We start from the raw sequence: 70721 nt of genomic DNA, 5'->3' as shown, positions 1-70721 counted from the left end.
AAAAGGGTGAAGGCAAAGAAAAGGAAAATAACACTCTTATTTGTAGAAATTTTACCTCAGGATGGGACACTCTGGTTAACCTAGGCAGACTATGCAGTTGGTGATAGAGAGCTAAGGGGGTCTTCCCTGGCACAAAATCCAAGGTGGATTTCACCTCATTTTCTGAGGTGAGAGTGAGCTGAGTCGATCAAAGGAGAGGAGCAGAGAGAAAGCAAGAAGGATGAGCACCCACAGGAGTCAACCGTATTGGAGTCTCCTCAGGGCCTTAGGAGAACTGCCCTGAGGTTATGGGTGGGACATATGGAGGCTAAAAAAGCGGATATCGTTCTGTGGAGATGGAGACCAGGTGGCTCCCCAGGGGGTTCCATGGTGTAATGGTGAGCACTCTGGACTCTGAATCCAGTGATCCGAGTTCAAATCTCGGTGGGACCTTTCTGCCTAGGTAGAACACTTTTTCTAATAGGGAACCCTAGTTAGAAGAACACTTTTTCTAATAGAGAACCCTATTCCCCTAATAGGACCCGCCTTCCGGCTCCCGCAACCCTTAGTGGCGTGGTTCACACGGACACGGCGGACAGGTGTGGGACCGACCCGGGGCGTCCTCGCTGGACCCGGGCGGCTCTGCCCATCGCTGGCCATCAGAGCCCAGCCCCTCCTCTGCCCTCCAAGCCCCGGCCAGGGGCGCAGCGGCCCAGCCAGTGTCTCCCTCTCGTCGTGTCCCCTGGGTCTCCGGAGCGAAAGGCAGAGGCTGAGCTCACGGAGTCCTGCCCTGCGAGGGGGCTTCGCACTGCCCGTCTTGTAACTGTACGGTTGTCCCTGTGAGTAAATGGGTGCCAGGGATGAGCTGCCATGTTTGATATTCACATATTAGATGATACCTAAAAACATTTACCCCCACGTTGAAAGGTGAATATAAGTAACTATGATTTCTATAATTAAAATACTTATTAATCTTCATTGAAAAAATGTTATATGGTATATTTAATTTTCTGTGACACATAAATTTGAATATTATAAATGGAAATATTTTTTTGGAGTTAGAGTTTGCTTATGGGAATCAGGACTTTCCTGGTGGCTCAGATGGTAAAGCGTCTGTCTACAATGCAGGAAACCTGGGTTCGATCCCTGAGTCGGGAAGATTCCCTGGAGAAGGAAACGGCAACCCACTCCAGTACTCTTGCCTAGAAAATCCCATGGACGGAGGAGCCTGGTGCAGGCTACTGCCCATGAGGTCGCAAAGAGTTGGACAGGACTGAGTGACTTCACTTTCACTTTCACTTTATGGGAATCAAAGCAATACAGGAAATTTAGGCAGTTCACTTTCATTAGGATTTTGAATAGAAAATAAATGCAAGACTTCTGCAATCTATAATAATATGGCACCAATATTTTCCACATTTTTAGAAAATCTGAAAGTCAACATGAAGTAGTTTTTAGACCAAAATTATTAAAGCTGGGTAAGGCATACCAGGAGTCATCTCTGAGAGTATGACAGGACAAATATTTTCTATACAATTATACATCTATTATTAGAATTATCTAGAGTGTTAAAAGGAGAAGGCAATGGCACCCCACTCCAGTACTCTTGCCTGGAGAATCCCATGGATGGAGGAGCCTGGTGGGCTGCAGTCCATGGGGTTGCTAAGAGTCAGACACGACTGAGCGACTTCACTTTCACTTCTCACTTTCATGCGTTGGAGAAGGAAATGGCAACCCACTCCAGTGTTCTTGCCTGGAGAATCCCAGGGACGGGGGAGCCTGGTGGGCTACCATCTATGGGGTCGCACAGAGTCGGACACGACTGAAGCGACTTAGCAGCAGTAGCAGCAGAGTGTTAAAAGTATTCAAGATTCATCCTTACTATCAATTTGAAATTTTTTCTTATATGTAGCATGGAGAGCACTAATTTATCTAAATCTATATGTTTTTTTATATTCCTGAGTTACATTTCAGGAAAACAGAAAGTTCAAGGGGAAAAAAAAAAAACCAACAACCCACATGTGTTCTATTCACTGAGATAGAAAAGGTGGTTCACTACCCCACTTTGGAGAGAGGGAGAGTGGACTATGTGTGGTAAAGCTGGATGCCTCTGTGCTTGAATTCAGACTGGACCTGGGACTGGGTCAAGGCCAGAACAACACAAGACTAGGCATTATTATCCTGGGGCTTAGACCCACCTGACAGCACCCACTCAACAGTCCTGGAAAGCTCTTGAGGATACTCCCCCTCCCTTGGACGCGTTTCCCATCTGGTTCTCTATTCCACCAGCCACAGAGAAGGACTTTTCACCTCTGTGTCCTGACAGAACACTTTATGATCCCTGCAGGACACAGGGAGCCAGGCAAGAGAGAAGGGGGCAGTTGCATGGACCCGATGGTGCCGGGGTCCAGCCCCGGTGGATACAGGGAATTCAAAGCGGGGACAGTGTCGGCGAGGATCAGGAAACAATTGCTTAAATAAACGTTAATTAAGGATATAAAGAGTGGTTAAATAAGGATAGCTCAGTGAGGAAATTCAGTGGAGCAAAGAGGCTGAATAATTCAGCCAAAAGGTGAGAGAAAGAATGACATGAGGAGACCAAGTTTCGGTGAACAAGGCCTGCACTTTATTTTCCAAAGTAGTTTTTATACCTTAAGTTATGCATAGAGGATAATGGGGGAAGGGGTAGAGTTATGCAGTAATCTAGGCTTTCTTCCTGCAAACTTATCATATGCAAAAGTTTAGGTGATTTGCATCATCTTCTGGCCCAGAGGCCTGTTAACATTTTAAGACCCTTTCTTCAGAAAACTTATTTTTCTCTAAAGGTGGTTAGTCAGGCGCCACCCTCCAAAAGCATTAGATAGTTGCATTCCTATAGGGCAAAGGTGTGGTGGACTATAACAAGAAAAAGAATTAACTCAAGGGTCCAAGGTTACAAACATTAACACTACTACTTACACCAATTATATTAATCAACGCACTGCCAGGGACACAGTAGGTAAGGGATATGGAAACTTAGCAGCAAACATTGGCCCAAAAAGTGAAAAACCCTTCACCAATACAATTTCTAATCAATCTTTTAACTGCTCAAAGGAATCTGTATTCAGACAGTTTAGAACATCTCATGCCTCTCATGGTTGGGAGGCTCTGAACAATCACATGTGGCCTGAAGAACCTATTCAGGAGAGAGATGGTGGTGGGGGACAGCCCCCATAAAGTCAGCGGTGTCGGTGAGAGCACAAAGCAGTAAAGTAGGCAGACTCTGGTTTTGGGGGTAGATGCTCGAGAATTTCCAGGGGGACTCCTGAGGTTCCATCCCGCCTTTGCGTATGCCAAGCCTCCTTCCTCATGACCTTTGCCACAGGTGGAGTTCCTCACACTGGCTCCTGGCACAATGGATTTCCAGCAAAGTAGCGGGGAAATCCCATACAGAGAGGAGCCTGACTGGCTACAGTTCATGGGGTTGAACAGAGTAGGACATGACTGAGCCAGTGGGGGTGAGGATAAGGTGGTTCCACCAATCAGACTGATCAAAACACCACTGACTGCCCACCAAAGCAACCTGTAAGAGGCCAGAGGGCAGCCAGTGCTGCAGAGGGCAGAGGATCAAAGCCTAGACTATCCTACAAGCACAGGGCATGACAGGCCTGCCTGCACTTGGAAAAGAGGTGAATAAAACACCATCTAAGTTATTCTCTTAAAAAGCCTCTCAGTAGGAGCATTGGTGGTTCAGTGGTAGAATTCTCGCCTATCACCCGGGAGACCCAGTTTGATTCCTAGTGAATGCATTGCGGTCGTTTTTGTTTGGGGCTTCCCTGGTGGCTCAGATGGTAAAGAATTTGCCTGCAATACAGGAGACCTGGGTTGGGAAGATCCCCTGGAGAAGGAAATGACAACCCACTCCAGTAGTCTTGCCTGGAGAATCCCATGGACAGAGGAGCATGGTGGGCTACAGTCCAAAGGGATCTCAAAAAGTCTGACACGACTGAACGACTAACACACATACCCTCTCTACATCCAAGAGAGACCAGATTCCAGGTTCCTGAGGGGCAAGAGGGCCCTCTTCTGGACCGCCAAGCTGTTCCTGTCCTTGGAAGACAGGTCGCACAGAAGATAGCTTTGAGAGGGACTCCAAAGTAAAGGAACGATCCTGAGATGTTGGCATGTTATTATCAAGTGATGTCATAACTCTTACATAAAGAAAGAATATGATGTTAACTGCCCACGTAGGTACAGAATATACCATCTTGCAAACTTTTGGTATCTTTCAAAAGCTTTTGGTTTTGGTTTTGAATGAATTTTTGGAACTGAAGCCCCACATTCTCTTTGAATGGAAACTGTAAGTAAGACTCTGGGTTTACCATGCCAGGAGAAAAGAGTGGAGGCCAGAGCTGGCCAGCACAGGCTATTCACGGCATCTCAGCTCCAACAGCCAGCCTGAGGTCCAGGACCCTGAGGCCCGGACTCAGTGGCATTTAGAAACTCTGTGCAGAAATGTTCCCCACTGGACCTTTAAGCAAAATACTGTTCCGATCCGGGCAGGAAGAGAGTGACTTGTGTAAGTGCAGACGCTGGAAGAAAGCAAGTTTTCCCTGACCAGGAATCAAACTAGGGGCCGCAGCGCTGAGAGCATCGAATCCTTGCCACTAGACCACCAAGGAACTGTGAAGAAAAAGGTTATTTCGCTTCCTCAGGAGAAAGATGAGTGTTAGATGAATCGTCAGAAAGCAGAAAAGGAAATACCTCAGCGGCCTACAGCTGAGTCTGCTGCCTCACCCCTTGCCTTTCGCCTTTGCCGATGCAAATGCGGTGGGGCGGTGGGGCGGTGGGGTTGGGGGAGGTGGGGGGAGGGCAACCTGTTTCCGCCCGGTTTCGAACCGGGGACCTTTCGCGTGTAAGGCGAACGTGATAACCACTACACTACGGAAACCGGCCCACCTCCGTTACTTAACACTGTATCCATGAAATACCGAATGCTGCCACCAGCATCCAGACCACCAAATGGTAACATTCAAACAGGAACCTTGAAGCCCTGCTTTAGGGCTCCTCATCTCCCCTCAAGTGAGGACCCTCGGGCCCCCACAGGCTGCATTCGGGGTCCCGCATCCAACGCAGAGTCCTCAGACCCTTAACTCCGCACCCGAGCTCAGGGGTCGCCCCAGCCTATTGCCGAGCTCCCGGAAGCCGCAGGAGGCGGGGACGGTGGATGCGTCCGAGGCCAGGAGATTCCGTGGCCGAGCAGTGTGGACGCCGCCCCTCCCGCTCTGCGGTCCCGCGCCGCGGTGGCCCTTGTCATGGCGCATGCGGTCAGCACTCTGGGCTCTCAGGAATGATCGATGCTTCCAATCCCCCGGGACCCGCCCTCTCCGCTGCTCCTTTGTACCTGACTCCTGTGCTCTTTCTCTGCGTTCCGGCTCGCCGCTGGACTTTCTGGTGTTCTACTGGCAAAAGGGAGGCTCTTTGGTGGTCTCTAAAATGCCACCCCACCGTCCCTGGGTGGGCTCGAACCATCAACCTTTACGGTTAACAGCCAAACGCGCTAGTCGATTGCGCTAGGAAGACAGCAGTACCGGCCTTTCCTGGAGTCTGTGGAGTTGACACTTCTTTCTAGGATAAGACCCCTGCCCCCAGGGAAACTGTGCCACTTCCATGCCCTCTACCGACCACAGATGCCAGAGCCCCCAGAGATACCAGGAGCCAGGGCTCCAATCCTGCGGGCTTGAACCGAAATAGATCCAAGGACAGCTGAACACACGGTGGGCTCCCATGATGGCTCTTCCCACGTCCTCGCCTACACCCAACGAATCAGAGTTTGCCCACCCTGGCATAGGCCTCCGGGGCTGTGTTAGGTTTCCTGTGTCCACCAGGCGATTTCCACCAGAGTGGGCTTCCCTGGGGCTCAGACGGTAAGAATCCACCTGCAATGCAGGACACCCGGGTTCAAACCCTGGTTTGGGACTATCCCCTGGAGGAGGGCATGCAACCTACTCCAGTATTCTTGCCTAGAGAATCCCCATGGACAAGGAGCCTGGCGGGCTAAGTCCATGGGGTGACAAAGAGTCGGACAGGACTTAGCGACTAAGCACAGAGGTCGTGGGAATGGTCGCTCTGTGTCTGCACGCCAGCGACAGAGTCGGGCACTCACTGGGATGCTCTAGGATGAATACATTGTCTTCTTTAGCCCTTCGTCCCATGAAGACCGTTGAGAAGGGAAATACAGACAAGTTTTCGAAGTGGATGGTTCTTTTTAAAAAGCCTTTATCCCAGTTTTGGAATCTGCAGCGCTAGCTGGATGGAGCTCCTGCATCCCAGCCTGTGTAGGCTGCGTTCTGTGAGGTCCGCCTGGGAGCGGGAAAGGGTCAAAACCAAGCTGGGAAGGCTGGTTTGGGAGGAAGGCATTGAAACCTCCCAGGAGACTTGGGCAGGAATCCTTAGAGCTGAACATTGCTCCACTCCAGGTAGCAGAGTGGGGAAGGAGGGAGAGGGCTGGTGCAGGCAAGAATCAAGGAGGCCTAAGGAGAGGGGAGGAAGGAGAGAATAAAAGAATTTGTGCTTCTACCCTTCCCCCCTCCCTCTCTTGCCTTCTCTCCTCTTCTTGGTCTTCTTCCCATCCCTACAACTGAGAAATCTTGATACACCCACTTCCGAGAAGAGAGACCCGACTACCTGTGCACAAATTCTGGGTTGTAAAAATAGTTCTGTCCTTATGTGGCCTTAGACAAATAAAGAAAATTTCTTGTGCCTCCCTTCTTTCTGCTTTAAAATGGGAGGAATGTAAGCATTTGTTGTCAGATGTGCCTGGGTTTAGAAACTACTGGATGAATCATGTTATCAGCTGTGAAATCATATTGTTGTCACTATTCTTAGAATCTGACAAACTCTATCCTTATATATTTCACCTTAAATTAACTTGATACTTCCAGAAAGTTCTGTAAATGGAATCAAGACAAAGGCTCCTGTGATTGCTCTTGCAGTTTGCTCCGATACAGCTGGACCACCTTTCATTGCCAGTTCTCTGCTTGCAGATCAGGACCGATGGGCAGGCTGGAGGAAAAGGGAAGAACACACATCTCCACCCATCCCAGTTCTAACCTCACCTGATTCTTTCTTTGCCCTTGTGAGAGCCCTGTTCTCCAGGTTTCCTGGCCATTCTGCGATCTCTCAACATACTTTCTATGGATTTCTTTTCTTCCTTTATGAGTCAGAGTCCATTTCAGGTCCTGTACCCATAAACCTTGACCTTTCTTCAATTTTCCTGGAGGAGTACTTTGTCTTGTTTATTACCACTCAACATCTTGATTTTCAAAAAGAAGTTTCATCTTTTCACTCTGGAGCTGTGAACTTCCTCCTTATAATAAGAGCTTCCCCTTTGCCTCCTTCCTCCTCGAGTCAACCTCTCCGTCCAGTCTTTTGGAACAAAATACATCTCCAGGCAACACTAGCCATCTTTCTGTGTTTTTTGGCTGGCCAAAAACTAGTGCTATTTTTTTCTGTTCTGTGTATTGGATTAGGGAGGAAACAGTTTTAGGATACAATGAAGAACTAAAGATTATTAGTCTGAGCCCTGATAGGATTTATACCTATTATACATGCAAATATTTAACGTGGTGGTATTTTGGGTACATAAGTACTGTCTGTACTGTAAGACAACTTGGATGTGCATCCTCTATGATTCAACAATCAGTGCTCTTGGGTACCTTGATATTTGTATGCCTTTTTTTAAACTGCAATTTCTGGGTTTGATATGTTAATGGGAGAGAAACTGACTTGACCGACCTGACCAAAGAGTCTGTGACTGCCTAAGTGTCAGAGCTGTGCCTCATGTTCTCCTCGACATGTGGTTGATTTTGAGTCACCCCAGGTGAGTTTGGGTCTTCCCTAGTGGCTCAGCGGGTAAAGAATCTGCCTGCAATGCAAGAGACCCAGGTTAAATCCCTGGGTTGGGAAGATCCCCTGGAGAAGGGAATGGCCACCCACTCCAGTATTCTTGCCTAGAGAATCTCTTGGAACCTGGCATGCTCCAGTCCATGGGGTCACAAAGTCAAACAAGACTGAGTGAAGTTCCCTTCACTTCTAGGTGAGTATAGCTAGTTTGTCTGAGTGTTTGATGTAAATGGTTATTTTTACTTATATTGCAAATCTAACAAATATACACTTGCTGTGAGAAAACTTTACCCCTCCCATATCAGAAATGTATGAAGAAAAGGAGAGTTCTCCCGCCTCCATTGCCACTCCACTGCTGACACACTTTACATGTTACAGATAAGAGGTGCTGGCAGCGGTTTTGGAGGGTAATCTGTACTATGGGAAAACTAAGGGACCCAGGAAATCCCACCTCCTGCCCTGACAACCATCTGCCCTCTTGAAGCAATGAGAAAAAGTGAAAGCAAGGAAAAGGCAAATAACACTCTTATTTGCAGAAGTTTTACCTCAAGATGGGACATTCTGCTTAACCAGGGCAGAATATGTGGTTGATGATGGAGAGCTAGGGGGCTCTTCCCTGGCACAAAACCCAAAGTGGATTTTACCTCATTTTCTGAGGTGAGAGTGAACTGAGCCTATCAGAGGAGAGGAGCAGAAAGAAAGCAAAGGGATGAGTGTCAACTGTGTTCAAGTTTTGGGAGTAGGAATGGGGCATATGGAAGCTGAAGAAGCAGATGCCCTTTCCCTGGCAGGGGAGAGAAGGGAGCTGCCAAAGAGGTTCCATGGTGTAATGGTGAGGACCCTGGATCCAGCGATCCGAGTTCAAATCTCGTGAGACCTTTCTGATTAATTAGAAACAATGTCCCTGTGAGTAAATGGTGACATGGAGGGCCTGCGATGTTGCTAATCAGCCGGGAATCCCGACAGCTTTCGGGTGGAGAGTTCCAGACCTGAATGGGAAGAACTGCGTTTTATTCAAGTTCTCTACTCTTCCGAATTTTTATTTGCCCAGTCTCAGTTTATTATGATTTTATTCAGAGTTTCTCACTCTTAAGTCTCCGTTGGACATGCAAAGCCGCTGTTCAGTCAAGATTCGAACCTTCACTCATGGAATCCTGTGCTTTGGTCCCAAGCTCAGACCGAAAGAGGAGCGCGGGTAGCATATTCCGGCGTCTGAGGAGACCCAGGTCCCTGACCCAGGGCCGCCCGGCCAGGCTGCTCCGTGGACGAAGGGGAGATGAGCCGTTGGGAGTCCGAAGCGGGGGGCTGGGTTCCCTTCGTTCTGCCGAGACTCTACTCCACTGAGATGATTTCTCACGACGTGAGCGAATGGAAACACTTGTGTCCTCTACTGCTCGGGAGAAAAACACTGATGAGGCCCGTGATGGACCTGAATAGCTAGTTAAAGTTTTCCCTTCGAGGTGCTAAGAAGCATCACTCTGATACTTATAATTTGGAACTTTCAGTGGTTACAAAGGACTCAATGACGCAGCTGTCATTGTAGGACAAGAAACAAAGGTGTGAGGCTGGCGAAAAGATCCGAGGAAGGCAAAGATCAGGAGGGAACACAGGATGAGCCAGAAGGGAGAAAGGGATTGGAAGGGAGAGGAGTGGGTGGTCTCTGGGTTGGGGTGACCACAGCGTCTCACTCTGGTGTTCCCACCCTTTACTGAAGTGTCCCAGGACCCGATTCACCCCAAATCGCAAAGCTGCTGGAGTGGCATTTGTTCTGGCAAAGTTCCCTTTGCGGTTCTGTGTGGAGCAGTGAGGTGGGCTGTGTGGGTCTGCAGGTGAGTGGAAGTCTTAGCTGTTGCCTTGTAGATGACTGGCGAGCAGGAAACACACACACTCCACTTTCCCCTTTGCAGGCCAGTCTGCAGCGTCTGGGGTGGGAAACTGGAAAATCGCAAGGTCAATATTTATTTAGAGATAAGGAGATATATAGCCAAACATGCAGTGAAAGGGGTTATCCCTGGAAAAAAGGAACATGAGAAGGGATCAAGAGACTACTGTTTTGGGGCATGTGTATCTTTGTACTACATATATATTTTCTAAAGTTCATTGCTTGTATTTTGAATTTAAATTTGTATGTAGTCATATGTATCACTTTTTAAAAATTCTGGGTCTCGTGTCATGTGTAGGGGAATATTTTCCAGTGTAAAACCATGATTTTTTTTTAAGTTCAGCATTCTTGAAGCAAGGAGTTGGACCATTATTGCTGTTTTGTTGAGCTGATCAGATCAGCTGATAAACTCAGATCCTTCCAGTCCAGGCGATTACTACTGATCAAACAGGATTGCTTTACTCTCTCTTGGAGGCTCCACAGACACTGCAAGCCATCAGTAACTTAAATAAAACCACACCCAGACTTTATGCAGTGTTGTGCCAAAATGTAAAAGCTTACACTCAATGATGACATGCAAAGTGCCATGTGCCCAGGCATGGTCTACAAGTTTTACATGGGTGCACTTATTTAATCCTTTCAACAGGCTTCTATCATATCACCATCCTCGTTTCATATATGAGAAAACTGAGACATGGAAAGCTTATCGAACTTGTTCAATTGCTCAGTCAGTGCGTAGCATCTGAAAGGAGGAATTTGATCTGAAGCCCACTTGGGTCCACAAGATACGCTGCCAATCAAAGAGAAACACAAGCGGTAAAAATGCTTGACAGAAATTTAAGCCTGAATATTTCTTTTGGTAAAACAAGGAGGAGTCATGTAACAGCCATTAAACTGTACTAAATATCCTCATGACCCACTTGCCTCCCAAAGATCTTTCTTATCCCAACAGCATGCATGCGTGCTAAGTTGCTTCAGTCGAGTCTGGCTCTTGTGACCCTATGGACTGTAGCCCCCCAGGCTCCTCTGTCCATGAGATTCTCCAGGCAAGAATACTGGAGTGGGTTGCCATGCCCTCCTCCAGGGAATCCTCCCAATTTGGGAATCAAACCCACATGTCTTATGTCTCCTGCATTAACAAGCAGGTTCTTTACCACTAGCTCCACCTGTGAACCCATTCCAACAGCAGTTCCTGCCAATTCTCCAACTTCAACACAATTCCTGCCAGAACTAGGTTTTCTCTCCCCTTTACCTCTTCCTCTCACCTACCCCATACCTCTTTCACAGCTCTTCTCTTCTTTCACGTCCAGGTCATTCATTTTCTAAATTAAAAAATGTTAACTACATATAAAGAAGTAAACAAGCAGTCATCCATAGTTCCAATTCCTGAAATTAACTACTATTAACATCTTTATGTATTTTCTTCAAATCTATTTTTAAGTTATTTACATTTTTTGCAAAACTTTTATGTGCTGATTATATAAAATTCAAATGCTGAAGAAAAAACAAATATGTAAAGTTTTGAAACCTCTTAAATTCAAAAATAACTTTTGTTAATGTAGGTAAATATTGATAGAGTTGTTTTCATATATCAACAGAAAAGCATCTACATATGCTTTTATAAAATGAGCTCTTACAGATTCTATTTCTATTTTAAAATATTCCACTTAATAGTACACATATTTAATGCAAGAAAATCAAAAATGCAAAAATTAAGAAATAGTTGAACTTTCAAGCAAATTGTTTATCATAAAAGAGAGGTTTCTGTGGTGGCTGAAGTTGTAGTAATGGTCGAGGTGGTACCTTCACCACTCCTCAAGGATTTCACGGTGGATTGAGAGGAGGTCATGAAGGCAAGGAGCTTGCAGATTTTGAATACAGGAAAGACAACGAACTAGCTGCATAGTCTACAAAGAAGTCTTTGGAAATAGATGGATTTCTAGTTCTTCTTGGTCCTAAGAATTGGTTTCAATCTTTGAGAGGAATGAAGAGAATTTGCTGTATTATCTATCATTAGCACTAGGTTGTTTGTTTTCCCGCTTAATTTCAAAGATACAATACAATACAATGCTCATCTTAAAACATGAGCATTAAATATATCTGGTATAACAGAAGGTTGCTGCTGCTACTGCTGCTAAGTCTCTTCAGTCATGTCCGACTCTATGCGACCCCATAGATGGCAGCCCACCAGGCTCCCCCGTCCCTGGCATTCTCCAGGCAAGAACACTGGAGTGGGTTGCCATTTCCCTCTCCAATGCATGAAAGTGAAAAGTGAAAGTGAAGTCACTCAGTCGTGTCCGACTCTTCATGACCCCATGGACTGCAGCCCACCAGGCTCCTCCATCCATGGGATTTCCAGGCAAGAGTACTGGAGTGGGGTGCCATTGCCTTCTCCCAACAGAAGGTTAGGTAATTTCTTATGTATAGAACTCCAGTGGAAGTTGAAAGTATTTTTTCATCACTGAAAGGATCTATCTTATCACTAAATTGTATTTGGCAGTTGCTGCACGTTGCCTGCAAACAGGACTGTGAAATTGGGAAAGGAATACAAAGGCAGTATATTGTCACCCTGTTTATTTAACTTATATGCAGAGTAAACCATGCAAAATGCCAGGCTGGATGAGTTACAAGTGGGAATCAAGACTGCCAGGAGAAATATCAACAACCTCAGATATGCAGATGATACCACTCTAATGGCAGAAAGTGAAGAGGAACTAAAAAGCCTCCTGATAAAGGTGAAAGAGAGTGAAAGATCGGGCTTAAAAATCAACAAGAAAAACTAAGATCATGGCATCCAGTCCCATCACTTTATGGGAAATAGACAGGGAAAAGGTGGAAGCAGAAAGATTTTCTCTTCTTAGGCTCCAAAATGACTGTGGATGGTGACTGCAGCATGAAATTAGAAGATGCTTGCTTCTTAGAAGGAAAGCTATGACAAATCTAGACAGTGTATTAAAAAGCAAAGACATCACCTTACCATCAAAGGTCCATGTAGTCAAGGCTATGGTCTTTCCAGTAGTCATATACAGATATAAGAGTTGGGCCATAAAGAAGGCTGAGCGCTGAAGAATTGATGCTTTGAAATTGTGGTACTGGCGAAGACTCTTGAGAGTCTCTTGGACAGTAAGATCACATCAGTCAATCCTAAAGGAAATCAATCCTGAATACTCATTGGAAGGAATGATGCTGAAACTCCAATACTTTGGCTACTTGATGTGAAGAACTGACTCATTGGAAAAGACCCTGATGTTGGGAAAGATTGAAGGCAGGAGGAGAGGAGAAGAGATCAACAGAGGATGCGATGGATTGATAGCATCGCTGATTCAATGGACATGAGCCTGGGCAAACTCTGGAAGATAGTGACGGACAGGGAGGCCTGGCATGATGCAGTCCATGGGGTTGCAGAGTCAGATATGACTTAGCAACTGAACGACAACAGCAGGGCTGTGATGATACTGTGTTTTGAGCTACAGAAGGTTGTGTGTGTGTGTGTGGCAGGAAGGAGGTCAGTCTATCTTTCTTTTTCTTTCTTTTTTAGAAATCCTATAATATCCCTTTTGAGGCAACTTATTTTGTTAATTAAATAGGGTGCTGGATGGTAGAGAATTTTGTCAGTCAACTATGTACATATAGTAAATACTCTTTCTTAGGTAAAGGTAACATTTTTATATAGTTGTAAAATTCCAATTGGAAAAGACCCTAATGCTGGGAAGGATTGGGGGCAGAAGGAGAAGGGGACGACAGAGGATGAGATGGCTGGATGGCATCACCGACTCGATGGACATGGGTTTGGGTGGACTCTTGGAGTTGGTGATGGACAGGGAGGCCTGGCGTGCTGCGATTCATGGGATCACAAAGAGTCGGACATGACTGAGCGACTGAACTGAACTGACTGAAAATTCCAGTATATTCCATTGCCAAAGAAACATTAAGAATTTTGTACAACTGTATAAAAAGCAACTAACTTTTTAGAGAATAAACATTTTAGAGTTAGCAAAAAATAAAAAAGAACCCTGTAAAGGCTAACAACAACAATAGACATTTAAACATAACTTAAGACATTAAGACCTGGAACTACAGGGGCCAAATAGGAAAGCCAGGAGCATGGAGGGAAGGACTGTCATCCCTTCCTGACTACCTCGGGGATGGCATTCATAGATCTGTTCAGTCCCAGAAGCCTCTGAGATCCGAGTGGGTACTGAGAGTGTGAGTGGAGAGTGGGATGATGTTTAAGGGTAGGTCCAAAGAAAACTAATTAAAAAGCACAATATGCAGATGGAGTATCTAGGTCATTGAAAGTAAAAGTTGTACATCCTACTCATCCCCAACAGTGGGAAGTTTCCTTGGTCAAATATGAAATATATAAACCAAGACCAAAGTTAACTCTCAGTGCCTTACTGATTAGAAAACGGGTTTTTCGAGTTTCTAAGAGATTTCCTCAGTCTCAAGGAAGTCTGTCCATGCTATTATGCTCTGCACTCCCAACAGATGAGTTTTTGACCAAAAAAAGCCAATCAAGAAATAACACCATGACTAGGGCCTGCTTGGATATTGGTTTCCAGGTCTGTCAGACACACTGAGTTTATTACAATGACATTAGGGTGGGTTTGTGGTTAGGAGCCCAATCTGATGAGGTGTGGCTGTGGGATTGGCAGAACTTGCTGCTATTCGCCTTCTGTTTGACCTTGGGCAATGCCAGTTTTGCAAGTGTGGTTGGGAAGATTCCCCTGGAGAAGGAAATGGCTACACACTCCAGTATTCTGGCCTGGAGAATTCCATGGTCTGTATGGTCCATGGGGTCGCAAAGAGTCAGACATGACTGAGTGACTTTCACTTTCACATGAAAATAATAATAAGTACTTCATAAAGTTGTTGTGCAGATTAAATGAAATAATCTAATAATACACCTGACATACTGTGTGGCTTATATTAAATATGCTCTTGATAGGAAACAATTCAGCCTTTTGGACATTTGAATAATTTTTGTATTTGTGAATGTAATATCCTTCACAAAATAAATTCATATTAAAGAATTAAAAATTTTAAATGAAATTTATAAAATATATGCCCACAAAAAAGGGTTGCTTTTATGTAGCTTTGTTCACATTAGTCACTCGGTCAGTGTCCAGCTCTCTGCAACCCCATGGACTGTAGCTCGCCAGGCTCCTCTGCTCTTGGAATTCTCCAGACCATTTCCTTCTCCAGGGGATCTTCCTGACCCAGGGATTCAACCTGGGTCTCCTGCATTGCAGGCAGATTCTTTACCGTCTGAGCCACAAGGGAAGCCCTCTAGACCCCCCAGTTGAAAACCATTCAAATATCCATCACGAGGTGAATGGATATAATTGTGATACAGTCATTCAAAGGAATATTACTCTTCTATAAAATGAAATGAATTCCTGATACTTGGCAATAATATGGATTGCTCTCAAAAGCGTCATGCTGGGTGATGAACAAGTACATACTCTGAATTTTGAGAACTGACAAAACTGGTCCATAGTGACAGGAACTAGATCACTGATCACCTGGGACAGGGAGTGGTAGGGAGATTGACTGCAAAGGAGCACAGGAGGACATTTTGGAGTAGTGGGGAAGTTCTTTTTTCTTGAACAGGGTAGTGGTTCCTTGGGTACATTGATTTGTCAAAAGTCATCAAACTTGAAATGGATGCATTATTCTCAAATTATATCTTAAGAAATTAATTTTTTAAAGTAATAAGAATCGTTCCAAGTTTTAATGTCTTAAATTAATTTTTTAAAATGTCATTATTTTCAAATTATATCTTAAGAAGTTAATTTTTTAAAATAGTAAGAATCGCCCCCATAGTTTCTACTTGCAAATACTTTGTGGATCAGAACTGAGAGTGAAGGGATTGGCAAAATAGGCCACATCTGCCACACTGGACCTGAGGTTTTCTTCTAAACTGTAGATCAATATTTTCAGATAGGGAAAAAACTAAGATTATATTTGAATAAAAAAAATGCCCTGTAGAATTCTTACTGCCATTTAAGGAGAAGGGATGTTTAGGAAACTTCCTAATTTGCCAGGTTACTGAAGCATGTCAGGTGCTCACTGGAAGCTTAGGAAAGAGAACTACTGCTTTCTGTCTAGGGAGGTAGTAAGAGAAAGTCTGAGAGAAAAGGTGAGGGGAAGACAGAACTGGATCTAGAAATACGAAGAGGCTGCTTGGGGTGCAAATGATAAGTGGGGTGGTACTTAGGGAATTCCTTAGAAATGATTGGGAAAGGAAATGGCAACCCACTCCAGAATTCTTGCCTGGAAAATCCTATGGACACAGGAGTCTGGTGGATTACAGTCCATGGAGTTGCAAAGAGTCGGACACGACTGAGCAGGCACACACTACCAATAATTCACTAGCGGTAAAAACAAACAAACAAACAAATACCACTTACCAGTGCAGAAGACTTAAAGAGATCCGAGCTTGACCCCTGGGTGAGAAAAATTCTCTGAAGAAAGAAATGACAACCCACTCCAGTATTCCTGCTTGAGAAATCTCTTGGACAAACCAGCCTCGTAGGCTATGGTTCATAGGGTTGCAAAAAATCAGACACCACTAAATCAGTTTAGGCCAGGACGAAGCAACTTGGTAATATGTGAAAGCAAGTCAGCTGACGATTCAAGAAATAACGTCCTAGATTAAAGGACAGAAAACCAGTAGGAAAAATGGTTTACGTGCAGTCTCTCACCGTCAGATGAAAAAACTGGTCACATTACGGCTCTTGGCTCCTCTGCAAATCTGATTACAGTTACAACCTCAGGAGCTTACATACACAAAACATTCTCAGTAGCATAAAACTTCTGCTGCAAACCTGTGTGATAACTGATAAATCACCTTATTGCATAAAAATGAAATAGAAAGCTAACATTCATCAATGAAGTCTGTTTTTGTATGCATGAAATAAACCAAAGGAAAACGCGATGCATATTCACCCAGTATTTCAATTCTCCATTTGGGAAAATCGCATAAGCATCAACAAGTCGGGAGTATATTCGACTAATATCAGCATGACATCACCCCCTTTACAATTATATTTGTTTCCAAATACATAACATGACATTTTGCCTGCCCCACCTCAACCTCATATGCCCTACACTGTTTACACATGCTCACTTCACTCCCCGCATCCCCGAACCTTCCTGGACCTTCCACACAGCGGATACACGCACTTCAAAGCAAAAGTCCTCTCCACGCCACGGGAGACCATATAGTATTTAAGCACCAGAAGACGGACCAGCAGCCCCTGCGCTCATATATCTACATACGACACGCCCCATCCGTGACGTCAACGGGAATCCGCGCTTCCCTCCAGCTCACGCCCCGCCCTAGTCCCCGCCTCCCTCCTCCCACGGCGTCCGGCCCGGCCAACCGGCGGGCCGGCGCTCTCTACGGGAAGTGACGTCCGCCTCCTGCTCCTGTTCTCCCACCCTCTATGAGTTGCGGCCAGGCGCGCTCCGCTGCCTGCCTGACCTTTGTCCTGCCCAGCATCTGTCTGGCAGTCGGCTGAAGCCTGTGCACCTTTTTTCAAATAACGGCGTTCAATGCGGAGAACAGAACATTTAGCAGTCCAGGGGAAACCGGTTCCTTTCAAATCCAGTTGTCTTTGTGATGTAGTATTGTGTGTATGTCTAGTAAGACGCAGTAAGTATCACGACCGGCGGTGAAATTTATTGAATTTTTGAAAGTTCAATTTCACTCATCAAAAATTTCGTTCACTTTATCTTCAAATGTTACTTTGACTCTATCTTCGAACAGATTTTTAACACCTATATTCCTCTGTCCTAGGAATCAAATACATTCTTTAACACATGTTCATTTGTTATAACTATGCAAGTTATGATTTTACCTTTTTCTGGAAATTATTTTTTAACACGTCTCCTTGCATATGATCCGTGCGTTAGGAGGTGCACATTTTTGGATGTTTTTTTTCACATTGCATTTGGACTAAATATTCTCTGCCCTTCCAGATTTCCTCTCTACCCTTCTCCCCTGATCTGTGTGCTTGAGGCTGACCCCCATAACCAGCATTTCCCAGTTTTTCTTGCCCTTGGGATCCCGGTGGCTGCAGTCACAGGAAGGATCAGAAGTGAGAGGAGAGAGATGTGAATGAAAAAGGTTGCCTGCCATAGCAGCAAACAAAAGATGCTGCGCCATCTAGCCACCAGCCACTACCGACCTTAGTAAGGGCAATGAAAAGAATCCTATTTGTTGCGTCCTGGGAATCCTTCAAAAGCCGAGGGAGAGACACACGTTCAAGTGCTGCCATTCTGGGGAGGAAAAGGGGCTGCTTACTCCCTGGTTGCCGGGCCCAGGTTGTCTGCTTTGGCTCCAGCTGCTGTTGGGAAGTCTACTCACTCACCTTCACCAGCGCCGGGAGGACTGAGCCCCTGCGGACGCCGACTTCATCTTCAGGGTGTCTTTAGATGAAGAAATCACCGAGGATTTCTATTTTCTCTTAATGTATTTCCACCTCTCCTCTCTTTCTTCAAGACCGTTTTTCGGTTACTGCCCGCGGGGTTAGAACCAGGCAGGCAGTGGGCGCCGGAGAACCACGGAGTCGCCCCGCGCACCGCGCACCTGCGCCTCGTGGGCTCTGGGCAAATTGAATCCACGCAGCCGCAGCCGCCGCCGGAAGCGTCTCCGTTCGCGCCACCCGAGGTGTGGAGCTCTTGACCCCGCCCCCGGCCCTCTAGGACAGGTCCAGGAGAGGTCGATTTTCGACCATGGAGCTAAGTACGGCCCAAAACCAGGACCAAGCTTAAAGGTCTCAAACTCCACAGTCTTGATGGAGCGACCGTCGCGAGTTGAATTTATCTCCACGCCTTTATCAGGAGAGTTGAGGGCCTAAATCACACACGAAAAAGATTGTGTGCATCAAAGCGCACAATTGAAGAATAAGCTTTTCTTACAAGTTGGAAGTGTGGTATGAAAGACTGGCGTCAAAGAGAAGTGTGTTTGCAAACAGAGCATCAGCTAAGGTGGGAAAGCACCCTTGCCACAGGTTTCTGGGGAAAGATCTGGAATTTCGGAATTTCGTTTGGAGCCCTGGGGCCTTCCTTGGAAGTGTTTTTCATTAAGGCTGTCCCCTTTCCACATCCATCCTCGTTAGCGATGTTTGGGAATCCAAATCTCACCTCAGGGTCCTCCCCTCCTGCCGCATTTATTTTGAAGACAGAATTCCAAAGGTTTGCACCACTCTGATGCTTCCTTTTCAAGTATCAAGGTCTTGAAAGCATCTGCACCACACTAATCAGAGGAGTAACTGACCAGCAGCAGTCCTTTGATGTGCCTGAACTTCCGACTTCTGAATTCATTCAACTGAGTTCTCCAGAAGCTGGATGAGAGCTACTAAAGATCCCTCCAGGCAAACTCGATGGAGGAAATGTTACCCAGCTTAGTCTTGGGAAATTCTTAGTCAGTTCTCAGAGGTGCCATTGGAGCACGCAGACCTTTGCACAGGAACTGTTTTGGACTCCAGAACCCAGCTGGAAATTTGTAGCCTAAGGAGGAATTGTATCCTAGTTGCAGTTCTCTTCCACTTGGTTCTTTCCAGACCACGTTCCCAAACCTGAAGGGCTCTCAGTTTAGCTGTGCTGTCCCCCAGGTCAGATGTGGTGGTTGCAGAAGCTGACCTATTGGGAGTGTTCTGAGCTTTCCAAGCAACCTTGAATTTAGAATATTGGTGACTCAGTGGCAGTGTCACTCACTGTGGTCAGTGTGAGTCATTCACTCTGTGTGGTTTCATTTGAACCTCGCCTCCCAGGTAGGTTACTCCTGGCAGGTTAAGAATCCTCTTGCCAATGCAGGAGATATGAAAGTCTGGAAGATCCCCAGAAGGAAAAAATGGCAATCTGCTCCAGTATTCTTGCCTGGAAAATTCCATTGATAAAGGAGCTAGAGGGCTACAGTCCACAGAGTCGCAAAGAGTCGGACAGGATTTACCAGCTGAGCACACACACCCAGTTTTGACTCCTGACCAAGGTGTATGCTTGCTATTCACTCTGCCACAGTTCATTTTCTGCCTCTGCAGAGCATGTGTGGGAATCTTTATTGTGCATTCAAGATTAGAAGAGTCACCCTTTTTACTGTCTCTGCTATATTGGTTATGGCACAGGTAAGTCTGTTCTGTGCAGAGATCTAGCAACCAGAAGCAATGCTGCTGTCAACTGAAGAAATGGTGGAGAACCGAGCAGTGATTTTGGAATAAAAGATATTCAAGAGTTTGTCTAAACAGTAGCTTGGCAGCCTTGGGGATCAGGTTGTGATCCTGGAGGGATTAGTGTTTGGCCTGAGGTGTAACAACCGGTCCTCCAGGTTGTGTGTTCCATGGTGGGATGTCAACTCTGCTGTGTTTCTGCAGTGTGGAACCTTTAGAAGTAACCTCCTTGGCATATTCACCTACACCTCTGGTGATCTAGACAAAGCATCCTCAGATCATTGTTTCACCCTGATTTGCAAACTGGCCCTCGGGCTGGTCACCTGGTAGTGTCCCCAGTGCTGTAGGGATGGAATAAGTGATTTTCTAAGAAGGGGAGTAGCCCGGGGGTGGGTCGTATACACCAAAAAGTGGTAAAGATGTTAGAGACGATGGCCTTGGGTTGGGGAAGGGCAATATACTAATGTACTGATCTCTTGTGATAGGAAGCTCGAGGACAGTGCTCTGGCTTTCCAGATAAGTGACTCTCAGAGTCTAGATCAATCAGGAGCTTCCAATAACACCAGGAGCCTGAGCTCAGCACCCCGCCTGCAACAGAGTCAGAGAGCCACACACGTGTGAGAGAAGAGACTGAGCAAAACCTGTCAATTGGTCCCCCAGTTCAGAGAGCTATAGTAATGTGCAAGCAGAAGATAAGGATGGTCAGAAATAGTGGGAATCCTGCATCTTTACAGCACACACAATAAATGCAGTTGTAAGTTGTCAGGATATATGGGTAGCAATAATTATGAAGCTGTAGTACTGAGGAGTGTGTTTCTTTGCCTCTGGCTCCATCCACCTTCGAAGCCCATAAAGACTCACTGAATCGCTGACAGCTTGAACTCTCTCTGACTCCCTACCTAGTCTTCTGACCTCTTGACCCAGATTTAAAGGGTTCCTGTGATTAGGTTAGTCCACCTGGATAGTCTCCCCACTTTGAGGTCAAATTTATTACATCTGCAGAGTACCTTTTGCCAGGTAACATGACATAATTATGCAAATAGCAACCGTAAGGAAGCTGGAGTAGCTATACTAACACCAGAAAAAATAGTCAGGAGACTTTACAACAATACAATGTTATCAGAGATAAAGAATGACATTTTATAATGATTAAAGGGTTAATCCATCAGGAAGATAAAATCGTTTTAAACACAATGCATCTAACAGGGTCTCAAAATACAAGAAGAAAAACTGACAGAACCAAAGGGAGAAATAGACAATTCAACAATAATTATTGGAGATTTCAGTTCTACACTTTCAGTAATGGATAGAACAACTAGGCGGAAGATAAATAAGAAGATTTAAACAATAGGACCTTACAGGCATCTGTAGACATTTCACCCAACAAGAGCAGACTACAGTTTCTCTCAAGTACACTGAGAACATTCTCCAGGAGAAACTATACACTAAGCCATAAAATAAGTCAAATGCATCTATAAGGGTTGAAGTCACATGCAATTTGGGACATCTCACATACCAGTGCTACAGTCTAGAAGGAGGGTGGCAAGGGGCTTGGGTAGCTTGTCCTTCCTTCACTTTCTCATGAATGTTCGGGGGCACTTAGGGAGGTGGCAGTGGGCAGACATGTGTAGGCCACTAGCCTGGAAAAGCTAGGCAACTAAAGAGAAGAGACAGTATTTCAGGGAAGCTGCTCTAGTCTCAGGCTTCCAAAGCCAGGGAGGAATTGGCATGTAGGAAGTAAGCAGAGGTCAGGGGATGACTTTCTGTCTTGCTTGTCTGTGCCTCTCTTTAAGCCTCAGCTTCTATGTCACTAAATCCCACTGCACAGGAGTGCTGTAGGTCACCACCAACCACCATAGACCCATGGTCTTAATGTTTACTATGCTCTGTCTGAGAAGACAACCACAGGTCAATAGCTTTGCATCCACACAAACCAGTGGCGTTCTATGAAAACTACTCTGAACATAAGTGATGTATTTGTGGGGCTTACCTGGTGGTCCAGTGATGACGAGTCTGCCTGCCGATGGACAATAGGACACGTGTTCGATCCCTGGTCCTGGAAGATCCCACATTCCATGGAGCAACTAAGCCTGTGAACCACAACTATTGAGCCTGTCTGCTGGAGCCTGTGCTCCACAACAAGAGCAGCCACCACAATGAGAAGCCCGCACACTGCAACTAGAGAGGAGCCCCTGCTCAACGCAATTAGAGAAAGCCCCTTCAGCAACAAAGACCTGGCACAGCCAAAACTAAATATTTTTAAAATTTATGACATTTTGGTTCCACTTGTTTGACTTAGTATGAACAGAATGCTGAATTTCTAATTTAAAAAAGGATATGCAACAAGCCACAAAGGTTTTACGTTATAGCACAGGGAACTATGGGCTTCCCAGGTGGCTCAGTGGGAAAGAACCTGCATCAATGCAGGAGACATGGGAGATATGGGTTAGATTCCTGTGTCAGGAAGATCCCCTGAGGAGGGCATGGCAACCCACTCCAGTATTCTTGGCTGGAGAGTCCCATGGACAGAGGAGTCTGGCGGGCAACAGTCCACAGGTCACAAAGAGTCAGACATGACTGAGTGACTGAGCGCAGACACACACTGGGAACTATAGTCAATATCTTGTAATAACCTTTAATGGAAAATAATTTCAAAAATAATATATGTGTATATTGTAACTGAAGCACACACATAAAAAAGAATTCTACTTTTTGAAAATTTAATAATGTTTATCTTTTTGCTAGTTTTTCTAAATGTCCTATGGATATCTAATAACAGCATATGAGATACAAAATTTTAAATATATTTGTGTAGGATATGATTAATATAAATATAAATCTATTATATTTAAATTATTGACACCATTCAAGATGCTCCTATTCTTATTTTTTCTGCACTTGATAAAATATTCTCAGAAATGTTAATGTTTCACTATGATTATATATTTTTTCTTTTCTCTTATGTTTCTTATGATTTTTGCTTTATGTATCTTTGTTTCTTTGTTGTTAAGATGTCTAATGGTTTATGATGTCTGTCTTCTTTGTGAATTGTGTACCTTTTATCATTAAAAATATTCATCTTTGTTTCATTTAAAATAAATAAAATTTTTAAATTCAAAATAAATATACTTTTTTAAAAGAAACAAAACCTATTTCAGTGACTTTGACAAGTCGGAAAAAAACCCTGTGGTGTTAGGATGATATTCACAAGTGACAAGCACAAAATCTTATATGCAGATTAAAACACAAAGCAACCCACAGGAGAAGAGGAAGATGGGGCTGGAGGCAGGGGGGTCAAACCTGATTTCAAGTTTAATGAGAAGCCCACGTGCTTCCCCAGTGAGGGAAAAGAAGCTACCATAATACTGGTCTCCACCAAGAAGGTAATTAAGACATAATCTAGTCAGCAATCCTTATAATTATTCACATACCAAGTACAGTATTAAATTCAGGATTTTCCCCCCACAATATTAAAATGGTGTGGAAGAAATGAGAGAAACAAAGAGCACCAATACTATCTAAAAGTTTAAAATTTTTCTGATGGAAAAGTGACTTCACGACAGTCCTTTTGACAATGAAAGAATTTGGGAAAATAATGATTCCTCGATGTTTTCTATGCTTGCAAGAATAGAAGTACAAAATAGCTTTAAAGTTTAGAAAGAGATAGGTCTGTAATATCAGTACAAGGGTACACAAGTATTGGCCACTGAGGGAATGTCCCCATCAGTGGCAACCTTCAGAATAGACCAGGTGGCCTTGAGTATCAGTTTGGCCTAGTCAACTAGAATACAGGAGCTCCCAAGATTCCATGACACCCCCACCTTCCAGTTCTGTTATTGCAACTCCACGTGGTTACCTGGCACACTGGGTCCTCTCTCTGGCACTCTTGTCAGAGCCTGAGCTCTGAGCTTTGGCTTCTTGTGCCTCATTTTTACAGTTAAGGATTCTCATCATTGAGGAATGCTGACAAAGTAGACCTAAAGTAAGTAATAAATTGCATCTTCATTTTAAAAACATGTTTAATACATTGTTTCCACTGAATGAAATCTTATTAAAGCAAAAGTTACATACTGTAATCCTCACCCACTCATTATAATTGTATACTTTAATTATTTTAGTAACTTACCAGGCTGAACATTCATCACCACAATCCATTCACTTGTCTCTAATTTCTTATTTCTCTGGGTTTCTTTTCCCCACGTTCTGGCTCTGCTTCTTCTACCCGAAGCTTCAGCATGGCAGTATCTCACACCATTTTCTCTGGTTTGAGGACAGAAATGGGCCTCTTGGAAACCAACCAGTACTTGCACTCCCAGCTGGAAAAAAGCAAACAGGACTTTCGAGACCTCACAGAGAAACTGCTCACGTCCCAAGCTACTGTTTACTCCCTGGCCAAACAGCTGCAGAAATACAGTAAGTCCTTGGGGTCACAGTCACCATAGTGATAAATGATTGTCTTCCCTCTAAGAAACAAAACGCCCTCAAACTGTATTCTTTTCCCTCCTTCATCAAAATAAATTGCATCCTTACTACACTCCTAGAAAGATGGAAGCAGGTAGTTAACTCTCACTTCTCAGAGGATGGAGACACTGACGAACAAAGGGGTAAAGTTTGCAGTGAGAGTATAGGGAGGAATAGAGGCTAAGATCTCATTCAGGCACCAGACTTTTTTTCTGTCTCAGGAATGTATATTAGATTCTATAAACATATAATATCCTTGTTGGCTTAAACATCTGAGGACTTAATGCAAACTTTTGTGAGCACCCATTTGCAGAGCACTGTGCTAGCTGCACTAGGGAAGAAAGAAGCGACAGGACACCCTGCCTGCCTTAAAGGTCCTTAAAGCTGTCTATTCCCAACTGAACCACAGAGATCTGGAAATGAGAACATCAATAGCACACAGCAAGGGAGGAGGTGGAGCTATAGTGACTGAGGAACATGGGAATGAGGACAGAGGGGGACAGGAATAAAAGGGGAGAATGCTTACTGATGCAGAAGTTGAGTTTGCTTTCAAATTTCTACCATTAGTTTTCAATAAACCAATGGGGGATAAAATTTGCTATCCAACTGATTGACATGGATCAAAAAGTAAAAATTAAAGCCTATTTATCAAAGAAGTGAAAAGAGCTTTCAGGTATGAGAATGTAAGGGTTTGTTTGTTTACATCATTTATTATGATCATAATACAGCTTTTTTTAAAACTGGAGAAGAAGAAAGATGTCACTCAACATCTTCATGTATAGGTAACTCTGCTGCTGCTAAGTCACTTCAGTCGTGTCCGACTCTGTGTGACCCCATAGACGGCAGCCCACCAGGCTCCCCCGTCCCTGGGATTCTCCAGGCAAGAACACTGGAGTGGGTTGCCAGGTCCTTCTCCAATGTATGAAAGGGAAAAGTGAAAGTGAAGTCGCTCAGTCGTGTCCGACTCTTCGAGACCCCATGTTCTGCAGCCTACCAAGCTCCTCCGTCCATGGGATTTTCCAGGCAAGAGTATTTGAGTGGGGTGCCATTGCCTTCTCCAGTATAGGTAACACAGTGTAGTAATTAAGAGTGTGTGCCCTGAGGCCAGACTTCCAGGGTTCAAACCCAAGTTGTTCATCTTCTCCATGCCTCAGTTTCCTCATCTGTAACGATAACAGGAATAGTCTCTACCTCCTCAGAGAGAGGTGATGATTTCAGGATGATAATTCTTGAAAATCTGTTAGAACAAGGCCTTGGCTGCTGCTGCTAAGTCACTTCAGTCGTGTCCGACTCTGTGCGACCCCATAGACGGCAGCCCACCAGGCTCCCCTGTCCCTGGGATTCTCCAGGCAAGAATACTGGAGTGGGGTGCCATTTCCTTAGCAAACACTGTGTATTAGTTCTCCCACCAACAAAACGCAGCACGTGTTAGCATTGAGCATGTCTTTCAGGTTTTTTCCCCTTCGTGTGCGTTTTTACACAGTTGTATCTAGATAAACTTTAAAATCTTGGAAATATTGAGGGATTATCGAAACTCTCAACATGGGAGCACTGTCAGCCCTATAGTCCTTGGAGGATTCCCAAACACACAGGGAATTCCTACTGTGTGCCCAGGTTCATATTTTCCTTAAGAGGCTGCAAGGTTTGGTAAAGTGGCCCAAGATTTGGAGTCACAACTCAGAGTATGTGAATTCTGACTTTGCTTTGTTCTGATTGAATCATCTTGAGTTATTTTACCCTCTATGAAACTCCAGTACCTTGGCCACCCCATGCGAAGAGTTGACTCATTAGAAAAGACTCTGATGCTGGGAGGGATTGGGGGCAGGAGGAGAAGGGGATGACAGAAGATGAGATGGCTGGATGGCATCACTGACTCGATGGACGTGAGTCTGAGTGAACTCTGGGAGTTGGTGATGGACAGGAAGGCCTCGAGTGCTGCGATTCATGGGGTTGCAAAGAGTCGGACAGGACTGAGCGACTGAACTGAACTGAACTGATGAGGTTCTCTCTCCCCAGCTCTAATTTGGGGGGAATCAAATGCTAGTAGCTGGGAGGCTGAGGAATCAGATGTGGGATTCCCTGCATGGAGCCCAGTACCCAGGTGATATCTGTCCTGGGGTGGCCCCTCCTCCTCCCTTGAAGGCTGGGCCACAGCGTCAGGGCCAGCTTCCCCTGAGACAGTGTCTCTGTTTTCCCAGAGTGTGAAGAGTACAAGGACCTCATTGAATCTGTGCTGGAGGAGGAAGCGCCCTTTGAGGAAGGGAATCTGGCAGAGAAGAGGAGACTGGCTACAGGGCTTGGGTAAGGAGGAAGCTGTGTGGGAAGTGTGTCAAGTGGGGAAGCCCAGGGAGGTAGAATAAAGAGAAAACTTGTGCAGGGAGAAGGGCAGAAATGTATACACAGGCACAGAGCTAGACAAAGACAGCCTATGGGGCTGTGGGAACTAATGGAGGACTAGGTAAGTCTCTGGATTCTCCCTGAAGTAATATATGAATAAAATGAGCTCACATGCTCGTATTGGGATTCTGGAAATGTGGTTTATGAATTAGTAATGGGCAAGTGAACTCAACTTTCCATGAGTCTCAGCAACCTCATCTGTGAAATAAAAATACTGACAGTGTCTGCCTTAGAGGGTTATGGAGATTAAATGCATGATGACCAGCAGTTAGAACCATTTCACGCACAGGTGGAGCTTTCAGCAATATTAGCTGTAATTATTATACCTGTTCTTGCTTTTTATAGGCCTAGTACTTATCGTCTTTTTTTAAATATTAGATTTGGTTTTTATTATAGAGCATACATGAGAACAAAGTGCTGACACAAAGCTGCAAGTCACATTTGGGAAGTAAGCTAAAAAAACCCTGTAACTGTTTTAGTTATACAGTCCTGACTAGAGGAATCCATGGTGGCAAAAGAGCCCTGGCTCTTGAGAGGGGTTTCTTGATGTTGGCTGCCCCAGGTTATGCTGCCTCAGGCCTGGGCCTCTGTAAGACTAGGTCCCTGGCAGCTGGCAGCCTGGGGACCAGGAGGACCTCTGCCCTTAGGCTGGGGCTTAGCCATGACTGGGAAGGGACACTCCTAATTTCTAATGTTCCCAATTGCCTTTCATGATAATAATGTTTCTCTTCCCCACCTTCGATTGATTGATTTATTTCTAAAAGTATCAGACTATGTGGACTGTTAGCTGGTAGGGCCATTAGGTAGAGAGGTAATTCAGCAGTCGTTACCTGGAAAATGAATTATTAATTTGCAAGGCCCAGTATTGCCTACCCTTAGAGACTTTCATAGTTAGGGTAGATTGTGGCATTGAAGACATCTTCTCAACCTTGGTTAAAATGAAATCTGAGAAGCTCAGATGTGTAAGAGCCACTAAAGCAGAGATACTTGACTGAAGGAGGCCTAGGTCTGGAGACCCTGTTTCTCCCTGACTTCTGCCTTCCACTCTTCTGACACTTTATAGGAACTCTGAGGAATAGAGTTTTGAAAGACAATCTGTGGATGATTACTTAGTATTGACGAGATTCAAGCATCAGATGGGGTAGATGACTATTAATATCTAGTCTAGCATTAGGATTATGTGGTTTTAAGTATTAACTGATTGCCTACTCAGGTATGTAGGCTCTACTATGTACTGTATGCTGGTTCATATGGACTGTCTCTAGCCTCACAGAGCTCACATTCTAGTTGGGAATCTGTAAAAAATATTTGTACAAAATTAGAAAACTGTGAAATCCCAGACAGAGTCATGTAATTGTTACTCAGAATTTTAATTACTCTTGAGTGCCTCCTTACCCGTTAGAATAGCTTATCTTCATGTCATTCAGAGGAATGCTCTTCATCTTGACCCTCTCACTGATTTCTCTTTTCATCCTTTCAGTTAATCCCAGATGTACCTGTCCAACACTTCTGTACCTGGCTTCCCCACCCCCAATTGGCCACACTTTCTGTATAATGCTTGATGATGCATATGACACTAAAATGGATGTGGACTGAAGTGAGGAACTGAAGGGGCTTTTTTTTTTTTAAGTGAGGTTAATGAAAAAGAGAGAAACAAATCCAATACTATTTCCTCATTCCTTCTGTTACAGGCAAGTCACACAACCTGTGCAAGTATTGAACTTGGGAAATTCCTCACAAGTAATCAAAGACACACCTCTGCTGAAATTTCCATAACTTTATCATTCATGACATTCACTTTTACATTTTACTTTTCTTTGCCATGTTAGGAGATATGATTCCCTGATTGAGGCTCAGGCCCGAGAACTGACCTGCTTACGACAGAAGATACAGGAAGGGGAAGGTGTCTGTCATCTATTCACACAGCATGCAAAGAACACAATCAAGACTTTTGAGAGTTTCATCAAGACCACTGACATGACCTACTACCAGAGACAGAGATTCTGTGAGCTCTTGGCCCAAGGAAGCCAGATGGCAGAGAGACTTGCCAGCAAACTCTCCACTCGTAAGTTATCTTATAGGCTCTGAGAACACTTAGCTCCTCCAGAGGTCCTGGCCTCACATGAGACGCCACACCTTCACAACTCCCACAGTGACGTTGCAGCCAGGTGTCCTGTGGTTCTGTGGTGTTCTCAGCTACAGGACAGCTTCCCTGGTGGCTCAGCTGGTAAAGAACCTGCCTGCCAATGCAGGAGATACAGACATGGGTTCAATTCCTGGGTCAGGAGGATCCCCTGGAGAAGGAAGTGGCAACCCACTCCAGAGTGAAGCTATCAGCTAGAAATACCTGGGAGTCCAACCCTGGGCCCAAGGCGACCCTCCACAGATACATTCCAAAAAGGAGCCAATGTTGTCACTGGACTGACCCTTGTGGTTCTTATGATTGCAAGATATACTTCAGCTACAATCATCAGGGAACTTTGAAAAACATGAGGTATATCACTCACATTTCCTGGAGGGTACACGGCTCACCCAGGGCTACCGAGTGAGGTTAGGGTCCACTTACCTGTAAAAAGAGGGAGACAGCACAGGGCTGTGGATCTGCCTAATTTGGGTTGAGGGTGGGGTGCCTAGGATTTCATAGGTTCACTCTTTATTGGTGATTAAAGTGCAGGAAAGAAAAACAAGGCGTCAGACATCAATGATCTAAATCAGCCAGGGATCTCTAAAACAAGAGAAACTTCAGAAGTGGAGCACCTTGCCTCTTCATCTGGCCCTGTAGCTGCCCATGTGTTCCTTCGAGACAGCTGTCTTTGGAGTGGATGCCTTCAGAATCAATAGCCTAATATCAGCACTTGGGTTACAATTTGAAAAGAAGAGGACTGTCAGGTGCTTACAGTAAACCTGCTTCTCACCCTGTATTCTGGGGACCATGACAATGGTACTCGAGAGTACAGTGGAGAATATATGGGGCTGGAGACCACATTGTTAAAACTGCTTTCATCATCACAGGCTTTTGGAGCAGGAGGCAGCAGCCATCCAATCATTTTTGGTTTTTAAGATACTTGATATTCAGTAAACTGACCCACTGTAGAATCAGTTCTGTGAGTTTTGAAAAATGTATACAGTGTTATGTAAAAGTACCACCACAATCCAGATACAGAACAGCTCCATCACTTGTAAAGGTTCCCTCGTACATCTTTGTAGTCAACCATTTCCTCCAGATCAAGTCCCTGCAACCACTGGATCTGTTTTTTGTCCCTTTAGATATTTGTTTTAATCTCCAGAATGTATCAGGAGTTTGTTCCTTTTTGTTGCTGACTGCTATTCCATGACAGAGATGCACCACTTTTTGTTTATCCAGTCATCCACTGAAGGACCTTTGGATTTCAGTTTGGGGTGATTATGATTCATAGTTAAGATTCACATACAGATTTTTGTGTGAAAATACATTTTCACTTCACTTTGCTTAGATAAATATCTTGGAGTAGGATTGCAGAGTCATATGGTGAGTGTACGTTTGTGTGTGTGTGTTAGTCACTCAGTTATATCTGACTCTTTGTGAGTCCATGGACTGTATAGCCTGCCAGGTTCCTCTGTCCATGGAATTCTCTAGGCAAGAATACTGGAGTGGGTTGCCATTTCCTTCTCCAGGGGATCTTCCCAACTCAGGGATCAAATCCATGTCCTGTATTGCAGGTAGATTGTTTACTATCTGAGCCCCAAGGGAAGCTTAAAGAGAGTGTATGTATCCTTAAAGTGTACATTATAAGATTGTACATTTAACTTATAAGAAACTACCAAACTGTTTTCCAGTGTGACAAAACCATTTCACATGCCCCTGAGCAATGAGTTAGATTGCAGTTGTTCCCAATACCAGCTCTTGACATTATCAGCTTGTTGTTTCTGGGCTTTTTGTCTTTTAATAGGTGTGTGGTTGCTTATCATTGTGGTTTTTAATTTGCATTTTCCTATTGACTAACGATTTTTAAGATCTTTTCATATGTCTACTGATCATCCATATATCTTTGGAAAAGTGAGTGTCCACTATAGTGTTCATCTTAAAGTAGTTTTTCATATTATTGAGTCTTGAGAGTTCTTTATATTTCTGGATACAAGTTCTTTATCGGATATTTGACTTGTCAGTATTTTCTCCCAGTTTGTGGCTTATCTTTTCATCCTCTTAACTCTCTTTCAGGGTGAAGAATTTCTTAATATTGTTGAAGTCCAACTTATTGGATCATCATTGTCTAGTTTTATCTAAGAACTCTTTGCCTAAAACAGGGTTCTTGGCCTTTCCATATAGATTTTACAGTCAGTTTGTCATTATCTATAAAAAAATCCTATTGGGATTTTGAGTGGCATTGCATTAAATCTGTGAAAAGTTTAAGGAGAATTGACATTTTTAATAATATTGGGTATTCTAATTAATGATCATAATGTCTTTCATCGGGTTGAGCTAGTCTTTGTTTTATTTATTCATATTTCCATGAACACGCAAACATTTTTTTATTGTTTTATGATGGTGACTGCTGACAATAGAGAAGAAGTTTTGTCTCCTAACACAAATATGAGCAGGCCGTGGTCCAGCTAAATAAAACTTCCAACTTATTTAAGGAAGTTCCTTATTTGCTAAGAATTCTATTTTGAATTGATGTTGTTTTTGTCAAATGCCTTTTTGTTCATCTAAAATATGAACAAATGATTATATACATATTTTTTATGTTGTGTCCTTTTAGATTGTACTCTGGACATTTTGAATATTATATTGTGAGACACTGGGTCCTATTAAAGCCCTCTGGATTATTTCTTAGCAGGCAATCAACCACTTCTAGGTTTAGACTGCAAGTTCTGTCTTACGTTCTGTGGGTAGCAGTTCCAACATCAGTTTAGTGTTCAGGGCCTTCGATGTGTTGTTTGGGTCAGTTCAGCAAGCATGCCACTAGGTTTAGTCTGGGCTAGCTGATGGTTTATATGGTAATTCAGTCCTCTAATCCTTTGCCATGATTCCTTGTCTCTGTTCCACACAGGCTGAGTTTGGGGATGAACCCTAATATTTTTGACAGTCTGTAAATCGTTTCCCAGCCTCTCCTCTCTCTGGCATTTCTTCTCTACTTTCCAGTTCCCAAGGGGCCTCTTCCACATTCCTCTGTTCAGAAAGATTGGGTTCTCCCAGTCATTTCTCCTGTCACACTGTCCTGCAGAACTGCAGGGGGCTACTCTAAGATCAAAAAGGCAAGAAAACTGAGACAGAAAAAAAAAGTAAGGGACACTCTTCACACTTTTCAGACAATTAGTCCCTTTTGGACTAGAGCAGTAGGTTCTCATTTGTGGTTAACAGCCCTGCTCAGCTGCCTCAACAACACAGTTCTGCACATGGGCTGGTCTCTGGGCAGGGTCAGGAGAGAAAAAAAAAGAAATGCGGAAGAGTCTCTTTACACTTATCAGCAGAGGTCCCCCCATCTAGTCGTTTAGATAGAACAGGGGGTTTCTCCTGTTGTATTTGCTCCTCTGTGGTTGCTGGAGTATCTGTGTGAGAGCAGTATTGGGACTCACAGCCATGGTCCATCAACCAAGTTTGTGGGGGAAATGAATGTTAGAGCTGAAGGAATGCAGAAGACAGCCAGGCAAGTATCCCGTGCACTGGAGAACAGGACATTGTGAACTTTTTGCCTTGACTCAATAGCAGACGTCCTGGTGACGATTCAGCCAACCAGCAATATATTGTTCACCATTGCTCAGGAAAGCCTGACAAGCTGCTCCTCTAATGACGCAACTTTAGCCCTCCTGGAATAATTCTCCCAGAGCATTCTGAACAAACATATAGAGTATTGTGTCTCTGATCAGATAGGCCCTTGTGTTTGTAAGGATGATATGGGACCTGCTCAATTCCCCACTAGCTGTTTCTATTTTTGGTTCACAGAAAATCACCATGATAGGAAGGATGAAGAAGGACAGGAGTCACTGGCAGCCAGGTAACTCTGAGTGATGAAGGGCTGATAATGGAGTGGTGAAACCTAGAGAGGAGTCCTGAAGCAAGAGACCCAGAGGCCAAAGGTCCCAGATCCAGGAGAAACCAGAAGCTGCTGATTGTTCCTATTTCATTCATTCATCATAAAATGATGTGTCCTTTAACCCATGTTATCTGTTCTCATTGAAGTTCTTGTATTAGTTGCCATTTCTTAGTAATTCTTCAAGTTTAGTTAACTGAGTCATTTTGACCTAAAGATAAACCAGCCAGAGAAACCTGGTCTCTATTTTCTGAAAACCCGTATGATTAGAAACTGAAGTGAAATGCCTGTTTCTGCCCACTTGCCCTGAGATATGTTGGCCAATGTTTCATAGCCAGAAATATCTTGAAAAATAAAGCCAATCACGTCATATGTATAAATATACATTCATATATATATATATATATATATATGGAGAGAGAGATCTAAAAGCTACAAGAGTCCTAGGAGGTTACATTCCCTCAGGAGCCACTATTCAATGGACCCCTTCACATACTCTTGAATAAAATTTGTCCACAGCATTTTAATGTCTGTATTATAGGACTCTGAGTGTCCTGTGTGTCCGAGTATATTTTAGAGAAGTCATTGAGTCTCCTTCCTCATCCACATTTAGAGGTCAGTGCACTGAACACATGCTACTCTGTCTCCTACCCCTATTCTATGCACACTGAAATCCCAGTTAGAAGTGGATTGTTATGTTTTTTCTGAGAGGATAGGTCTTTTGGTTTCTGGTGCCACTTCCATGAGCTTCAGATGAGCACCAGCTGTCAGGTTGATGCTGGTTGCCTTATTTTCATCTCCTGTCTTGTCTGCCTCTTTCTCCATCCCTTACTCAGGCTCAGCATGGGGCTCCAGGGAGAAGAAGTGAATGAAGTCCTGGAGGACTCACTAGATGAAAAGTATCTGACACATTCCAGTCGCCATGACTCCCACCAGCCTCCCAGCAGCATTGCCTCTGTGTGTGATGTGCAGGACCAGCTCTGAGGTAGACTGAGCCAGTGAGTATTCCCAATACCGAGAGAATAACCCCCCAACAACCAGAAGACTGAATAATAAAGCTCTGGTAGCTTCTACCTGCTCACCATCTCTGTCTAGACTGATTGAAATCATCTCTGAAGGCAGACCATAAGAACTAAGCCTGAAAAAGTGATTAGGCTGAATTCAGTTCTGGGACCAAGTTTTATGTCACTGGTGTGTCTGTTCATTTGCATTCTCCCTGGTCCACACCTCACCCCGCTTTCTCTGGCCCCCACTGGCATATGCAAGCTGAGGAACCCTGGGCAAACCAGAGTGCAGAGAGTGAAGGGATCATGAGAAACTCTTCTGCCACGCTTCAGCACAAATAAACTTCATTATTTAAGATGAAGCATCTTAGTTTTCCTGAAATGTTCTAGCTAATTACAGTTTCTAAATGGTGCCCGTTAGGCTTTTCTAGCTTTCCGAGAATATCATCAGTCTTGCCCATTTTAGGGATCCACTTATCATGGTTCCTCAGTAATGCAGGAGACGAGACAGGTTCCTCATGAACCCATGGCTCCTGAGTTTAAGCACCAGTGTCCATCCCCCCCTCAGGTGGCTTCTCTCCCCATAAGGTTCCATCTTAGTACAGACTATCAGGTGGTGAAAGTTAAGCTTCTGCCCCATCACACTGAAGTCCCACCCTTGAGTCCTGGTTTTGTTCTGGGCTGAGGCAGAAGCACAGAACAAGGAACTGCAGAGAGCATCCTTGGAAGCAAATGTGTGTAACTCGACTCAACAGTAATTATTTCCTGGAACAGGATGCACTTCTCACTTCTACAGGCAGATCTTGGAATCCACTGCCCAGTTGTACAGTGAACACACAGACATCAGGGGAGAAAATCAGAGCCTTCCACCTCACCTGAGTCATATTCCAGAGATAAGCGGTCAAAACCCACAGGAAAGACCACCCTCAGATCGCTCTCTTCTCTTGCCACATCTGGCTATCAAAACAAAAGATGTGGAGAACAACACTATTACACAATCCATAATTCTCATAGTTTTCTCTATCTAGAAAGATGCTCCCTCTACAGGTCTGCAGACTCCAGGCTCCAGGAATGGCTCTAGGAAACCCACCATTTAATTACAAAATTCACTCTATTATTTAAGCCTGAATTCCAGTCTTAGGTTTCTCAACTTACAGGTCATGTAGCTTTAGTTACTACTTAACCTCTTGACCTACTGTTTCCTCAGGGGCAAAGGAAGTATGCTTGAATATATTTAGATTCTGGAACCGATTCCGACGTAGTAAGGGAGATTTCCAATTCCACAGGCTCAGTCATACAAGATAACCCCACACCTCCACACCCTGTCCATTTCTGAGGGCAGTTGAAAGCCCAGATTGTTACCTGAACTCCTGACTGACTGGCTAGAAATCAGGATATCACCACCCCCTCCTCAGGTTCAATTAATTTCCTAGAGTTGTTCCTACAGAACTCAGAGAAACATTGTACTTACTACACTATCCGTTTATTATAAAAGGATATAACTCAGAACAGCAGATGGAAGAGATACACAGGGGCAGGGCATGGGGGAAAGTGTGGAGCCTCCATGCCTTCTCAGAGAAAGCCTAGTACCTAGTACTCTCCTAGTACCTCCGTGTGGTCACCAACCCAGAGGCTCTCATAATCCTGAAAACCCTTTGAACTTTATGGAAGCTCATTACACTGGCCTGAATGATGAAACCACTGGCCATAGTGATTGAACTCAATCTCCAGCCCCTTGCCCCGTCCATAGGTCAGGGGCTGGGACCGGAAATTCCAACCCTCTCATCACAAGTTGGACCTTCCTGGCAAGAAGCCCCCAGCAATACTTGCTTCCAAAAGTTGCTTTATTAATATAAACACAAGTACCTTTATCCTTCCATTGCTTAGGAAATTACAAGGGTTTTCAGAGTTCTATGCCAGAAACAGGGATGAAGACCAAATATGTATTTCTTATTATAAGTCACAAGGCACTGATAGTGTCTGAGGACCCTCCTGGTTTCACAATAGCACCACCTTTCTATTTAAAAGGGATAGGGCATGGATTTAGGAGCCAGATTCTTATTTAAAACAGCCTTTCTTTCCTAGAACAGGCTGCCTTTTTTGTTTTTTTTTTTTTGACATGTACACGCTGCTGTGTTTATTTATGGCTGCGCTGTGTCTGCGCTGCTATATGCGGGCTTTCTCTAATTGTGGTGCCTGGGCTTTTCGTTGCAGTGGCTTCTCCTGTTGCAGAGCACAGGCTCTAGGAGCACAGGCATCAATAGTTGCAGCACCCAGGCTCAGTAGTTGCGGCTTGCTGACTCTGGGGCACATGGGCCTCAGGAGTTGCAGCACAGCGGCTCAGTAGCTGTGGCTCGAGGGCCCTAGTGCGTGCAGTAGTTGTAGCTTGAGGGCTCTAGAGCATGGGCTCAGTAGCTGTGGTGCACGGGGCAGTTGCTTCCTGGCATATGGATCCCAGACCAGGGATGGAACCCACATCCTGTGCACTGGCAGGCAGATTCTTATCTATTGCGCCACCAGGGAAGTCCTAGAACAGACTGTTTCTGAATGCGCATGCTTGAAGCTAGGCACCTCTCTCCTGAGAGGTGTGAAAGGTCTTCCTTTTTTCTCCACAAGAGTAGAATGGAGAGTAAACTGATGCTGAGCAGGGTGAGAGGGGGTGGGGGGTGGGGAGGGTGGAGGTAATGGGGGTAGGGGTGGGGGGAGGGGGGAGGGATCTGGCTAAACCACATGCAGCAGTTTTAAGCAGGGCCATCAATGTTTTGGGGTGGTGGAGTCCTATGTTCCACACCACAGGGCAGATGGTATATTTCAGAGGACTTTCCTCTCATCTGCTAGCACAGCTTTCTCTTTCCAGATTGTAGCTGACTGCCACAGTTTATCCTCGTAACACATTCAGGTGGCACATGGCATCTTTCCTCTCTTAGCTCTCACTGCAACCTCAGTTAGGTATCAGCAGAATCTGACAGAAAATCCTCACTTTTTTTATGGTTTGTTTGTTTTCTGTTTCAGGTGACAACTAATGCTGAAACTGTGTGAAAATTTTTGTCTTATTTCAACAGAACATAGTCCCCAGTTGATGAGAAAAACAACAAAACAGGAAAAATCCAAATCTGAGAGGAAGAGCAAGATTTCACACTACTTTAGATTTTTACTCCAGTTTGCAGAAGTCTCAGCCCTTCAGCCTACAAATATAACTGCCCAAGGGACACCGATGCCTATATTCACAGATAATCTTGAGAAAAATTCTAACCCTTTTCCCTCCCATCTCCCTCCTGTGGATAACTAGAGTCAGCAGCAGTTGGAAGCAAATGGCAAGGACTTGGATGGAGAATACGTCAGAATAATGTCACTGCAAACCATTCATCAGCTCTTCAGCACATGTCCCTTTTCCTGGGAGGTTGGGGGATTATAAAGATCCTAAAATAAAGCTTATTTTATACGCATTCTGTTGGCTATCATCTTTTTTTACAAATCAAAATTATAAAACTTTTTTTCTTCAGCTTAAAGCAAAGAACTCAAACATTAATGTGCCCACTACATTTATACCCCAGAGTGATAGAAATCAAGGCTGAATGCATACTTCATTCCAAAATTACACCTAATTGAGCACCTAATTAGGTGTACCTAATTATTATTGAGCACCTAGTTATTGAGTACCTAATATTACATGTGAGTTAGACTATAAGGAAGGCTGAGCACTGAAGAACTGATGCTTTTGAACTGTGGTGTTAGAGAAGACTCTTGAGAGTCCCTTGAACTGCAAGGAGATCCAACCAGTCCATCCTAAAGGAGATCAGTTCTGAGTGTTCCATGGAAGGACTGATGAAGCTGAAACTCCAATACTTTGGCCAGTTGATGCAAAGAGCTGACTTATTTGAAAAGACCCTGATTCTGGGAAAGATTGAGGGTAGGAGGAGAAGGGGATGACAGAGGATGATATGGTTGGATGACATCACTGACTCAATGGACATGAGTTTGGGTAAACTCCAGGAGTTGGTGATGGACAGGGAGGCCTGGCGTGCTGCAGTTCGTGGGGTCGCAAAGAGTTGGACACAACTGAGTGACTGAACTGAACTGAATATTACATGGAAATATTCATTGTGTCCAACTGTCTGGGAACCAAGGTACTCAGGCAAAAATTTCTGCCCCCAGGTTGGGCATCTGCAAGCAGAGCAGCAGTCTTATACATATCCACCAGTATTTCTACAGAGAAGGATCCTGAGAGTCTGCTGTTCACTGCTGTACTTCAGCAAAAGTCCATCCTAGAGGTCTGTGTTTCGGACCCACAGAGAGAGATCTAACATACCTGGATGGAATTGCTGCTGCTCGGTCACTTCAGTCGCATCTGATTCGGCAAGAATAGTAGAGTGGGTTGCCTCACCCTCCTCCAGGGGAACTTCCTGACCCAGGGATTGAACCCATGTTTCCTGGCATTGCAGGCGGCTTCTTCATCCCTGAACCACCAGGGAAGCCGCCTAGATGGAACTGGCAGCTTTCAAATTACTCCACTCTCATGTGGAGTTTTTTTTTTTTTTTTTCTGAAAATAAATTTCTCATACCCTCTGTCTGTCTTTTACTTTTCAATATAAAATCAGGACATCTCATTCAGAAGCTGTAAAACATGTAAGATAGCCTCCAACTTACCAGATTCCCAGGTTAGAAAGCTGATTCTTCTAAGGAGGGCAAATCCTGGGTGGCAGGAAGGGACCTTTACATGGGTTTGTACCCTACACCAGTGACTTACATTTTCTTGTACCAGTATGTGGCATTGGTCATTGTCACACCCTTCTGCAAGGGAGAGACCGATTGAGAGCCAATTTTTAGTCCAGGGCTCAGCTCTTCGCAGCTTCCTGTGTTTTATAATCATTTCTGACCCCTCTCCCCCACAATTATTTACCTTGAAAATGTTCAAACCAACAGAAAATTGGAAAGACTCATACAACAAATATCTCTATTCTGTTCATCTAAATAGAGCAATTAACAGTCATTTTCTCCTTTTCTCTGTCTGGGCTGACACACACACTCATATCACTTTATTAAATGCAGACAAAAAGCCTGCTTCACTGCTAAACACTTCAGCATGTATTTCCTGATATTAAGGGCATTGTCCTATACAACCATAATCAATGATCAAATCTAAGTACATTAACATTATTTCAATAACATTACCTCATATATGCTCGAGGTATAAAATTTCCCATTGTTTAAAAACTGTCATATCTACATGCTTATATGTGTATGGATATAGCGATTAGACACATTTAACATATGCCTCTATATTATACATATTTGAGAGAGGTTAAGAATTGTGTGTGTTATGGTACTGATATTTCCCCATGTTCCAATTAAAGTTTCTAAATTTTGTCCTTATTACCTGGAACTGTCTCCTGACTTGTATGTTTTTGTTGTTTCTGATGTCTTTGAATTTCTGAAGAAGATAGGCTAATTATCTTGTTTAGTGTTCTACATTCTGATCAAACTAAACCTTTTTTGCAAAAGGTCAGCACATCCCATTTGTGCTTCCTACTGCATCCAGTCAGGAAGCAAGCTGTCCAAGAACAAAGCTACAAAATATTGAAGGAAACATACCATCTGTCAGCCAGGCTAGGAGTCTACATTGTGTCTGAAATCCTTCAATCCAAACTGCAATATCTGCCATCTAACTTGACAGGAACTGAGTCTAGGTTTGCTTTTAATCCCAGCACCAGCTGCGATTATTACTGGCAGCCATAAAGCAGGATTTACTGCTGACTTGCCTGCACAATGTGATCTGGAGAAGGGAAGGAGAACCCACAGTGAACAAACCTAGAGCCAGGCCATTGGGAACATTGGATGTGCCCCAAGTCTGAGCATGCTCAGAAGCTACTCCCAAAGGTGAAATTCCTGCTGTCAAGGAGTCTCTGCTGCTGCTGCTAAATTGTTTCAGTCGTGTCCAACTCTGTGCGACCCCATAGACGGCAGCCAACCAGGCTCCCCTGTCCCTGGGATTCTCCAGGCAAGAACACTGGAGTGGGTTGCCATTTCCTTCTCCAATGCATCAAAGTGAAAAGTGAAAATGAAGTCGCTCAGTCGTGTCTGACTCTTTGTGACCCCATAGACTGCAGCCCACCAGGCTCCTCGGTCCATGGGATTTTCTAGGCAAGAGTACTGGAGTGGGGGTGCCATTGCCTTCTCCGAGCTTCCACTAATGAAATGGTGCCATTATAGACATGTTTTCTGGGTTCAGTTCAGTTCAGTCACTCAGTCATGTCCTACTCTTTGCGACCCCATGAATTGCAGCACGCCAGGCCTCCCTGTCCATCACCAGCTCCCGGAGTCCACTCAGACTCACATCCATCGAGTCAGTGATGCCATCCAACCATCTCATCCTCTGTTGTCCCCTTCTCCTCCTGCCCCCAATCCCTCCCAGCATCAGTCTTTTCCAATGAGTCAACTCTTCGAATGAGGTGGCCAAAGTACTGGAGTTTCAGCTTTAGCATCATTCCTTCCAAAGAAATCCCAGGGCTGACCTCCTTCAGAATGAACTGGTTGGATCTCCTTGCAGTCCAAGGGACTCTCAAGAGTCTTCTCCAACACCACAGTTCAAAAGCATCAATTCTTTGGCGCTCAGCCTTCTTCACAGTCCAACTCTCACATCCATACATGACCACTGGAAAAACCATAGCCTTGACTAGACGGACCTTTGTTGGCAAAGTAATGTCTCTGCTTTTGAATATGCTATCTAGATTGGTCATAACTTTCCTTCCAAGGAGTAAGCGTCTTTTAATTTCATGGCTGCAGTCACCATCTGCAGTGATTTTGGAGCCCCCCAAAATAAAGTCTACCACTGTTTCCACTGTTTCCCCATCTATTTCCCATGAAGTGATGGGACCAGATGCCATGATCTTCATTTTCTGAATGTTGAGCTTTAAGCCAACCTTTTCACTCTCCTCTTTCACTTTCATCAAGAGGCTTTTTAGTTCCTCTTCACTTTCTGCCATAAGGGTGGTGTCATCTGCACATCTGAGGTTATTTTTCTGGGTGAGATATTTTACATATTAGTGGGAATTCTAGGGAGAGATGAGAATGAACTTAGTGCATTTAAAATAAAATCAAACTCTTTGCTATAGTTTGCATTGGCTTATCTCAATCTCCCATACTCCTATTTTTTTTTTTTTTTAATTTGCGTGACATAACAAAAGAGACAGAACCCAACTCTGCACTGGGACTGGAGCCAAAGATAGGTAGATAAAGAACTTCAGGCTTCACGAATTGAGTTGTCGAGGCGCAAAAAGGAGGCAGTACCTGTGGGCTTATCAGGAGAGGCTCCTGGAGCCAGGTCAGAAGAAATAGTGAGGCCCTGCCCCAGGCTCCTTAGTGTCGCCCAGGCTGGAGGGGCTGAGATGCCAGGGTTGAGCAGCCACTTACCTTCATTCTTCCTTCATCTCAGAAATTTAATATCTTGCTTTCATCCAAAGAGAAACTGGAACTTGAGTTCCCAAAACTCAATAAAAAACAAAAACATAAAATACTTGAAACATAACACAAAAATTGAAATACTAACATCATATATTCTATACTCCAACATGCATAGTTAACATTTTCCCATGTTTGCTTTCTCACTCTGTATACATGACTTGCTCCACCATTTGAGAGTAACTTGCAGATGTCTCAACTTAAGATCACTGGTTGGGCAGCTGTTGCTGCCTTGGCATCTCTTGGCATCCCTTGGTGTCTCCCTCAAAACCAACTTCTGCAAGACCTGTCCTCCAAGGCCAGGGAAAGGCCTTGTGCTGGTGGAAAGGACCCCTTGCCCCTTCAAGAACCTGAAATCCATTCTCTTCAGGCTGTAGAGAAGCTTCAGACACTGTTCTATGACCCTCCCTGCTAAGTGCAGGGCAAGTGCACCCTGGGCTTGCAGGAACATGCTAGGCTGTCAGCCCCCCTGCCCCTCCGAAGCACCCTGGGACTCCTCCGGGTCGTCTTGGTGGGCAGTGGGGTCTTGGGTCAGCCTGAGCTCTAGAACCACCTTCCTTGGGAGAGACCCATAGGGAAGTGCATCTCCCCTTGGCTCTTGCCTGGCTCTCTGTGCCCGTCAGAGAGCAGAAAGGGTTCTGACAGGACACAAAAGGGAAGCATCTTTTCCTGTGGTGGGAGGATGAAGGGAGCTGGTGGGACATGAGTCAAAGAGGGGAGAGTTCTCATGAGCTTCCCAGAATCGTCTGCATTGGTTCTGTCAGTGGGGTGGCTGCCCTATAATCATGGCAGTTAGTCTTGTCTTGTCTTGACCCAGTTCCAGGTGCAGTCTGAATCTAAAGACAGAGGAATTCTGGTTTGCAGTACAAATGCCATAGTGCATCTTTCCAAAGTGGAGTAGTCACTGAGCTGCCGGATCCAGGATCCCGCTGGATAGCATCCATGGGGGTTCTTGAACTTTCTTGTCTGAGAAATTTCTTATCTCTCCTTCAATTCTAAGTGGCAATCTTGCTGGGTAGAGTATCCTAGGTTGTAGATTTTCCCTCTCAGCACTTTAAATATATCATGTCATTCCCTTCTGGCCTGAAAAGTTTCTGCAGAAAAATCAGCTGGTATGGGGGTTTCCTTGTGTATGAGTCATAGTTTTCCTCTTGCTGCCTTTAGAATTCTGTCTTTAACTTTTGCCGTTTTAGTTATGATATGTCTTGGTGTTGGTCTGTTTGGGTTCATCTTATTTGGGACCTCTGTGCTTCCTGTACCTAGATATCTGTTTTCTTCTTCAGGTTCGGGAAAATTTCAGTTGTTATTTCTTCAAATACATTTTTGACTCTTTTCTCTCTCTTCTCCTTCACAGATCCCTGAACCTTCTTTCTTGCTGAAATTTAAGTCAGGGGAAAATTAAAAAGGAGATAAGTTAGTGGTCTAGATGATTAGTGGTCTCTGTGCCAGGTATAAGAAAAAAAACTTAAGTTGACAATAAGGATAAATCTTGAATACTTTTAAAGACTTTAAAGACTTCTAAACATTGACATATAATGGCATGGAAAATATTTATGTTATATTTCTAGAGATGACTCCTTGTATGCATCACACTGGCTTAATAATTTTGATCAAAAAATTATTTTTGCTGTCTTTCAGATTTTTCTAATAATGTAGAAAATATTGGTTGCAGAGTATTCTAGTTTATACATGCCTTGGATTTATGTTCTCTTCAAAATCCTCATGACAATTGCCTAAGCTTCTTTTTCTGGTTCTACTTATCCAATAAAATAACTTTATTTTCAATACATATTTAGGTTTATAACATTTAAAATTATGTGTTTCAGTAAGTTAAATATACCATCTAATAGCTTTTAAATAGAAATTTAGTTTTATAATTCTAGAAGTCATTGTTATCATTATTCCACTTACAGTTTGGGGGTGAATGTTTTTAGGTATCATTCAATATATTAATCCAGCATGCATTTCTCTATTATGATTCAGCTAAAGTTGCATTTATTAAGATCTATCATTATCTTTAATTGCCTAGAAGTGAAGTGAAGTGAAGTCTCTCAGTCGTGTCTGACTCTTTGCGACCCCATGGACTGTAGCCTACCAGGCTCCTCCCTCCATGGGATTCTCCAGACAAGAGTACTGCAAGTGAAGTGAAGTGAAGTGAAGTTGCTCAGTCGTGTCCGACTCTTTGTGACCCCATGGACTGTAGCCTACTACGCTCCTCCGTCCATGGGATTTTCCAGGCAAGAGTACTGGAGTGGGTTGCCATTTCCTTCTCCAGGGGATCTTCCCAACCCAGGGATCGAACCTGGGCCTCCCTCATTCGAGGCAGATGCTTTAACCTCTGAGCCACCAGGGAAGCCCCTTAAGTCCCTAGACTGACACTAAATTAATTAATGTATAATTTTGCCTGGAGAATTTCTAATTAAGGTGGAAATAACAAAACCTTGTTTTTACATAATGCTTATGCATATTTTTATAGATTATAGAGTGGCCATAGATTAACAGGTTAAAAGGAGGACGTTGGTGGACACAGCTATCAGGTCATTTGAAGAAGTGTTAAAACACATGGAATATGTGGGGAGTTTTTAATCTTAGTTACCTCCCTTCTAGATCTGGATTCATCAATTTTTCCATTGTTCCTTATGCTTCTTTTGTCTCAAACACTGCTAGTGCCCCTAGGCCCGGGCGGGCAGAGCCAGGAACCACAGCCCTGACACTTTCTGATGCTTCCAGAAGGGGGCGCCACAGGCAGAGATTGGGTTTGCTGAGGATGCAGCATCTCTCCTGGAGCAGGGCCTGACACCTAGTAAGTGCTCAGTGATTGAAGGAATGAATTCTAAGGTAAGATTCTAGAAAGCTGAAGAGGAGGAAAAGAATGTGGGTGGATGGGGCAGTTTAGTGTGTGAGGGACAGAAGCAGATAAAAATATACATGAAGAGGGTAGAAAGAATGTTCAAACACTGGTTATAAAAGCCTAGGAGCTCATGTGTGCTTGTGAAATTCAGCAGAAGAACCAAGAGAGGGAAGGCCAACAACTCTCGATATCCAGGTCTGCACAAGAAGCCTTGTCAGGTGTAGGGTTCTGTTTCTTCCAATCTTTGGTCTAGAATCGAGCAAGTGTTTCTTTTCCTTTTTTTTTTTTTTCCAGAAATAACCAAGCCCTGTCAAGGAATCATACAGAGAGAGCTATTGGATTGCTCACCCAACTCTGGGTATGAAGCTGACCAGTCCATAGATGGTGAGCATCCAAGAAGGCAAAATTCACAAAAGGAAGGGAAGATGAATAAATGTCTGGCACCAGTGATTATTCCCCTCGAATTGATCCGCTATTTGGTAGAAAGGAACCCAGGGTCATTCTGGTCAGTCTTTTCTGGACCCAATTAAGTAGGTCACCATCAAAACCAATAACAACTACTGAAAGACTTTCTAAACATTTTGGAAGTTATTAGCTGGACATATGCAATACAGTATCTCTGAATAATGTCTACATTGTCCTGTCTGTCATACCTCCTGCTTAGTTGAGTCAGGAGGCCAACATCCCTTGTAAGAGTGTCAGATAGATGTACAGAAAGCTTGTTGTACTAGAAAAAACGTGAAGAAAAATGATTTTTCATAGAGTTGGACAAATATATTGGTCTGTAAAAATGGTACATCTCCTTCAGAAATCAAAATGGGAACACATGAAGAGATGCCTTCAGCTTCTGGTAAAGGTGGAGTAACAGAAATAAGATTGGCCTTTCTGCCCCAAAACTCACCCTACCCATCTCCCCTAGCCCCAAAGAAAAGAAAAAGATAAAAAGCATAAAATATCAGTTTTCAAGACACTGGAAATCAGGCAGTGAGAGACGAGAAACAAACAAGGTGAGACCTACCATGGGCCCAGCTTACTGCTTTCAGTTTCCAGGCTGAGCACAAGGAGGGGATCTGAGGCCAACTCCTTGGATTGTGGAGATGCTGCTGAGTGTCCATGGAGAGCAAGGCAGCTAGAGTTCATAGGACACACTTAGTGATGAGAGAGATGAACAGAGAGAACCCAGGCATTTGGAAAGCGTTTCTTTCAGGCAGTCAGTTGAGTTCTGAGATGAGCATGTTTGTGGAGAAATGCCCGAGATGAAAAAAAGAAACCTTGGGAAAGATCATGGGACAGTCCCTGGTCTTCACATGGTACAGGCAATTGTACTCACTTCCCAAGCCAGACAAGGCTACTCACAAGGGTCATTAAGAAGCACACTCAAAGAAGGTTGTGCCTTACTACTTGGATTAATCAGCCTTAGAGTGACTTACCTTAAAAAAAAAAATCATAAAACCCAGATTCAAAGAAATCAAACTGTTCACAAGTCACTTAATTCTATACCAGAACAAAATTCAAGAAGATTTATAGGAAGACCAAAATAACCTGTACGTAAGAAGGTAAAGTTTGGCAATATCTGGCATCCAATCAAAGAATGTCAGGCATGCAAAGAGGCAGGAAAATGTGACATAAGGGGAGGAATAGTTAGTGAACCAAGCTGAACCAGAACTGATGCCATGTTAAAGTCAACAGAGAGGACTTTAAAACAGTTATCGTGACTACATTACATATGTCCAAAGAATTGTAGAAATGTAGAACATATAAAAATGGCCAAAATAAAACTTTAGAGATGAACAAAAACTATAACTTCTGATGTAATAAAGTCACCAAATGGAATTAAAAAGACATGACTAACTGAAGAGATCTGAAATGAAAATCACAGGTTAATGTTTAATGCATAGCCTCATTGAATGCTAGGACAATTTTAAGAGGCCTAACATGGGAGGGTTTGAAGCTCCTGAACAGAGCTCAATGATTTTTGAAGAAAAAAGACAGACAATATTCTAATTTTAATGAGAATTATAAAGCCACTGATCCAAGGAGGCAAGTACAATTGCCTATACCGTGTGAATACCAGGCACTGTCCCATGATCTTTTCCAAGGTTTCTTTTTTTCGTCTCGGGCATTTCTCCACAAACATGCTCATATCAGAACTCTGCTGACTACCTGAAAGAAACTCTTTCCAAATGCCTGGGTTCTTTCTGTTCATCTCTCTCATCACTAAAGCACAAGGAATAGGGAAAAAAAAAAAAAAAAAACACACACACACACCTAACACGTTACTATTAAACTGCTTAAATCCATAGAAAAAGAAAAAACTCTCTAAAGCAGCCAAAGCAATAAGGTGTGCTAGATATAGAAAACAAAAATAAAGGCAGTAGAGCAACATCTTTAAAAAAACTGAGAGAAAAAAGAAAGTCAACATGGAATTCTATTAATCTTCCCTCATGAAATATCTTTCAAAAATAAAAGATATGATGAATAATGTCACTTACAGAAACCCATACCAGACAGAATTCTGGATGTATAGAAAGGAATGAAAGACAAAATATGCTATCTGATGGAAAATATATAAGATTATTTCTTATCAAGAAAATCTCTTTAAAAATATGGGACAGTTTAAAGAAGGGGTTTATAATATATGAGAAGTAAAATGCAAGATAATGCATAAAGGCAGGTAATGGAGAAATGTGAAGAGGTGTGATCACTTGAGGGCAAACTGGGGTAGGTTACAGATGTCTGCTCTAAAGCCTAAAGCAGTGACTGAAATAACAAAAGAGTTATAGCTAATAAGCCAATGAAGGTTAGAGAATGGAACCATAGGTAAAACCATGTAAACTCTCTTATAGAACAATTGTCCTTCTGGCACTCTACCCATATGCCTGTGTACAAGAATTATGACTGCAGTATTGTTTGTAATAATAAAAGCATAGAAGCAAATTAATTTCAAAGACTTGCTCGTGCTAAATTACTTCAGTCACGTTCGACTCTTTTCACCCCTATGGACCGTAGTCTGCTAGGCTCCTCAGTCAATGGGATTCTCCAGGCAAGAGTACCGGAATGGGTTGCCATTTCCTCCTTCAGAGGATCTCCCCAACCCAGAGATCCAATCCGCGTCTCTTTATTTCTGTTGTGGTAGGCAGGCGGGTTCTTTACCACAAGCACCATCTGGGAAGCCCTCAAAAAACCACACCTTCCCTGACTGGGAATCGAACCTGGGACACAGGGGTAAAAGTGACAATTCCTAGCCCCTAGACTACCAGAGGACCATACTATAAACTAGTCAATAAATACTAGTGCAAACAATAGATGAACTCTCACTGTTAAAAGGAACTCAGAGGGTAACGATGAGATGTTGACTCTCCTCTCTTTTCGCGAAATCCTGGATTCCAAACGACCTGTTTTCTTCAGGGGCTCTTTGTGAGGATAAGATCAGCAGTGAACTTGACTTAGGTTCTCCTGTTGTGGACAAGACGTCGGCGACAAGTAGGTTAAAGAAGTCGAGGCCTTCCTCCATATTTACGTAGAAAGGATGAATTAATAAGCAGAAATGAGGGCAAACCCTTAAACTATATCTAAAAATGTCGTAGAGGCAGCCGTCCCTGGGTGGGCTCGAACCACCAACCTTTCGGTTAACAGCCGAACGCGCTAACCGATTGCGCCACAGAGACTCGAAGGACAGCCTTTCGCTAAAGAGTAACTGGTTCTTCCGTGCCAGGAGCAGCCACTCGCCTTTCTCAGGACAGCGGCTCCGGTTCCTAGCCTCAAACAACTGGAGAGGTGGAGTCGATGCAGCGTGTTCGTTCCCGCGAGGAAGCCGGGCGTCAGGCGAATTCGAAGGTGGAAGGGCAGCCGAGCTTCGCCGCCGCCCCTTGCTCCCCACCCGCAGCAAATGCAGCGCCCCGGTGACGCCCCGAGCCTGAGCCGAGGGGGTGCCGAGGGGGTCCCGAGGGAAGCTGACCCCCGCCCCCACCCCCTCGGTGGGCTCTGTGACGGCTCCGCATTTGCTGCGCGTTCACTCGACCATAGGAGAAGGCAATGGCACCCCACTCCAGTACTCTTGCCTGGAAAATCCCATGGACGGAGGAGCCTGGTAGGCTCCAGTCCATGGGATCACGAAGAGTCGGACACGACTGAGCGACTTCACGTTCACTTTTCACTTTCATGCATTGGAGAAGGAAATGGCAACCCACTCCAGTGTTCTTGCCTGGAGAGTGCCAGGGACGGGTCGCACAGTCTATGGGGTCGCACAGAGTCGGACACGACTGAAGCGACTTAGCAGCAGCAGCAGCAGCACTCGACCATCTTCGCCTCTGGGCAGCTCTTTAGTAGATGTGGTCGGTTTGGCTGCAGCAAGAAAGAGATCAGGTCTAAAGAGGAAACGTGAAAAGGTGCGAGAGCAGCTGGCAAAAGCATGGATGAGACAACCCTAGTTTGTTGGATTTGTTCACAACCCAGGAAGCCTGTGAGGCACAGGCCGTATCCTGAGAGATGAAAATTGTTTTTTATTAAGTAGCTGAATAGGGAGGCAGAACCAGAGAAGGGCATGAAGGAGAGAAAAGCATGAGTATGTGCGTCTAATAATTAAACAGCAAAAATAATGTGGATATGTTTACGTCAAAGAAATTAACCTGCGGGCCTCTGGTGCATCGTGACTGTAAAATGGTTAGTGCTGTGTTGTGGCTTCATTACTGAGAGGAAAACAGGCAGGAAGGCCAGGGGTCTCCAAACGGAGGAAATAGGCTGCAAGTGTCAGACATCTTTTCTCTCTTAAGCGGCAGAAGGAAACAAACTAGTGTTACCTTTTTTCCCCCTTCTCTCTACAAATTTAAAAAGAGGTTTCTCTTAAAATTCTGTGTTGCCATAATGACACCTGGTTCCACCTGAACTTAACTATTCTCAAACCTTGAGGTAACCAATGCATTTTTCTTATGGAAATGTTTGTCTTAAGCCATGTTAATGTACTATGCATTTACCTTAGACTCAGAACCGACTTGACAAACCAGTATATTATACATTGTTCTCCTAATCTATGTTAATGAAACTATATATTTGTATGGAAATCTGCCTTTCTTCAAGATTCATGCCAATTGTTTTACGGCTAAGGATGACTCACCTGGTGCCATTCTCTGAGTTTTGGGACATTTCCTTTCTTTAATTAGCAGACTGCTACAGAGTCCGACAGGACTGAAGTGACTTAGCAGCAGTAGCTATATAACATCCAGCTAAAGACTAGCAGGGGGGTACTCTTTCTGCCCCTTTCTGATGTCTATGTCAGAAGCTTTCTCTATCTCTTTTATACTTTAATAAAACTGTATTACACAAGAGCTCTGAGCGATCAAGCCTCGTCTCTGGGCCTGGATTGAGTTCTTCTCCGGAGGCCAAGAATTCTGGCTCTTTCATGGTTCAGCAACAACTTTTCAATTACCCTCGGTACAAATCCAAGTTAAGCAACTAGACCCCTTAAGAAGCGGTCAGAGAGCAGAGTTTACTCCTGGCCACACAGTACAATGCCATGAGAAGAGGAGTAACCCACAGCGCACACACCTGCCAGTGGCTGCTCAAAGCGAAACCAAGGATGACTGCTTGTCTCACTATTGAGCAAGAAATGTCCCTAAGGGTGAAATACTGCCTCTTAGGGGGCCTTGTCTGAGCTTAGCCATTTTGCTGTTAAAGATAATTCAAATACCAGTGAGGGTTTTGACACTAAATGAGAACAAGTTTGTATAAAATGCAAAGTAGTTGTCATGGTCTAAACCAACTTGTCTTCATTCACCAGCCACTAATTTTGAACTATATAGTTCATGTAAAGCACAAATCTTTAAAACACAATTTGTGGAATTTTAGTAAACATAATCATCACCCAGATCAAGTTATAGAAAATAGCCATCGTCCCAGAAATGTCCTCTGAGCCCTTTTCCAGGCACTTGTTACCCAATCTCAGTTAGTTAATTGCTATTGTGAAGTCTATTGCAGAGGTTACTATTGCTACTGAAATTTAAATGAATGAATGTACATTTTTTTGTATCTGGCTTTTAAAATATTATTTTCATTAAGCATATCTGTATTATTGTGTACGTGTGCGTGCGTGCTAAGTCAGTTCAGTCATGTCCAATTCTTTGTGACCCTGTAGATTGTAGCCCACCAGGCTCCTCTGTCCGTGGATTCTCCAGGTGAAAATACTGGAGTGAGTTGCCATGCCCTTCTCCAAATATTACTCTGTATATCACTTCTTAATTTTGGTTTTATTGTATTAATTTTGGTGTTATTGTTATTGATGAATATTGCTGGTGTTTTGGTGAATATTCTGTACCAGTCTTTTTTGTGTACTTTTGCATTCACAGAAGTACTGCTACTGCTGGGTCATGGAATAGCTGCAAGTTTAACTTTACTAGAAACTGATAAACAGGGCTCTAGAATGGTTTCAAACCAGCAATGATGGTTGCAGTTGCTCCACATTCCTGTCAGCATTTGGTGTACTAATTCTTTTAAACATAACCGTACTGGAGGCTGTGTGATGATACCTTCTTATAGTATTAATGTGAATGTTCCTAATAAATAAAAATATCAAGAATATTGTCTTAGAACTTTTGGTTATTAAGATATCTTCCTTTGTGATCTAGTAAGACATCGGCTTAGCTTTCCCAGAAGGAAACTGGCTGAAAAGGTCCATCGCCACAGTGCTGGTAGATCCTCCCCAGACGTCTCTTGAGACAAGAGACCCAGACTCCTGGTGTTTGGAGCAGCAACAGGTACAGATCAATGACTAGCACAGCACCAGCCTACCCAGCTGGCCTCCCAGGTCTTTGCCATATCCATGCACTTGTCAGTTGACCGAGAGCAGAATATATTTTTAAAATATTCTCTGAGTAACTTGACTTTTCAATTCATCTCACTACCACAAATGCAAAACTATTATCAGCACCATAATCAGAAGTTGGGTATAAAGATCGATGCCAGAATACCAAAAGGATGGTGATCTAGGCAACTCCTCCAACTGCTCTTAATTCAACTTCCCGTGGTCTCTGCCCTGCAGAGAGGATGTTTTCCTCTCTCCCTTGGACACTCAAGCTGAAGACCTGTTGGGACAAATGTTGCTTACACTGTAGGGCAAGAGGAGAGCCAGGGAGAGGGAAGGAGGGGATGATGTAGACCAAGGATGCAGAGGCAACAGGTGGAGTATGTGAGACAGCGCTGAGGCTGTGGGTCCATCCTTCTGGTGGGTGGGCTATGGGTTCTCCTGTGTGTAGGAGAGGGTGTAGGGGTGGGTGAGAGAGATTTGGAGGGCATTCTCTTGAATTCGTTTGGAGAAAGCAGTTTAGAAGAGTAGTGAAAGGCAGATGGAGGGGAGGGTTGTGACCCCAAGTGAACCCTGGAGGGGTCAGGGGCTGCACTGTGCCTACAGGTGTTGTGCCCCTAGTTACCTTGCAAGAGAGAGGCCATGGTCTTGAAGGTGTTTTCCCAGGGTGTAAGCCTTGTCTGTTGCACTTGTGAAAGCTGATGGCTGTGATTTCCCCACCTGTTGGAGGGACGTGGTGCTAGTGAGGGGTTTGAGTCACACCTTTCTCCTGATAATCCCTTGGTTCAGATGACACCTCTTCCATAATGCCTCATTGTGCTATGCTGACCCAGGGCAAGAGCCACACCACTCCATGTACTCAACTGCCTGGGAATTAGGGTAAGCACCTGCATTTTCATGGCCCTCCTGTTTCATGACCAATGTGTATAGATGGGTCCTACTTCTTTTGCCAAGCCTCCTGACTGTGCTGTCTGTGGGCACGTGGGTTCCCCACCTATTGGACTTGGCACTTGCCTGGGGAGCCCTTGAGGGCTGGCTAGCAGGCACCAGCAAGAGAGAAGCCACACCTCAGGAGTTGTGGAAAAACATGGGAAATGTGGCCCAGAGTCCTCATACCTTTGGGGCCAAATAGGGGTCAGGTGGGGGCAGTGGAGGCACCCCTTTCAGGAACAAGGAGGCCAGAGGCTCTCTGGACCAAGGGGCACTTTCCCTTCCAGGCCTAGCCAATTCTAAGGCCTCTCATATGGCTTTCCCTTCTCCCTTTCCCTTCTCCACACCAGCTGTGTTCTTGGGGAGTGTAAGCCATGTCTCCCAACAAGCAGAAATCTCCCAACAAGTGAAATGTCCCAACACACTTCTAGTGCTTGGGGAAGGAGTTGGATCAATGTTTTCTGACAACAGGAGGACAGAGAACTTGTGGTGGCTGGAGGCAACCTCTTGCTTTGTTGGTTCTCTTGGCTGACACGAGGGCCCAGAATGATGCTCCTCCTTGAGCGCTTGGGTGGCACAGCCCAGGGGCTTGACCAGGCTGGTGTTTCTCCCACTGCTGCTTAGGGAACAGCAAGAAATCCTACGGGTCCACTCTTACAGAAGAGATGCCCAGAAAATGCTCCTGTAGAGCCTAGACTGTGCACTAAACCGCTTTGAAATGATTGATTCCCTGGGCCATTCTTCCTTCAGTGAACCTTGGAGAGTGGAGAAATGATTGACGATGCTATACCCTTCACTGGCAGTAAAAATTCCACTTTCCTCTGACTTGCCTCACTGTTCCCTTCCACTCCCTCACTCCAGCATAGAATGTCACTGGTGTTGCTTTCCTGGACAATTTTTTGTCCTTAGCTCCCTTATCTTTAGGAGGCCTGGTGTGCTGCAATTCATGGGGTCACAAAGAGTCGGACACGACTGAGCGACTGATCTCTGATCTGATTCTCAAATAACTTGTGAAGTTACACAAGAAAGTTATAGTAGAAAGGTATTCATATTAGCCTTTCCCAATACTGTAGCTTGAAATCACCCCAATGTTCATCATATGTGAAGTAGTTTTACGTTAGTGTAATGCTTATCATTAATATCAAGTTAAGGTGTGAGAAACGCAAATACACACAGATAGATACATATATGTATATATATATATATCACATAATGTTGGTTGATAATAGCTAGATAGAAAACTGTGCACACATTCACTTGAACTTGAAGAAAGGACAAAGCCGAATTTGAGATAGTTGACATTAGAATTGTTTAAAGTAGTATGGGATGGGTGGGCATTATCTGCTAAGTGTATCAAAGGGGCACGCTTGAATGACAAAAAAAATTACTCTGTCGTGATTCTGGTAATGATTACATGTTGCAATATTCTAATAGCCGCCCTTTACTGTTTTGTGTATTTTGTTGTGTGAACACATTTTAATAATTTCCTTTTAGGATAAAAATTGTGGGTAGGATGTCAGAGAATCCAGTGAAGACAATGACTGGATTGGAGTATATTATAAATTCTTTATTTAAATTCTATTCCGTTTTGTGTAAAAAAGCTTCACTGCTGTTTGAAATATTTCTGCTGCTAAGTCGTTTCAGTCGTGTCCGACTCTGTGCGACCCCATAGACGGCAGCCCACCAGGCTCCGCCGTCCATGGGATTTGCCAGGCAAGAGTACTGGAGTGGGTTGCCATGACCTTCTCCGAGAAATATTTCTACACACACACAAAGATTCTTGTCTGAGTACACAATTTCTTTCGTGGAAGCTACACACAAGACTCATTTAGAGTTTGAAACTGATCTTTAGATATTTTCTCGTAAATGGTGAGACCTGGATCAAGTCCAGAGTGCTTCAGCCTAGAGCACCATTGGGTTGACTTCCGTTCTTCTGACCTTACTCCGTTTGGTGACTAAAGAGTTGTTGTAGATACAATGCAAAAGAAAGAAACACTGCCGTGACTCGGATTCGAACCGAGGTTGCTGCGGCCACAACGCAGAGTACTAACCACTATACGATCACGGCGCGCCACTGTGCTGGCAATAAACTGCGTCTCTGTGCTCCTACATTTTAGTATAGCTGTTTCGTTGAATAACTGTCAAGTACTCCTGCGTTTCCGTCACGTCTTCCTTCCGTTATTCTCTTCCCATTCTGATGCATTTTTCATCTCTTTCAGCCCGCGCCTCAAAACAGGTCTCCTGGGAAGTATCTTTGTTTTGACCTTGCCTCTCCTCCTGGTTACATTTCCCCATTTGACCGATCTTCCCCAACACCTGCTTCCGGCTCACGCCCACAGACCGCAACCTAGCGGAGGGAGGGCAGCGCCAACGGCTCAGGAGCTCAGATGAAGGCGGAGAAAAGAACCGAAAGACCCACTACTGAGCCCACCGGGCGTTCAGCCTCCCTCGAGCCCTCCTCCGCTCAGGCCCGGGGCGTCTCCGGGGCGCTGCATCTGCAGCGAGTGGGGAGCCAGGCGCGGCAGGGACGTTCGGCTGGACTTCTGCCTTCGCAATGCTCAACTTCCGGCTTCCCCACGGGTTCCTCCCGTTTTCATAGGCTTTGGAACGGGTACTGCTGTCCTGCTAAAGGCAGGGAGCTCCCCCTAGAGCGGAAGGCGTGATTGCTTTCTGCCAGATGAAGTTGTGCAGGAGGTAGGAGACAAAGACAACCGTTCCAGAGTCTCTGTGGCGCAATCGGTTAGCGCGTTCGGCTGTTAACCGAAAGGTTGGTGGTTCGAGCCCACCCAGGGACGCCCCGTCCTCCTATTTTAGGACGTAACCTAAGGATTTGCGGTTATTTCTGCGTTGTACATTCTCTTTTGAAAATTTGGAACTAGGACTCCTTTACCCTTCTTGTCACCTATATCTTCTCAACAGGCTAACCTAAGACATGATTATCGCTGATTCTTACAAAAGAATGTTGGCTCTAGAGGAAAACAGGTAGGTCACTTGGAAACCAGGATCGAAAGAACAGAGTCGTTTCATCGTTGCCCTCCGGGTTCCTTTCAACGGTGAGGTTCCGTCCATTGTTTGTATTGGTATTTATTAACCCCTTGCTGGATGGCATCACTGACTCGATGGACGTGAGTCTGGGTGAACTCCGGGAGTTGGTGATGGACAAGGAGGCCTGGCGTGCTGCGATTCATGGGGTCGCAAAGAGTCGGACACGACTGAGCGACCTGAGCGACTGAACTGAACTTACATATACCGTTAAAATTAATTCCTTTTTATGTTGCAGTTCCCTGGTGGTCTAGTGGTTAGGATTCGGCGCTTTCACCGCCGCGGCCCGGGTTCGATTCCCGGTCAGGGAAGGTGTATCTTTCTTGTTTTTTTTTTTGCAGCTTTGCAGGTGGCATTAGTAGTCAAGAACCCGCCTGCCTACGCAGGAGACATAAGAGACGAGAGTTCCATCGTCGCGAAGATCCTCCGGAGAAGGGCATGGCAACCCACTATAGAATTCTTGCCTGAAGATTCCCATGGACAGAAGAACCTGGTGGGCCACAGTCCACAGGGGTGCAAAGAGTCGGACATTGCTGAAGCGACTCAGCAGCACGAATTTAAGTTTAAATTAAATATAAAGACGTTCATTTTTCATAGCTTGGAATGTTGCCATTTTACTCATTTGGAGCTATTGTATAAAGACATATTCTTTGTGCCACCTTTACCCACACATTTTATGTTTTTATCAATTCCTGTAAAGGTGAAGAAAGCAGTGTAGCTCTGCAGTTGTTGTTCAGTCACTAAGTCAGGTCTGACTCTTTATGACTCCATGGACTGCAGCATGCCAGGTTTCCCTGTCCTTCACTATCTTCAGGAGTTTGGCTCAAATTTATGTCCATTGAATCAGTCATACTATCTAGCCATCTCATCCTCTATTGCCCTCTTCTCCTGTCTTCAATCTTTCCCAGCATCAGGGTCTTTTCCAATGAGTTGACTCTTCACATTAGGTAACCAAAGGATTGGACCTTCAGCTTTAGCATCTGTCCTTCAAATGAATATTCAGGATTGATTTCCCTTAGGATTGACTGGTTTGGTCTCCTTGCAGTCCAAGGCACTCTCAAGAGTCTTCTCCAATACCACAGATCAAAAACATCAATTCTTTGGTGCTCAGCCTTCTCTATGGTCCAACTCTCACATCAGTACACAACTATTGGAAAAACCATAGCTTTGACTATATGGACCTTTATCATCTTTTAGGCTTTTAAATAGTTCAGCTGGAATTCCATTGCCTCCACTAGCTTTGTTCTTAGTGATGTTTCCTAAGGCCCACATGACTTCACACTCCAAGATGTCTGGCTCTAGGTGAGTGACCGCACCACTGTGGTTATCCTGGTCATTAAGACCTTTTTTGTATAGTTCTTCTGTGTTTTCTTGCCACCTCTTCTTATTCTATTTTGCTTCTTCTGTTAGATCCTTACTGTTTCTTTTATCATGCCCCTCCTTACAAGAAATGTTCCCTTGATCTCTCCATTTTTCTTGAAGAGATCTCCGGTCTTTCCCATTCTATTTTTTCCTTCTAGTTCTTTGCATTGTTCACTTAAAAAGGCTTTCTTATCTCTCCTTGCTATATTATCTGGAACTCTGCATTCAGATGGGTATATCTTTTCCTTTCTCCTTTGCCTTTTACTTCTCTTCTTTCCTCAGCTATTTGTAAAGCCTCCTCAGACAACCATTTTGCCTTCTTGCATTTCATTTTCTTTGAGATTCTCCTTTCTATAGGAGGCAGTTTTGGTCACTGCCTCCTATACAATGTAACAAACGCCTATCCATAGTTTTTCAGGCACTCTGTCTATCAGATCTAACCCCTTGAATCTATTCGTCACCTCTACTGTGTAATCATAAGGGATTTGATTTAAGTCATACCTGAGTGGCCTAGTGGTTTTCCCTATTTTCATCAAGTTAAGCCTGAATTTTGCAGTAAGGAGCTGATGATCTAAGCCACAGTCAGCTCTGCGCCTTGTTTATGCTGATTGTATATTGCTTCTCCATCTTCAGCTGCAAAGAATATAATCAATCTAATTTCAGAATTGACCATTTGGTCATGTCCTTGAGTAGAGTCATCTCTTGTGTTCTTGGGAAAGGGTCTTTGCTATGACCAGTGTGTTCTCTTGATATAACTCTTAGCCTTTGTTCTGCTTTTTTAGTTTATTAAGGAACCTCCATTCTGTTCTCCTAAGTGGCTATACCAATTTACATTCCTACCAAGAGTGTAGGAGGGGACCCACTCCACTTATTATCACTCAGTTCTAACCAAGGGTATCGCTACAACAATACTAAACCCAGTGGAACAATGGCACATACAAAGATGACTAGGAACTTCAGCATACTGAAGTTAGGGATTTCTGGTACCATACCACTTTCTTGTGTCCACATATACAAATTAAAAAACACTTCTTACTTCCTCCTGCCCACATATTAATCAGGCATTTATTTTTTTCAGTAAAAACAAAGCAAGACTTAAACTACCTTGGAGGCCTCAGTTTTCTGTCCCACTTGCCTCACCATTCCTCTGCTTCCTCTCATTAGATTTTCATTTATTTGTGCCGTCCTGCAGCATTTCCTTCTTCAAACCCCAGGCCCCCTCTCAGGAACAGAGGTAAATGAAGAATTGTAGTATTGTTGACATTACAGACTTGTTCCCTGAATAGAAGTCAACTCAAAGAAGAGCATTTTTTTGTCCATCCCAGGATTTCTTTTGTTTAAAAAAAAAGAGCTTAGAAAAGTAACACTTAAATATTTGTTTTTCCGACAAAGAGAAATTTGAAGTAACACTGCTGGCATCTGGGTATTAAGCTAAATGGAAGCTTTTACATTCACCATGGTGCTGAGGAGAAATGACAGTCAAAACTGGTTGGAAAGAGGCTTCTGAGTCCATAAGACATGTCACTTCCACTAAAGGGAAGTATTGTTTCCACCTCTCCATTTGTAGTTGGAATATGCAGAAGCTTTTATTCTGAAGGAGGTAAGGAGCAAGTTGTGGGAGGGCAATTGACTCAGTCTGGTCCTGAAATCATTTAACTAACAGGTGTTCTTGTGAGCCCCCAAATTGTTCTGTGACATGACTTCCTCAGTCATGTCTCCAATGTCTGAAACCTCCTGAGACCTCCAGAGCTAGAGTGGTTTGAAAGAGCAGAAGATGAAAGAAACACTAGCCTAGGTTCTCATAAGCACATTCCAGAGTGTGGTGCGAAGACTTCCAGTCCCTTGAGCTATCAACTAAGTGGGTTTGGAGCATGAACCTACTTGGAATCAAAGCTTCCTATTGAGTCTTTTCAGGTAGATTCTCTACATGGTTGACTTTTGCTGTCATTTCAGCAGTGATCTCATCCTCTTTGCCCTTATCATTTAAATCAAATAACAAAAAGCCCTAATTAGTAGTGTTGGTGGACATAAAAGAAATATTTTCATCCAAAGCTCTGGGAATTAAAGGTAAAATTTGCTCTCAAAGTAGTTTTCTTATGTTGGCAGAATTTAGTTCTTTGTAACTGTGTATCCTTGGAAGGCTGATTGGTGTGCCCCCAAACCTGTTTCCAACTCTTGCTTAGTTCAGTGAGCTTAGATCTATCTCCAGCGTTCCTCTGGGATCCAAGATGTCTTTATATTTCTTGTATTTTCAAACAAAACCTTTCTGAAAAGAGTACATCAGTGTCTTTCCAAAACAGAGATGATTCTACCCAGTTTTTGAATGAACGTTTTTCACATTGAGGCAACCGGTCCACTGTAGCACCCCACCCTCTCCTGAATTCAGTGCTCCAAATTCAGACTATGTGATATCCAAAATTCAACTGCATCATATACCAGGAGCAATATCTCCAGAAAGAATTAAGACAGTGCTTCAGTGGAAGGAGAGCATAGGGTTCTGCTTGGGGCCTGTATTGCCTTTCCCTGGAAGCAAAGACCCAGGATTTTCACATCTGGATTAGCATCCCACATCTCAGGCAGGAGTCAGAATCTCAAATCTCCTGATTTGAAAACAGAATACCAGTTGAAAGTTTTCACCCCTTGAATCTGGGAGCTCCTGGATGCTGCCTGCAGGAGTTAGGGCACATGCACAGATCAGAGGGTGAGAGAGCTCTGTGCAGGCCAAGATCAGTGGGACTCCTCCCCTCCGCCACCCTTTATTCCCCTTCATTTCATTGCTCTGCCAGCTCATTTCTCTTAAGCTTCGGTGTTTCTTTCTTGCTTTCCCTCAGAAATGGGAGATCCCTCTGGCTCTTGTCACTTTCCTTTGTTCTGTTTCATCAGATTTCAAGTCTTATAGTCTAACCAGGTCTTCATGTTTTAAACAGTTCCATAGCCAAGCCTGAAGGTCTCAGAGCATTTGGCTGTTTTAAAATGGTCAATCTCTTATCCAAGTCAGCTCTTGATTACATGCTTGAATTGAACAAAAGACCAGCCATGAGGCCAAGTGTGAACTATTCACATCACTGGGCTACCACCTAGTGGGGGACCAAGGTCCAGAAAATACAGACAGTCATGGTGACTATACTTCTTTTGACTTTAGGTTCTTTATCCCCTTAGATGGTTCTTGTTGCCCTAATGTCCAGGGAGCAAGTGACGAGAATGAAGACAGAAAACAAAATCTGGTGCAATGGGTCAGGGGACCTGCAGCCTCTATTGGACTGAGGTGCAGAGTCCACTCTGAGTCCAGCTTTTGGTCCTAATTGCAGACTACAAGACTTTCTCAGATCTTATTTTTCTCAAGACACATGCTGTGTTAATCATGTACCCCTAAATGTCATGGACTACACTGACATAGTCCAGATCTCCTTGTGTTTACCCCAGGCTGTTCCCTTCTGGGCTAGTCTTTGGAACAACTAGCAAGTGTATAGGCAGCGTTCTGGAGAAGGAAATGGCAACCCACTCCAGTGTTCTTGCCTAGAGAATCCTGTGGACCGAGGAGCCTGGTGGGCTGCTATCCATAGGGTCGCACAGAGTCAGACACGACCGAAGTGACTTAGCAGCAGCAGCAGCAGCAGCAGCAGCAGGCAGCATTCATGCCTGATGCCATCCCAGTGTTCCAAGGTCCATGCTTTCATGATCCCAGTCATACTCCCTTCTGGGTCTGGCCTTGGGGTTTGTAACAAGGAGATAATTTTTAAGAAAAACATGAAAGATAATTATTAACATGATTTCTTAATATATGCTATTTCTCCAGATGCTATTTCTGTGGAATTTCTCAAGGCCGTGAAAGTATATTATTAGGAATTCCCATTACAGGTTCTTCTTATAGGAAAGTATCTCAGATGGAAAGCAGGTAGAAACTGCTTTTGTGAAAGACTTTCACATATCCTTTTTTTTTCAATGTCTGTGGAAGGGCAAGAAAAAACCCCATCAAGTGTGTCTCTGGATTCCTCTGGAATCCTGGCTGTAGAAGCCTGATCACTAACCCATGTTGGAGAGAAGCACAGTTGAATATGAACCACAAATCAAGATACCTCAGACTGGAGCCAGGACCATTCAAGACCAGAACAGGACAGGGCCAAGCACCGTTGTTTCTTGGGTTGTTAAAGCATGGGTTCAGTAAGTAAGTGTTAAGTAATCTAAATATATGAAAATCCTTTAGCAATTCCAGGGTGGTTTTAGAGTAGAACAATGTTGTGTACTGCCAGATTCTTAAAAAAGACATTCCCAAAATATTTTTTAAAAATTAATGAGATTATCTTAAAAAAAAAAAAAAAAAAAAAGACTAAGCACCATCATTACAAGGCGGCCATTTACCTGACAACAGTGATTCAGACAACTCTGGAAAGCTCTTGAGAATTATCCCCTACTTTTGAGGAGATAATTTACCACTTGCTCCCTTCATCCTCCCACCACAGGAAAGAGTCTTCACTTTTTTGTGGCATCAGAAGCATTTACAATGTTGGTAGGAATTAAAATGGTGCATCCACTATGGAAAACGTGTAGAGATTCCTTTAAAAATTAATAATAAAACAACCATATGATCCAGCTATTCCACTTCTGGGTTTTTACCTAGAAAATACAAAACCACTAATTGGAATAGATATATACACCCATATGTACATCACAGCATGATTTATAATAGTCAAAATATAGAAACAACTCAAGTGTCTATCAACAGATGAATGGATAAAGAAGACATACATACACAATGCAGTACTGCTGCTGCTGCTGCTAAGTTGCTTCAGTCGTGTCCAACTCTGTGTGACCCCAGAGATGGCAGCCCACCAGGCTCCCCCGTCCCTGGGATTCTCCAGGCAAGAACACTGGAGTGGGTTGCCATTTCCTTCTCCAATGCATGAAAGTGAAAAGTGAAAGTGAAGTCGCTCAGTCGTGTCCGACCCTCAGTGACCCCATGGACTGCAGCCTTCCAGGCTGCTCCGTCCATGGGATTTTCCAGGCAAGAGTACTACTCGGCCTTAAAAAAAAACAAAATCTGCCATTTGTTACAACATGGATGAACTTGAGGGTATAATGCTAAGTGAAATAAGCAAATGAATAGAAATACTATGTGATTTCACTCATATATGGAATTTTTAAAATGTTTTAATGAATGAACAAACCAAATCATACAAAAACAAGCACATAGGTACAGAGAACAGAGGAATGGTTACCAGAGAGGAAGGAGGAGGAGTGAGAGGGAAGTGATAAAGTAATTTGTTATAAACATAAAATATTCTAGCAGGACACAGAGAGCCAGGCTAGAACTGAGGAGGCAGCTGCACTTTCTTGAAGGGTCTCTCCCAAAGTGAGTGGTTCCAGCACTCAGTTTAACCCAAGACCCCACAGCCCACTAAAGCAACTAAGCAGAGTCCACAGGGCAGCAGGGCTGAGGGGATACTAGCCTAGTCCTGTTTCTTCTAAAAGCTCTAGGCCTGCCTGGCCTGCACTATCAGAAGAGCTGAATAAATTTTCACCTGAAGCTTCTTATAGGAAAAGAAGAAGAGGCTTCTTAAAGGAGAACAGGGCAAAAGGACAAAATCTTCCCCTGGCCTTGGAGAACAGGTCCTGCAAAAGGTGGTTTTGAGGGACATGCCAAAGGAAGGGAGTAATAGTGGCCCAAAGACTGATCTTGAGATGTCTGCAAGTTACTTTCAAATGGTGGAGTAAATCATGTATATGGAGAGAGAGTGAGAAAGCAAATGTGAGAAAGTGTTAACTGTACACTTAGGTGAAGAATGAAAGTGAGAGGGTTAGCAGTGTCCACCTCCTGGCGAACCCATGGACTGTAGCCTGCCAGTCTTTTCTGTCTATAGAATTCTCCAGGCAAGAATACTAGAGTGGGTAGCCATTCCCTTCTCCAGGGGAACTTTCCCACCCAGGGGTCAAATCTAGGTCTCCCACATTGCAGGCAGATTCTTTACTGTCTGAGGCATCGGGGAAGTGAAGAATATATTCTATTAATATATTTGTAAAATTTTATAGGTTTCAAACTTTTTTTTTTCTTTTTCTTTTTAAAGGAGTAATTGGTGCTCAGTATTTCTTTTTAAAAGAGTAATTGGTGCTCAGGTCCCAAGTTCTCTTTAGATGGACCCTCAAAGTGAGATTCTGGGTTCCTGAGATGAAGGGAGGAGTGGAGGTGAAGGGCTGTCCAGGCTGCTCCTCACATTTCCCCCTACCACTCTGGGAGATGCCCTGGACTTGTGGCCCAGTCTCACTGACTTAAGGATTCAATGCAGAGATTTTACTGCATGGGGACACTGGGGTCCATCACACTTGTGGAAAATGAAAGTGTTCGTCGCGGACTGTAGCAGCCAGGCCCTTCTGTCCTTGAAAATTTCCAAGTCAGAATACTGGAGTGGGTTGCCATTCCCGACTCGAGGGTATCTTTCTGACCTAGGGATACGAACTCAGGTCTCCCGCATTGCCGGCAGATTCTTTAGGTTTGAGCCACAGGGAGCAAGTGAAAACTCTGTACGTGGAGATGAAAGCAAAAGAGACACTTTCTCTGACCGGGAATCGAACCCGGGCCGCGGCGGTGAAAGCGCCAAATCCTAGCCACTAGACCACCAGGGAACTACGTGCTGTGTACATCGTTAAGTTACAACAGGAAACCTGCAGAGTGTGTGGTGTCTCTAGCCCTCCTATTCTGAGTTCCGCACCCCCCTCCAAGGAATTGTACCCAAAGAACGTTCTTTCCCTGCTTTCTCCAAATGAGGAGCTCCACACCAAAGGCCGAGCGCTCTGCGTGACAGTGGACGCGCCCGCGAGGTTCACCTGATCCTCACGTCCCCATGACTTGCCCAGTCCCGGCGCACCTCACAACTGCCCTGGAGACGCGCCTTTTCCCGGTGAGCGCGCGTGGAGAGCAGGTCGCCGGGGCGGGGACAGGAGAGGCGGGAGGGCAGCCGCGCGGGTGAGACCTCGGGATCCCCAACGACACGAAAGACTCCTGGCGGGTGCAGGAACCGGGAGGGCTGGATGGAAAACGCTTGCGAACAAGGCTCCGCGCCCAGACTTGGATTCCGTCCGGTCTTCCCCCACGACCTGCTGCCCTGCGGTTCTCCCGCCTTGGATGACGCCATCTCTAGCTCCCTGCGCTCAGACCTCCAGTTGTCCCTGACGCCGCGCTTTCCTCAGACCCACATCCAATTAGTCAGGACTTGGCGTTTGCTTCTCGGTCCATGTTTACTTCGGCCAACACAGTCCCAGTCCCTCCTTTTCGCGACTCTGGACTTGGGCAAACGACTCTCCCGAGAAAGGTGGTCCCTCTTTCCCCCTCCTCTATCGGGGAAAGAACCACCGCCCCCTCGTCCATTCTACGTGGAAGGGCAGCACGCTGGACCCGACCGAAAGACCGCGAATCCGCTCCTCTGGCTGGACGTGAGAGGTGAAAACTAGGACCTGGATGGGAGGAACGCAGGGGAATTTCATGTAACGTCCTGATCTAAAGCAATTTTCAAGTCCGCCTCTGGGGACTCAGGCTCCAGCGCTGGTGAGGGTGCTGCCACGCGGTCGTACCCTCGACCGCACTCGGAGTCCACGAGGAACCAGGCGGAGCCCCGCGGCCTGGGGCACGCGGCCCGCGCCTCCCTCGGTGTCGGACCCCTGAACCTCAGACCTGAAGGAAACGCGGTGACCCCCGCACTAAGAAAAGAAAAACCACTGCGGGAGAAAACGCACATGCATCCCCAAGCTTGTTACCCTTTACTTCTAAAGGAAACCAGAGGCAGACACACAGACAACACTGTATTAAGTTTTTCATAAAAAAGAAACTGCCTGCTGTGAGGTAAACACGGAAACCCCTCCAGACACCAGCTTTCTGCCTTGACCTCTGCCGTCCTAGGTTAAAATTCTTACTTCATGACCCGTTGAACTGGAAAATTATAAAAGGCGTTTCAGGCATTGTAAAGGGTAAAACAAAACGTTTCTCAAGAAGAATCTCAAATACAATGAGGGCGGAATGAACGACCTTGAGATCTGTGTGGACCGAGCCTGGCTCCCCCGCGGGTTTATGCGGGGCCTGGTCTGCAAGCGAATTCAATACAGGCAGGGCAGAAAGCCTCCGCCCGCGTTGATGCTCGCTATTTTCAAACAGACAAAGAACCTGAGCCTTCAGCTTTTGCTGCTCTTCATGCTAAACGTGAAAGCGTGGTGAAAGTCTTGGACTTGAACTATATTGGACAACTAGAATAAGTCACAGCGGCAGGAACCTGAGGAACCCCGTTTGCCGCGGACGTCGGGGGAGAAGCGCTGCGGCCAAAAGGCTTGCAAGGCAAGAGCGCGCGGATCAGGCTTTTGGGAGCAGAGGGGAGGGCCAGGCCTCGGGTTGGGGGGGGATTCGAAACACCGCTCATTTCCGAGAACCAAGAGCTCTGACCGACCGCCTGTGCTGTCCGCGGGCGGAGAGGGCCGGCGTCTACACTGAAGGGTGTCCAGGGTGCTTGCGGCTCAGACGCGCCCATCACTCCCAGCTCCTGCGGCTTCTGGGAGATGGGGATTTAGTGGAGCGATCCCTGGTCTCTGGCGCTAGGCTGAGGAACTGGAGACTCAGTTGGACGTGGGAGCCCCAGGGACCTCGCTTCGGGGAGGTGAGGAACCCTAACCCTAAGAAAGGCCTCTCGGGAGCCGCAATCTACGTGCTTCAGAGATCGAAGGTGCTCCCAGGATCCTTTTTCTTTAAAAATTTTTGGTGGGCCAGTCTTGGCCACAAGTTCATTTCTTGGAGCTGTCATTAGGCATTGGTACTCACAAGGTTTCCGTAGGGTGGTGGTTATCACGTTCGACTAACACGAGAAAGGTTCCCCGGGCGGAAACAGGTTCCTTCCCACCCCCCCCACCCCCCCACCCCCCGCCCCGAACTCCTGTTTTTTTAAAAACGGGGGCAAGTGTGATGGGTTATGGCAGAATGTATAGCTGCGTTTTTCTCCCCAAACCCAGGAGAAGTTCTCTTACTACTGTAAGCCAACTCAGCACTTGGAACCAGGCCTCCTTTCTTTGCTCTGAGTAAGCTCTTCAGGGGCCAGGCCACAGACATTCCAAGGAGGACACAGGAGAAGGCTTGCCTTCAGGTTATCTTTCCATCTGAAAATCCCCACACCTTCTCTTCAGGGGCCTAAATCTCCTCTACATGTTGACAGGGATCATGTCTCAGAAAACCAAGAAATGCATCCCTGTGAAGCAAACTTGGCTTTCCTCACCCCAGCACACTTGTGAAACAATTTGGTTTTCACGACAGAAAAATAGAGAACGAATTCAACTCTGCATGGGGCTCAAACCAAAGACACAAGGATGAAGAATTTCATGCTCCACAAATTGAGCTGGTTGGGGAGGAAAAGCAGCCGGTACACATGCTTTTAACCAGGATAGGTGCCCCGCAGTCAGGTCAGGAAACAGGAAATAGATGGATCTGCTCATCACCCACTGAGAACCAAGTCTGCCCCTGATTCATAAGGCAACTGAGGCAAAGAGACCATCACATTGGCTCCCCCAGCACACAGTGCTAAAACTAGAGTAGGATGGAACCCACCTTGTGGCCTGGCCTCTGAGCCCAAAGCCTCACTCAGGAGGGAGAGGGTGGTGAAGGGTGATGAGCAGTGAGGCAAAGGCTGGGAGCCTTGCACAGCTGCTTTCAGCCCTGGGGGCTGAGAATCACCTTTTTTTCTGCTCTCTGCATCTCTGAAATCTAATCTTTTCTGGGGTAGACTGCCTGTTGTTGTTCAGTTGACCAGTTGTATCCAACTCTTTGAGGTCCCGTGAGCTGCAGCACACCAGGCCTCCCAATCCCTTACCGTCTTCCAGAGTTTACCCAAGTTCATGTTCATTGCATCGGTGATGCCATCCTATGATCTCATGCTCTGATGCTCTCTTCTCCTTCTACCCTCAATCTTTCCCAGCATCAGGGACTTTTCCAATGAGTCTGCTGTTTGCATCAAAGGACCAAAATACTGGAGCTTCAGCTTCAGCATCAGTGTTCCAATGAGTATTCAGGGTTGATTTCCCTTAAGATTGGCTGGTTTGATCTCCTTGTTGTCCAGGGGACTCTCAGGATTCTTCTCCAGCACCACAGTTTGAAGGCATCAATTCTTTGGGATTCTGCCTTTTTTACGGTCCAGCTCTCACAATCATACATGACCATTGGGAAGACCAGCCTTGACTATAAGGACCTTTGTCTGCAGTAATGTCTGTGCTTTTCAACACACTGTCTAGGTTTGTCACAGCTTTCCTGCCAAGAAGCAACCATCTTCTGATTCCATGATTTCAGGCTGTTTTTGTGGCACAATCGGTTAACTTGTTTGGCTATTAACTGAAAATTTCGTGGTTCGAGTTCACCCAGGGATGCATCTTTCCTGCTATAGATTGCAGCTCTACTTTTCCCCTTCATGAATCACTGCCTTGTGGGGGTAAAGGGGCTTGCCATAACTCAATGAAGCTATGAGCCATGCTGTGTAGGGCCACCTAAGACAGACTGGTTATAGCAGAGAGTTCTGACAAAACGTGATCCACTGGAGGAGGGAATGGCAAACCATCCCAGTATACTTGCTGTGAGAACCTCACGAACTATGTAAAAGACTGCCTATCTCCACTTTACTTAAGTCTGGAGTTTTATCTTGTTCCTTCATTTGGAGTATGACCTCATTTTGCTAATGCACTGTTTTTATTTCTCTATATCTGGTAGGGTGGTTATGTTTCCTGGCCTTAGAGAAGTGGCCATTTGTAGGGGACTTCCTGTGGATCCCAGCAGCCTGCTACCCTCTCATCACCAGATCAATATGCTCTAGGGGTGCCCTGTATGTGGGCTGCATGGGTCCTTTTGTTGTGGCTGGCTGACCACAGTGCATGGTCTGGCAGGATTAGCTGGCTCCAATCTCTTTGATTTCTAGGGCCTGCCTTGTTTGGAATCTCCAGCCGCTGGTTAGCACAGCAGGGTCAAGAGGCAGCTGGCTATGGAACCGCCAGGTGCTAGGGCTAGTACTGGTAGGCAAAGCCAGGTCCTGAGGTCTGGTCTGGCGGGAGGGCCCAGGAGTCCCAAAGCTGGTGTCAGACTGCTGGTAGGTGGGGCTAGTTCCTGACAAAGGTGACTCTGAGGGGTCCAGACACTTCAATTGGCCGGCTAATGGATTGGGCCAGAGTCTAGTCAGTCCCAGGACTGGTGAAAAAATAGGACAGTTTAAGAAAAGTAATAACCTTGGATTGTTGTTACTTGGACAGTTATAAACTCTGGGTTTATAACATATGCAAAGTTAAATGCAACAAAATAAATAAAGGCAGGAAGGGGAGAAATGTGAACTGGTGTGACTCACTTGAAGGTGGACTGTGGTACGTTACAGATGGATGGCATAAAGCCTAAGGCAATTGCTGAAATAACAGTTTATAGCTAACAAGTCAACAAAGGCAAGAAAATTATATACATGGACTTATATACAAAACCATGTATAATCTTGATAGAGCATTTGCTCTTCTGGCATTCTGTTCTGTGGATATGTGTATAAGAAAGATGACTGCCCATTATTTGTAGTAATACAAGCATGCATGCATACTAAGTGGCTTTAGTCGAGTCTGACTCTTTGCAAGCCTAGGCTCCTCTGTCCATGGGATTTTCTAGGCAAGAATACTGGAGTGGGTTGCCTTGCCCTCCTCCAGGGGATATAGCCAACCCAGGGATCAAACTTGGGTTTCTTAGGTCTACCTGCACTGGCAGGTGGATTCTTTACCACTAGGGCCACCCAGGAAACTCATAATAAAATAGAACCAAATTAATTCCAAAAGTATATGCAAAGGAGTAAATAAATATTAGTACAAACAATGGAAGAAACTTCACGATTTACAGGAATTCAGTTTAATGAGGAGTCTACTCTTTTGAGAATTTCTCAATTGTGACTGGCCTGTTTCCCTCCTGAACTCCTCTCTGAGGATGAGTGATGATCTGGGTTTAGGTTCTCCTGGGGTGCACAAAATACAAGGGACAGGAGGAATATAGGAGTGGAGGTTCCTGTCTTGGCCACTAAGGGAAGACAGCTGGTGTAGAAAAGGTAGAGATGCCAATCCTTTACGTTCTATAGTGTGAAAGATGCATCACTGGTGAGGGTTTGAACCACCAATTGCCGGGAGCCACCACAGGAGATCCCACCCATGACAAAGGTCATGTGCAAGAGACCTGACAAGCAAAGGGGGATCAGGCCTCGAGGGACCCCCTGAATCTGCTCGAGCATCTACCCCAAAACCAAAATCTGTCTATTATGCCTTTCACCAACTCTTCTGTCATTAACAGGGGGCTATCCCCAACCACCTTTCTCTGGAAAAAATCAACTTAGGGCTTTAGTTAATGGACATAACAGGAGTATTTCAATTCAAACCCCTCTGTTGACATTCTAGCTTGCCTGACAGGTTTATCCATACTCTTGCAATTAACACACATGATTGTTCACAATTCCCCAACCTTGAAAGGCACGGGAAGCCTAAAACATTCTAGAAATATAGAGCCTTTCAAAGAGTTAAAAACTATTAGAGTAGTGCTGGTGTAGGATTTCATTGCTAAGCCAATGCTGGCTGCCAAGTGCCCATATCCCTTATCCATTGTGCACCTGGGAGTGCATTAGTTAACGTAGTTGGAATGTAAGAAAAACAAGTAGCAGCCTTGGAATTAACCACATCAGACCTTTGAGCTAATTGGTTCTTTCTTTGTTGTAACTTACTACACCTTTGCTCTGTGAGAATGTAACTCTGTTTAGCACTTTCTGAGGCTGACATAGATGAGAAAAAAAAAAAAACACTTCAAGGGAAAATAAGTTTTCTGGCTGAGCAGCCTTTATCAAAAAAGGGTCATAAAATGTCCACAGGCCTCCAAGGCCAGAAGATATTGTACACAACATTGTTTACGGGAAAGGTGTGCAGAAAAAATCCTGGTTTTGATAAAGACAAAACAGATGTAATGTTTGGGCTGACTCTGTATGACTGCATCTTTCATTTTTCTCTGTGTACAAGTAAAGGTATAAAAGTTCCTTCTGAAAATAAAGTTATGGGCCTCACTCACCGAAGCTTGGTCTCCCTGTGTCGTTCTTTTTTTCCTTTTCCCTCCTTTTCTCTCTGTTCTTCTTTCAGGATGACTTCTTGGAACACAGGAGCTTTATTGGCTTTCTGTGTTATCAAGGAAGATCAAGCCCTGCTCTCCACTTTGCTATCCTTATCGCCTAGGCCGTCATCCTGAGGGTACCCCTGGATCCTGCTGGGGCTGGAGCCCGGCAACCAACCTTTCGATTAGCCAAATGCACTAACCGATTGTGCCACAGAAACAATCAGAGGTTATATGTTCTCCTACCTCCCTGCTACCTCGTTCAGGTGGAGAGCAAGCACACCCTCTCCGCCTTTCGCTGAGCCACCCGCTTTTAGAAGGACTTCGCTAAGAGTCGGACACGACGGAGCGACTTCACTTTCACTTTTCACTTTCATGCATTGGAGAAGGAAACGGCAACCCACTTCAGTGTTCTTGCCTGGAGAATCCCAGGGACGGGGGAGCCTGGTTGGCTGCCGTCTATGGGGTCGCAGAGAGTCGGACACGACTGAAGTGACTTAGCAGCAGCAGCAGCATATTGGCTTTCAATGGGGAAGCCGTTAGTTGTGCGATTCCGAAGCCCCAAGCCTTGCTTCCCCCGCCGCCAGAGTTGCAGCGCCCCAGAGACGCCCCAGGCCTGAGCTGAACTTCCGGTGGGCTCAGAGGTGGCTCTGAGTTTGCTTCACCTTCACTCAACCAAGTTCTCCCCTGGGCAGCGATTTTGTAGATGTGGCTCTTCTGGGTGCAGAAGAATCTCTCTGGAAAGAGATCTGTTAAAAAGAGGAAACATGAAAAGGAGCTAGAGCAGGCAAACGCATGAATAAGGCAACGATACCGACCAGGAACCCTGTGAGGAGGCTTGGGCCAGATCCTGAGAGATAAAAACTGTTTTTATTAAGTAGCAGAGTGGGGATGGAGAATTGGAGAAGAGCATGAAAACGAGAAAAGCACGAATTTCTGTAAGTGTGCACGAATAAAACAGCCAAGACAGTGTGACTATATTAGCCTTCAAAAACTTACAAAAAGTGCTGTGGCTGCCAGCTGGCCTGTGGCTCATCGTGACCTTACGGTGTTGTTAATACTATTGATGGTTACAGCAATCTCGGCTTAAATTCTAGCTACAGCGAGGGGAGCAAGGCCTGGCAGGGATGCTGCCCTTCTTCCTTCGGAATCGCAGGACTCATGGCTTTCCCACGGGTTTTCAAGGCCGGTGGCTCGGCATAAGTGGAGCTGTAGAAGTATCCAAAAATAACATTTCAAGAGAATCCACTAGTCACTAGAATTCAGTTATAAATATAAGAACAAAATCTCTTGTGTTTGAAATTTTAGAAACACTTCTACCACTCCTGAATCAAAGCATATTTGAAAATAAAAATTAGGAAATATTCTGAATCAA

The 70721-nt window shown here is 44.7% G+C and overlaps 1 protein-coding gene, 1 long non-coding RNA gene and 7 other non-coding genes across 13 annotated transcripts; 4 read left to right on the top strand and 5 right to left on the bottom strand.

Moving 5' to 3' along the window:
* Positions 1 to 360: 360 nt before the first annotated feature.
* On the top strand, positions 361 to 432 carry TRNAQ-CUG. Its single transcript has one exon. It is a non-coding gene; the product is annotated as a tRNA-Gln (tRNA).
* Positions 433 to 4836: 4404 nt separating this feature from the next.
* Positions 4837 to 4909, bottom strand: TRNAV-UAC. The gene has a single exon. It is a non-coding gene; the product is annotated as a tRNA-Val (tRNA).
* Positions 4910 to 8389: 3480 nt separating this feature from the next.
* LOC113887793 lies at positions 8390 to 17020 on the bottom strand. 4 transcript variants are annotated; one of them, XR_003509832.1, is made up of 3 exons: positions 16159 to 17020; positions 10307 to 10535; positions 8390 to 9798 (listed from the first exon to the last, which is right to left on the bottom strand). It is a non-coding gene; the product is annotated as an uncharacterized LOC113887793 (long non-coding RNA). The 4 variants fall into 4 exon arrangements; XR_003509835.1 differs by having other exon boundaries at positions 8390 to 10535; positions 16159 to 16397; positions 16878 to 17020; XR_003509831.1 differs by having other exon boundaries at positions 8390 to 10535.
* A 6726-nt stretch (positions 17021 to 23746) lies between these two features.
* Positions 23747 to 37239, top strand: LOC113887781 (neuroblastoma breakpoint family member 6-like protein). Of its 2 annotated transcripts, none has more exons than XM_027535005.1 (7): positions 23747 to 23902; positions 24191 to 24333; positions 26580 to 26682; positions 28608 to 28843; positions 32702 to 32753; positions 33626 to 33787; positions 36806 to 37239. In XM_027535005.1, the coding sequence occupies exons 2-6, from the start codon at positions 24198 to 24200 to the stop codon at positions 33771 to 33773; spliced, it is 675 nt and encodes a 224-aa protein (XP_027390806.1). In that variant the 5' UTR covers positions 23747 to 23902; positions 24191 to 24197; the 3' UTR covers positions 33774 to 33787; positions 36806 to 37239. The 2 variants fall into 2 exon arrangements, with proteins under 2 accessions (XP_027390806.1, XP_027390800.1); XM_027534999.1 differs by having other exon boundaries at positions 24149 to 24333.
* Positions 37240 to 47696: 10457 nt separating this feature from the next.
* Positions 47697 to 47770, bottom strand: TRNAN-GUU. The gene has a single exon. It is a non-coding gene; the product is annotated as a tRNA-Asn (tRNA).
* Positions 47771 to 53824: 6054 nt separating this feature from the next.
* On the bottom strand, positions 53825 to 53896 carry TRNAH-GUG. The gene has a single exon. It is a non-coding gene; the product is annotated as a tRNA-His (tRNA).
* A 653-nt stretch (positions 53897 to 54549) lies between these two features.
* Positions 54550 to 54623, top strand: TRNAN-GUU. Its single transcript has one exon. It is a non-coding gene; the product is annotated as a tRNA-Asn (tRNA).
* Positions 54624 to 55109: 486 nt separating this feature from the next.
* On the top strand, positions 55110 to 55181 carry TRNAE-UUC. Its single transcript has one exon. It is a non-coding gene; the product is annotated as a tRNA-Glu (tRNA).
* Positions 55182 to 62778: 7597 nt separating this feature from the next.
* On the bottom strand, positions 62779 to 62850 carry TRNAE-UUC. Its single transcript has one exon. It is a non-coding gene; the product is annotated as a tRNA-Glu (tRNA).
* Between the last annotated feature and the right edge of the window lie 7871 nt (positions 62851 to 70721).

The sequence above is a fragment of the Bos indicus x Bos taurus genome, chromosome 3, assembly GCF_003369695.1.
Source record: "Bos indicus x Bos taurus breed Angus x Brahman F1 hybrid chromosome 3, Bos_hybrid_MaternalHap_v2.0, whole genome shotgun sequence".
In the NCBI taxonomy this organism is placed as follows: Eukaryota; Metazoa; Chordata; class Mammalia; order Artiodactyla; family Bovidae; genus Bos; species Bos indicus x Bos taurus.
The sequence above is the reverse complement of the archived record's forward strand: the minus strand, read 5'-3'. Positions and strand labels throughout refer to the sequence as shown.

Bases quoted from the DNA above. Each gene is read 5' to 3' on its own strand.
- LOC113887781 (XM_027534999.1), top strand. From the start codon at position 24,156: ATGGCAGTATCTCACACCATTTTCTCTGGTTTGAGGACAGAAATGGGC. The intron at 26,683-28,607 runs GTAAGGAGGAAG...TTGCCATGTTAG, and splicing joins AGACTGGCTACAGGGCTTGG to GAGATATGATTCCCTGATTG. The intron at 32,754-33,625 runs GTAACTCTGAGT...TCCCTTACTCAG, and splicing joins CAGGAGTCACTGGCAGCCAG to GCTCAGCATGGGGCTCCAGG.